General features: G+C 43.2%; 2 protein-coding genes and 2 long non-coding RNA genes across 7 annotated transcripts in view; 3 read left to right on the top strand and 1 right to left on the bottom strand.

The window, feature by feature from the left end:
- Window positions 1-13,349: 13,349 nt before the first annotated feature.
- Window positions 13,350-34,606, bottom strand: LOC132872443 (uncharacterized). The gene is made up of 8 exons (XM_060907268.1): window positions 34,554-34,606; window positions 33,913-33,999; window positions 20,655-20,736; window positions 14,463-14,810; window positions 14,346-14,384; window positions 14,101-14,214; window positions 13,959-13,987; window positions 13,350-13,631 (listed from the first exon to the last, which is right to left on the bottom strand). Exons 3-8 carry the CDS (start codon window positions 20,695-20,697, stop codon window positions 13,512-13,514), a joined length of 693 nt encoding a protein of 230 aa, XP_060763251.1. The 5' UTR covers window positions 20,698-20,736; window positions 33,913-33,999; window positions 34,554-34,606; the 3' UTR covers window positions 13,350-13,511.
- LOC132872442 (uncharacterized) lies at window positions 16,141-19,152 on the top strand. Its single transcript, XR_009651442.1, has 3 exons — window positions 16,141-16,253; window positions 17,962-18,040; window positions 18,223-19,152. It is a non-coding gene; the product is annotated as an uncharacterized LOC132872442 (long non-coding RNA).
- Window positions 34,607-45,900: 11,294 nt separating the features above from the next.
- Window positions 45,901-46,542, top strand: LOC132872438 (uncharacterized). The gene is made up of 3 exons (XR_009651441.1): window positions 45,901-46,035; window positions 46,149-46,220; window positions 46,351-46,542. It is a non-coding gene; the product is annotated as an uncharacterized LOC132872438 (long non-coding RNA).
- Window positions 46,543-54,419: 7,877 nt separating this feature from the next.
- acacb (acetyl-CoA carboxylase beta) overlaps window positions 54,420-56,736 on the top strand; it is a 59,409-nt gene continuing 57,092 nt past the window's right edge. The window contains exons 1-2 of one of the 4 annotated variants that reach the window (XM_060907811.1): window positions 54,422-54,597; window positions 54,797-54,955. The gene's annotated coding sequence lies outside the window, so the exon portion shown is untranslated. Of the gene's footprint in view, window positions 54,598-54,796; window positions 54,956-56,736 lie in introns of all 4 variants that reach the window. The other 3 variants (XR_009651484.1, XM_060907809.1, XM_060907812.1) reach the window with 3 other exon arrangements.

The raw sequence follows: 56,736 nt of genomic DNA, 5'->3' as shown, positions 1-56,736 counted from the left end.
CTTTGCAAACGTGCGGTCCCTGGCAAACAAAATGGACGAACTACGACTTCGGATTACAAGCAATAGACGGATTATGGACTGTAATGTCATGATATTCACGGAAACGTGGCTACACAGCGAGATACCCGGCAATGCTATCCAGCTAGTCGGGCGGCACACTCTCCGAGCAGATAGATCAGCTGACGGCTCTGGTAGGACAAGAGTCGGTGGATTGTGGATTTATGTCAACAAGGCTTGGTGCACAGACTCTGTCATTGTTGAAAGCCACTGCTCAGCGAACCTAGAGTTTCTCTTGGTTAAATGTAGACCTTTTTATTTGCCGAGAGAGTTTACATCTACTATCATTACAGCTGCATATATACCCCCGAATGCCGATGGCAAACAAGCAATGTCTGAACTCCACACAGCCATCAGTAAACAACAAACTGCACACCCGGAGGCTGCATTCATCGTAGCTGGCGATTTCAACCACACCAATCTAAAGACTGTACTTCCCAAATTTAAATCAACATGTCTCATGCCACACCAGAGACAACAAAACCTTGGATCATGTGTATACCAACATACCTGGAGCCTACAAGGTTACCCCCCTTCCCCACCTCGGACAGTCTGACCATCTCTCTTTGTTCCTCACCCCCACCTATTCACCACTCATCAAACGTGTGAAACCAACTGTGAAGACCATTAAGGTATGGCCAGCGGGGGTAGATTCGGTACTCCAGGACAGGTTTAATGACACAGATTGGAGTGTGTTTGCCTCCCAGGCTACCTGTGGCTCCCAGATAGACATTGACTCTTATGGCCCTTTTCCACTACCCTTTTTCAGCTCACTTCAGCTCACTTCAGCCCGACACGGCTCGCGTTTCGACTACCAAAAACCAGCACGACTCAGCTCGTTTCAGCCCTGCTTAGCCCCTAAAACTCGCACCGTTTTGGAGTGGGGCTGAAGCGAGCCAAGCCGTGCCGAGTGAGGCTGGGGGCGTGAGCAGACACTCCCCTGTGCACTGATTGGTGAGGAGGAGTGTCCTCACATGCCCACACACGCCCCGCGAGCGCGCTGGGATCTGTAAACACCACAAACCCGGAAGGAGAAGAATTACGAATTACGAGAATTTCTGAAGCCTTATGCGCCTCGCCTCATCTATACACTCTTGCCAGTATCTGTTGGCGTTGTCGGCGACAACAAGCCACAGCACCAAGACCAGCAACACTAACGACTCCATGTCCTCCATGTTTATTGTTTACTCTCCGGGTCGTGAGACTACCGCTTAAAAGCTCACTGATGTCACTGTTTGCGCTGCTTAACGACATCACCTGACGTCCACCCACTTTCGCTAACTCCACCCAATGTGTCCACCCACTTCCAGCCAGCACAGTTCAGCGCGGTTGTAGTCGAAATGCAACTCCAACAGCCCCGCTCAGCCCGACTCAGCACGGCACGGCTCAGCCCGACTCAGCCGCGTTTGTAGTGGAAAAGCGGCATTAGGCTACGTTTACATTAGACCGTATCTGTCTCGTTTTCTTCGCGGATGCACTGTCCGTTTACATTAAACCGCCTGGAAACGCCGGGAAACGGGAATCCGCCAGCGTCCACGTATTCAATCCAGATCGTGTCAGCTCCGGTGCTGTGTAAACATTGAGAATACGCGGATACGCTGTGCTGAGCTCTAGCTGGCGTCTCATTGGACAACGTCACTGTGACATCCACCTTCCTGATTCGCTGGCGTTGGTCATGTTGTGACGCAACTGCTGAAAAACGGCGCGGACTTCCGCCTTGTATCACCTTTCATTAAAGAGTATAAAAGTATGAAAATACTGCAAATACTGATGCAAATACTGCCCATTGTGTAGTTATGATTGTCTTTAGGCTTGCCATCCTTCCACTTGCAAGTAGTAAGTGATATGCACTGGGATCACACACACAGCGGCTCAGTCCCGAATCGTGGCTCGTGCACTTCACTCGCGTGCTCTGTGAGCTGCGCAGGGCCGGAGTGCGCACCTTCCAGAGGGCACTCGCTGTTCAGGGCGGAGTGATTTGGAGCGCAGGATGCCTGCGGAGCCGAGCGTATCCGTGTATTGGTGTTTCTGTGTGCACACTAATCGTTTTAAAAACATTAATCAGATGATCCGCTGATACGGTCTAATGTAAACATAGGCTTACACTTACGCAGTAGTGGAGCATATCAACACCACTATTGACAGTGTTACCACAGAAAAACAGATCACCACATACCCCAATCAGAAGCCTTGGATGAACAGGGAAGTGCGGCTCCTGCTGAAAGCACGTAACAACGCGTTTAGATCAGGAGATGCACTCGCCTACAGTACATTCAGAGCAGAACTGAAGAGGGGCATCAAGAAGGCCAAGCACGAATACAAGCTCAAGGTGGAGGAACACTTTGCGAATAACGACCCCCGGCGCATGTGGGAGGGCATCCAGGCCATCACAGATTACAAGAACAGCAACACCTCATCAGCCACCATAGATGTGTCCTTCCTAAACGAGCTCAATGACTTCTATGCCCGTTTCGATAAGGACAACAAAGAAAAGGCCATAAAGCTCACACCCTCTGTTAACCCTCAGTTACTCATTCTCTCACACACAGACGTCCAAAATGCACTGAGTCGCATCAACGCACGCAAGGCTGCGGGCCCTGATGGTATTCCAGGACGTGTGCTCAGAGCTTGTGCTGAGCAGCTTTCAGGAGTATTCACGGACATCTTCAACCTGTCCCTGGCCCAAGCAGTAGTACCGGCGTGCTTTAAGTCAACATCCATTGTGCCAGTGCCGAAACACTCCTCCCCAAAGTGCCTAAATGACTACCGCCCAGTGGCACTTACTCCTATATTGATGAAGTGCTTCGAACGACTGGTCCTGGCACACCTCAAAGACTGTCTGCCAGCCACACCAATATGCCTACTGCAGTAACAGGAGTACAGAGGATGCAGTCTCCACAGCGCTGCACTGTGTACTCTCACACCTGGACAATAAAAACACTTATGCAAGAATGCTGTTTGTGGACTTCAGCTCAGCATTTAACACTGTCATCCCCGCCAAGCTAATCACAAAACTCACAGACCTTGGAATCAGCACCTCCCTCTGCAACTGGATCATGGACTTTCTGACCAACAGACCACAGCATGTTAGGTCAGACCACATCACATCCTCCACCCTCACACTCAGCACAGGAACTCCGCAAGGATGTGTGATGAGCCCCTTCATCTACTCCCTCTTCACCCACGACTGCAGACCTATGTATGGATCCAACTCCATCATAAAGTTTGCAGACGACACCACAGTGATTGGACTAATCAGCAACAACGACGAGTCGGCGTACAGGTCAGAGGTTAAACACCTTGCTGCTTGGTGTGCGGACAACAACCTGCTCCTTAACACCAGCAAAACAAAAGAAATCATCATGGACTTCAGGAAGGAGAAGGGAGGCACCCACACCCCCCTCCACATCAATGGCATGGAGGTGGAACGTGTCTCCAGCTTCAAATTCCTGGGGACCCACATCTCAGAGAACCTGACCTGGTCTACCAACACCTCCCACCTCATCAAGAAGGCCCATCAGCGTCTCTTCTTCCTAAGAACACTGAAGAGAAACCACCTGTCTGCTGTCATCCTGGGCAACTTCTACCACTGCGCAGTAGAGAGTATCCTGACTAACTGTGTTACAGTGTGGTATGGAAACTGCTCTGCTGCTGACCGCAAAGCACTCCAGAGGGTGGTGAAAACTGCCCAACACATTATAGGTGCTCCACTTCCGGACATTGAGGGAGTCTACAAGAAGAGATGCGTGCGCCGGGCACGTAGCATCCTCAGAGACTCTTCCCACCCAGCCAACAGACTCTTTCAGCTCCTCCCGTCCAGGAGGCGATTCAGGAGTCTGCAGACCAAAACAAGCAGATACAGGAACAGCTTCTTCCCCACAGCTTCTTAATCACCCTTTTTTATAGCCCTACCTGTAGTTACTTTTCCCTTAACTACCGTACATATACTGCACAGAACTATTGAACATCCTATTTATTTATCTGTACATTCTCTACTCACTATAGACCCTTTTCAGTCACGTGACCTTCGTAAACGCGACCACCATTTTGGACATGTAGCGGACTTCAGCTCGAATTGGTTTGAATGCGAGGAAGGCGACAAACGGAGAACATACAAGAAAAAGGAGCGAGATGCAGAAAACACCTTCACTATCCAGCGACGTAGGGCATTTTCAGGGCGAGCAGAGGGAGAAATAACAACAGTAACGACACATTAGCAACGCCGTACAGAAATAACGGTTTATGGCACAGACCCTTTCAGTTCTCGCTCATCTAGCTGCTACAATGACTGCTTAGACTGCAACAATAATACCTAACACACATTTAAGTATCCGCCGTAAAGACGTGAAACTCGTCGAGTGACGAGTGTGTTCATTGATAAGCTAACACAATCTAAAAGTAGACATACCATCACACTGCCCTGGCGCTGTGTACAGTTTACCTTCTATGGTTTGTGCACTCACTATTTGCCATTACTTTCTCCAACCGTTGTTACAGATTACAGGGAACGGCCTGGATTTAAGAGACAAAAACATGTTCCTCTTATTTTGAACCCTTATTTGTAGGCAGCGCTTAATTTGTAAAGTGGGAGGTCCCGGAGCGCAGAGGATGAGCGGCTCCGGTGCGGAAAAAAAGGGGGCGGGGCGCGGCGCTGCGCTTCTGGGCATGTTTTGTAATAACACTGCAAATTAAGTTCATCTGCAGATATTTTGTGGATGTCGTTTCATGAGAGAAATCACCAACAAGACAGATATCAAAATCAGACATTAACACTAAATAAACTTGCATTTTTTTATTTAATTATTATTATTATTTTTTTTGTTACATAGTCAAAAGAGGTGTCGGATCACCGGCTCCAGTGTAAATAGCTGCCGGAGCCAACGCCCGAGGTTCCGGAGCGCGCGCCGGCTTGCTCCCCCTCAAATTAAGCGCTGTTTGTAGGACACTGCCTCTGATCTGTCCTACAGTCTACCAACAGCAAAGGAACACAACGCTAGCTAATGTCGTTAGCTAATAGCTACTACAGAAGAACAAAGAGGTTACAATGGGTTATTTTAGCCTATTTGGTTACACACTCGCCGCAACAGAATGTTAACAGCAATGTAATGCCTTTTCTGGCTAATTTTATTCGTCTTACCTCCAACAAAGTGGTCACTACACAAGCGCTGGTATGCCGAGGGCTGCCAATCTGTTAATGGCCGCTATCCATCTTCTCCGTCGGGATCCGATAAAATGATAACCCTTGCCTTGTTTGTTGATGGTTACTACATCCAGGTGCAGAACAATATAGTGGCATGATGGAAGGCTTGCTGAAAATAAACACTTTTTTTGCTGCCGTTCCTCAGTGCTGGCTGTGGTAAACTACTGGTAGTACACGTCCAAAATGGCGGCCGCGTTTGTCGTGACGTCACGTGAAAAGGGTCCATAACCATCTCATTTGCACTAGCTGTACATAACTGCATTCATCTGTACATATTGCTTATCTGTACATACTGCATTTATTTGCATTATACTGCACTTCTGCTATTTGCACTTCTGATTAGATGCTAACTGCATTTCGTTACCCTGTATTTATACTGAGAAATGACAATAAAGTTGAATCTAATCTAATTAGAAATGAACATTTTATTTACAATTATTTAATTTGTCCAATTACTTTTGAGCCCCTGAAATGAAGGGATTGTGTTTAAAAAATGCTTTAGTTCCTCACATTTTTATGCAATCATTTTGTTCAACCCACTGAATTAAAGCTGAAAGTCTGAACTTCAACTGCATCTGAATTGTTTTGTTCAAAATTCATTGTGATAATGTACAGAACCAAAATTAGAAAAATGTTGTCTCTGTCCTATTTATGGACCTAACTGTATATTCAACATTGTTAGCAAACCTGCCATCTGCATTCAAAATTCTCATGTTGAAATACCTAGACAAAGTCAGTCTGTCTTTTCTAGCGTCACTATATGTATGACATCCTTCTGGGAACAATACAGGAAAACACTTAGCCTCATTTGATTGGTCTACAAGCATTTTAACCGGGCTGTTCCCCTCAGCTGGAGCAAGATTCAAAATACTGTCAAAATATTGGTCCAAAACATCCTGTCCAACATCAACTGACTGGAGACAAGTATCCATGTACATGCAGTGTTGCTGCCTGTCATGCAAAAGCTCATCGTCGTTGTCACCTGCAGCTGGTTCTACACTATCTGTTTCTTGATTATCCAGTTCATCATCTACAGCATCCTTTGAGAAAACATTCAACCAGTCTTCATTGAACTGTATTTATTATTATTATTATTATTATTATTATTATTCTGTCACGCTTGGCTTTTTTTGAGGCATTTCCCCTGCATGAAAACTCATGAAATTTGATACACACATCAGTCATTATAACCATTTCTCAGCCACAGACGTTTGGCCCCGGGCGTGGCCCAGGGACTTCATAGCACCCCTTTTTCCATTTCCCATTGAAATGAATGGGTAGAACTTTGGAGTGATGATGTCATAAGGCCATTTGGAGTGAAATTACACATGGTCATTTTTAACGTACTCCTCCTAGACGATTCATCAGATTCATGTCAAACTTGGCAAACATGATGCGAAGATATTGCTGAATGTTGAATTTGATATCTTGTAATATGATTCTGATACTCTTTAGCCATTATGGCATCTTTATTAACAATCACGATCTTACACTTTCTCTAGTCGCGGTGGGGAGAACTCCGAACTCTTTTCATCTCTTTACAAACATAACACGGCTGGGCTTGTGACTTGTAACCCACGGTGGTGAAAACAAAACACTACACCTCATTAAACTGCATTACAATCACATATCACATATTGTAACTTTACAAAATATTGGATATCATGAGTCTGATGATATAACGTATACAATTCTGTGCACACTCATACACACACTCACAGTCATATGCATATTTATGCATACACACATACACTCACAAGTACGCACTCACATGCATACGCAACATCTATGAGCACACTCTCACACACACACCCTCTCTCTCTCTCTCTCTCTCTCTCTCTCTCTCTCTCTCTCTCTCCCCCCCTCTGACAAACAGACGCACACACTGCAGACACAGGAAAGCTAAGATGACTTAAGATTACAGCGTGAGATAGAGATAAGGAGGAGACACATGTATAGTTTTGTACATATATAAATGTACATTTTCACACCACAGAAACACACACACACACACACACACACACACACACTTACAGTCTTTGTCTGTCTATCTCTCATCCGTCAAGCAGTCATGGCATTTGCAACATGCACGTCACCTTTGAACATTTGATGAATATATGACATATGACTGTTTTGTTGGGTGGCGGGATGTCCTGGGTTGCGGAACCACATGTGCGAGGGCCCGTCAAGGCCGCTAGTGGCTTTAATTCTTCTTCTTATTATTTTTCTGTGGCGCTTGGCTTTTTTTGAGGCATTTCCCATGCACGAAAACTCATGAAATTTGATACACACATCAGTCATTGTAACCGCTTCTCAGTCACAGACGTTTGGCCCCGGGCGTGGCCCAGGGACTTCGTAGCACCCCCTAATGTCATGGAGTCCTTGGATTGGCATATAGTTTCAGCTACGCATACCAAATTCGGTACGTATGTAGTTCATCCCAAGACGAACAACTTTCATGTATACATTGCATTAGCCACGCCCAACAGGAAGTGAGGTAATTGGGCTTATATGCGTTTGGACACATGGTCATTTTTAACGTACTCCTCCTATACGGTTCATCAGATTCATGTCAAACTTGGCAAACATTATGCCAAGATATTGCTGATGCTGAATTCTGAAGGGATTTTTGATATGTTGTAATATGTTGAAATGGGAATATTATGAATTTTACTCAGACTTGTATTTCCTAAACGCAAGAAAGCAGCCTCCACAACAAATAAGAAACTCAACATAGACAAGTTGAAGAATGATGAGACACAGTGCAAACTCAAAATAGCTATTACAACTGCTCTACAGGAAAATGCCCCTGATCAAGAAGACACAGAAAATGTTGAGGACATGAGGCAACGGCTGAAAGATATTGTGTACACAACTGCAAGCGGTATTCTTGGACAGCAGAAGAAAAGTACACCAGACGGGTTTCAAGAACAGGCTGATTCTATCCAAACTTTGTTAGAAGAAAAACACAAAATTTATAACCTACATCTAAAAGAGAACTTTGATAAAAGCATGAAAGCTTTCAAAGATAATAAAGTGAAAGTGCAACAAGAAATCAGAGCCATGAAAGACAGATGGTGGTGCAAGAAAGCTGAGGAACTACAGGAACTGACAGACAGGAAGGACTGTCTGGACATGGATTATTCACCGGACTGAAGACTCTCCATGGACCAAGAAGCAATGTAGTGGCACCAGTGAAAAGTGCTGATGGAAGTATACTCCAGACAAATCTGGAAGACACAAAAAGAAGGTAGAAGGAGCTTTTTTCCAACCTCCTAAATCAGCAAGGGTCAGCTGATCCTGAGGCATGTTACTGGCTTGAGACCAACAAGAGAAGATCAGTGTGTACCCATCACATCAGATGAGCTTGAGAAAGCATTCAAGGATAGAGCAACATGGTGAAGCATGTGTAGCCTGGCAAAACTGAACCAGCACAGGACACAGAAATATCTTTTCGGGGTCTTTATTCTGAACCAAAAGAATGTTTGGTGTTCAGATAAAATAAAATAAATAATAAAAGTTTCAAAATAAAGTTTGCAGACCGTCCTCTGCGGTATCTGCATTTTCCGTATAAAAAAACAAAATAAGTAACACCTAACACTCTCTTTAACAGATGGCTGAAATCAGAATACTAGCACAAAAGTGTACAAAAATAAACGTATCAGGCTAGTGCAACCGAGTGCTAAAATAACTGTTAGGCAAACAACGGAGTGCAAAAATAACTATAGTGCCTCGACCCTGTGCATTTGTCCCAGAGCCCAACCAGCATTAATGGTGCGACGGTAGCCACATTACAACCACTGAGCCTCTTTCATCTGTCAGCGTCTAACACATTGACCCATCAGTGTACAACATTTCACAGTCTTCATTAACAGTCCAGCAACATCTGAAAAGTGTAGTGGGCCTGCATCACGGTAAGCAAGACGGCGACTTCTGGTTTTCAAAAACTGTTCTCGAAACAGTTCCCCAAATTGAGACAGTGACATCTGGTGGCATTAGTAACCAGTTACGTTACATTTTCCCACCCGGCTACACATAGTTAAAAGCTCAGTGGTCACAATTGAAGACAAGCATCAAAGAGAGTATACGAGAGCTCATGAAGCCAGACATTCCATGGCAGCTCAGCCAGGCCGTTCGTGCCACCGCTGCGGATGACTCTGGTGTGGGCCTTGCAGCCCATCTGCATTTCTGCGCATCCTAATGAAGCAGTCATCATCATCACTAGCGATGGACAGCTGACGACAGTGACAAATCATTGTTTCAGTTTTTTTATTTCAAAAGACAGTCGGGGTTGTAATGCAACATGAAATGTATGTTTAATTAATGACGATAAGATTGATTTGATTGTAGTTTATACACTTTCATACTGTTTGCAGTGCTAGCAAGAAAGTACAATTCTGGAAGAACATATGTTGCTGCAGCCAGATGTAATGTCCTCCTTGTACACAAGGTGTCGCTGTGTACTTGTAAAGGTGTTCCTTGGGTATATAAGTAGGAAGCCTACTGTTGTGGCTAGGTGTGTTGACCCCAGAAGGGCAAAAGGTTTTTGACTGCTTTACCGTGAAGGTGTGTGGTTGCCATGTGTCTCATTGTTCGTGGACTTTATATTTGCTGTAATAAATTCTTTACCTTTTATCACAAAGAAGACATCTGTGGACTTTCATCAACACTGAGAATAGTGGTAATATTATCGCCAAATTAAGTTACATCTTATCGCATCAACCAGGTCATTCCTCGGCTTAAACACCTCAGTAGTCGGCTGAGCTCCTACATATGTGAAAAATATATTGGAACATTATCATATCCATAAACTTTCCACATACATAGCACATTTACTGAAGCACTAAACAGAAATTTATCAGCAGATAAAAACGAGCACGTGGCTTTCTCAGGCACATAACAGATAATCAAGAATATTTATGGCTCAAATGTATGGTTGTAATAATTACTGAGCACCAACAGATGTCATTGTGCTCTTGGTTTTAAAAGCTCCAACGTTTCCTCCTGGTGCAATCAGGAAAAACCTCAAAAGCCTCACAAGCTTTCATCTGCCCATCACTATGAAACACAGTGCAGCAGTCTATCAGATTCCCTCAGTATCAGATATTTTCACATGGTCTATTTTAAGGCCCGGTCCCACAATACTGATAACTATAAATAAATAAACTATCAATGGGTCCCCTGCAGTTGATGTGGTCGGTGCTCACACCAGAGTGATAACGATCCCTCTAGCCCAGGCCTGGGTTTATCGGTATCGGTGAGATTTGCTTCTGGAGCCATTTTTCCAGGCCTGCACCTGATCTGATAAACATCTGACCAATCAGGTCATTGTTTACGTGTGACGTTGTCTGAGCACGTGATTTTTCCCCAGGAATCTTTGTACATCCTTGTTGCATCATGAAGTCCCGGAATACGAATTCACGGGAAATACAAAATATAATAGAGGTTTTTCACCTGACATCACAGGGTCACGTGACGCCCCGGTGTCCGCCATTTTGAAGGTCAAGCTAGCTAATGTCACCAACATAGTAGCTGGTATGTTACTGTAGCAATGTTTACGTTCAGTCATTTGGATGACTGTTAAAACCTTTCAGTCTCAAGTTTTTCCTTTACTGTATTTACTAGTTTACTGAGCTAGCGCGCTCGGGCAGGCTGGGAGCTAGCGAGCTTGCTCCCGGCAGGCCCGGGAGCTAGTGCCCTCGCTCCCAGCCTGCCCGAGCTAGCGCGCTCGCTCCCAGCCTGCCCGAGCTAGCGTGCTCGCTCCCAGCCTGCCCCAGCTAGCGCGCTAGCTCCCAGCCTGCCCGAGCTAGCACGCTAGCTCCGTAAACTAGTAAATACAGTAAAGGAAAAACTTGAGACTGAAAGGTTTTAACAGTCATCCAAATGACTGAACGTAAACATTGCTACAGTAACATACTAGCTACTATGTTGTTGACATTAGCTAGTGCTAACAGCTAGCTGCTAGTACACTGCTACAACACAGACACCGACCCTAATAATACAGTTCTTGGTCATTGCCTGGTAACAGCAAATTTATAACGGGCCATGTCTCAACAGACTAAGAAGTTATTTCAATGACATTTAATAACATTTTGTTTATCCTGAGGACCGAAAGTAAATGAAAATGTGAACAAACCTTAGCTGTAATAAGATGGCGACCACCGGCTCCAGGGACGACCCACTGATGTAGGCATGTTACCCAGCCTGACACAAAATATTTGTAGGCATCCAAACTCTTATACGCTTTCAGATCAATACCTGTGTATGGCGATGGGTTTTTAACGACATGGGTATACAGATCATGTGGGCCGAAGTCAGGTAAAGACGAGGGCTTCATGTACTTCCGTACGTCAGGGAACAATCCTGGTGGAAGCAGGTAAACGTCGTTCTCTAAGCCTGCTAACCTCAATTTTTGCAAATACCTCTCCCTCTGCTCGCCCTGTAAATGCCCTACGTCGCTGGATAGTGAAGGTGTTTTCTGCATCTCGCTCCTTTTTCTTTTATGTTTTTTGTTTGTCGCCTTCCTCGCATTCAAACCGATTCGAGCCGTGACCTCCAAAATGGCAGCCTCACATGACTTGGTCACCTGGGTGAAAAACCTCTATACAAAGCACGGAACTTTTATTCACGGATATGTGATTTTCCATAAAATATTAACAGGACGTTAATAAAGTAAACATATAAATGCAGGTAAGATATTTTAATTATGAACTTCAGCAGTCCAAATATTTAATTGTTTTAGACTTCTTAATATTTTATCCTTGATGCATCATCTGTATGAAATCAGAAACCAATCTGTAATATACTGAAACGTCTGTGACCAATCCATAAATTATTAGCATCTGTGATGCATCCGTATTAAAATCCGTAACCACTCTGTATTCTGTATCCTTTTTTCTTATATTCCTGTACTCCGTGACCTATCCATATTTTATCAGCCTGAGTGTGTGCATGGGTTGTTTTGGAGTCCAAGCTGTACAGTATGACCTGGAATAATGTGATACTACTTGGGAAAAACTTCCATGACCATTCCTAAATTGCATGCGTTTATTTCCCTGAGTGTCAGGACCGAGTGATATTATAGTGGGGATTATAGTTGTGGTGTTTCTGCTCCAGACTGGAACTAAATTCAGGCAGAGGGAGAGTCAGAGTTATCGATGTAGTGGGACCGGGCCCTTACCCTGAACCTCTTAACCTGCTATGTACCACTATATGGCCAACTTATACCAAAGGTTCTCGAGCTTTTGCTGTTGCCCAAACTATTATCAAGATGTTTAAAAATATTAGAGGCATGAAAGGCATTATATTAATTCGAGAAAATGAATGATCAAATGGAAAATAGATTGTGAGGCTTAAATTATGACCATGCTAGGCTAGATGTCCATCCATTATCTGTAGCCACTTATCCTGTGCAGGGTCGCGGGTGAGCTGGACTATGGGCCTGACTATGGGCAAAAGGCAGGGTACACCCTGGACAAGTCGCCAGGTCATCACAGGGCTGACACACAGAGACACACAAGCATTCACACCTACAGTCAATTTAGAGTCACCAGTTAACCTAACCTGCATGTCTTTGGACTGTGGGGGAAACCGGAGCACCCAGAGGAAACCCACGCGGACACGGGGAGAACATGCAAACTCCACACAGAAAGGCCCTCATCAGCCACTGGTCTCGAACCCAGAACCTGCTTGCCGTGAGGCGACAGCGCTAACCACTACACCACCGTGCTGCCCTAGGCTATCTGTCCAGCGTTGTTACTGATGAACAGTGAAATGAGATTTTATTTACTGTAACCCACACCGCAATCAAGACACTGAATTCATGAATATCCATTAATAAGGATACACATATGGTATAAGGCATTTATAGTTGTAGCAATACACTGAGTGTAGAGTGAAAAAACTTCACTTATTCATTTAAAAACTGCGATTATAAAATAATTAAAATATCACCAAAATAAAATCTGAAAATGAAATAAAATTATAACTTTTCTCAGTCGTATGTATATTGGTCAGATTTTTTTTTTTTTTGCTAAACAATTTTATTTCATGTTAGTGAACTGATAGGCAGTAAAAGAAGGGCGGTGCAAGATGAGATATACATAAGGTTTATTAATGCAAATCTATTATAGATCTCCAGTGTAATTCTTCTTACATACTGTGTATTTTCTGTTGTGATGAAAAGCAGAAAACATCACAAACAATAAACAATAAATTATATGTGATATTATGTCAGCATGTTACCACAATATTATTATCTGATAGCCGAATATACAACATGTGGATCCAGAATTTCACCATGTCCGCCTGTCTTTCTGGTTTTCCTCTTAGAGAACTGTAGAGCAGCGTAATTCACTGAATCAGCCTCCTGCTCCTGCAATGATACAGACGACACGTCAGAGCAGCTACATTTCTTACCTGTTTCACTCCTCTATAGAAGAAAACTGATCTGCAGTCAGTAGTTACAAGAAGGATTCGAAACAGTCAGAGTCTTGTGTATATAGACAGCGTCCTCTAATACTGTTAGTACGAAAGATGACCAGAAAAAAAGCCCATTGTTATGGTTTGCATCTGTACAACACCATATTCTGCACCATCTCACAATACAACGTCAAAACGATCATTTGTCATATTTTAGGAGGCTGTCAGTAATTCTTAGGGCTACTGTATTTTATTTTATTATTCATATTCTCAGATTTACCTCATCATCATGTTTATCAGCGTTATCACCTAAAGAAAAAAAAAGAAAAACTTAACAACACTTTTTATTATTTTACCATTATATATTTGATTTTTAAAAGCAGGGTTATTATTACACTGAACTTTTGACAGCAGAACTTTACCTCTGTGTGTTTCTCTGTGCTTCAGTATGAAGAAGATCAGGACACTGAGAAGAATCACAGTCACTGCACCGAACACCACAGTCAGCACGAAGAACACAGGAGAACAGACTGAACCTTGGAAAAGGGGAAATAATTTGCAACAAAATCATTTTAAATTGAAAAAATGGAGATAATCATGTACAAATGTAAACTATTTTATAGAGAGACTACAAAAGTTTTTTTGGAAGAACGAGTAAATAACAAACCTTTTGTTCTCTCTGAGTTCTTATTTGTTTTATTTCCATCTGGAAAAGGAAATATTTTTTAACCTCAAAACATCTCAGTGAACTTTTACAGAAACTATTATCTTTGTATAAATTTACCTTTCACATGTAAAAAGGTCGAGTTGCTGAAGGCCATCATGACCTGTTCCATGAAGCTGCAGTAATACAGTCCTGTATCAGAGACATTTACTGCGGTGATGGTGAGAGACGTGTTTTTCTCATGAACAGACATCACTATTCTCTCACTTTCAGTAAACAACTCACAATTCTCTGATGGACGAGACGCAAAAAACTGTTTACACCCAAGAAGAAGTGGAACTGAACCACTCGTGTGTTTATACCAGAAGATGGAACCTGTAACACTCAGCTCATGTTGGCACCAAACAGTGGCGTTATCTCCAGCTTCCACCTCCACAGTTAAAGAGCACAGAGTCTCTGAGAGCAAACCTGCAACCCAGAAAACACACAACCTCGTTTCTGAAACATCACATATTTGCCTTATCAATATTATAGAGATCGATTACATTCACATTAGACTTCAGCTATTCCACAAGTTTCTCAATAAATATTTTTCTATTCTGTAATGAACTTTAGACACTGTGGAGTTTAAATTAGAACACATTACTCACTGTAGAAATGAAGGACACTTTGAAAATTCCTCTAATATTTTTTTAAAGCTTTAATTGGTAGAGCCACGGGATTGGACTGGTAAACCTCGTAATTTGTTTACGGGACGGTGAGCCTCGTGAAGACACTCCACGGGAGAACTGTCACGAGAAGAGCGCGCTTTTAATCTTTGATTCCTTCGTGCAGCCACCATGGGGGGAAAATTTGTATTATATTAATTGTATTATATTAATTGTATTATATTAATTGTATTATTGTATTAAGGTACCTGGACCCCGAGAAAAAACCCACGGGATTGGATGTGGTTTAGCATTCTACACAGATTCTAGACAATTTGGCCGGCTCAGTTTTGATTTATCCTCATCCAGGTATTTGCAATCTCTGGGAGCTGTGTAATGTATCTTTAATTGTTTTAGCATTTATATAAGGCATTACTGGATATGCACAAAATAATGAAACAACAAATCAGTACTCTGGACATGAACAGTCAGAACTGTGTTCCTGGTGTGCATAAATGTCAAACCTTTGGTCAATCAAACCTGTATAACAAACTTCCAAAATCCTTATTTCCCTTATAAAGTCCTTATAAGATGCAAATTAAAATGATTTACCTAAAATTTGAATGATAATTAACAATGATATATCCCAGGTACTTTTTATTCAATAAACTTTAAGAATGAATACAAAGCTTCAGTGTTTGACAAAAAACTACAAAGTGTAAATGTTATGTGGTCTTTTATCATTGTGGGAATTGATTATAGCTCTAAATAAATATTGAAGGTTTTTTTGAATCCGTATAACTTTATTTGTACGCCCGTATACTATGTTTATTGAATCAAATCCGTATTAAATACGGACATTCGTGCATTTTAATCTCAACGAAAGCTTCACTGAATCGATTCTTTAGAACAAACTCGCATGCGTGTGAATCAATTTACTTGATTCACTCTTGATTCTTGACTCAGAAACTACGGAAACCTTATTTGTATTCCTGTTTTCAAATTGTAAACAATAATCACACTCTCATGCTGCATGAAATTAAAGTATGAACTTTCCTCAAACCATTACGTGTCCATGAACTCAACAAATGCCGTTGATGCGTCTGTATCGATTCGCTCGATCGAGTTATTTATGTTTCGTCCCGAAAAAGATCCGAATCGTTTGTGAATCGCATCACTGTTAGAAACCCAAGAGAAGAGATCCTCTTCCCTTAACATCATCAGAGGAAAAATCTGCTTCTTAATCAATTAGTTTCAGCGTTTGGTGAGTAGATCATCTGCATTTTATTTTATATTCATGGTGTGTTGATAGTCCGAAACCTGTAACTGGAAGGTTATCAGGAAAGTCACGAGTGGTCCGCGAGCACTCTACAAGACTATTAATGCGTTTTAATAATTAATAGTGCAGCTATTAATGCAGTTTCATGTCTAGATCTTATAAATGATGAATACGAAGTATGTGACGGCAAAATAACATGAGAACTCCAGTTCCCATGATGCTCGTGAACTGGGCATGCGCACTGGATAAAAGAAAAAAGCAGCTCTTTAGGGCAAAACTCTCGTCTCATCAGATTTGGGCAGTAATTCTATGCGTTCAGACCTTAAATAATGAAATAACTGTACAAGCAAATACAACACAAAAAACATTTTTAAAACATTCACTTAAATTAAACAGACATGGTAAAAACAGAAGAAATATATTTAAGGCTTAGAGTTTGATTAATTCAACCAAATCAAATATCACTTTCAGATTTGAAGAAATTTATCAGGAATCATTTTTAAAATATTGAGTATTATACCACTTCCTGTTTAAAGGCATAATAAAAGGCATCAAATATATTTACCCTACGTGTGAATGGAAATGCCGAAAAGTTTAATGTTTGACCTAATGTTTAATGTTGATCTAAAACATTTTAAACTGATCGTGTGGTGGTCTAGTGGTTAGGATTCGGCACTCTCACCGCCGCTGGTGTAGTGGGATTTTTATTAATCATATGTAATTCTAACCTTTAAATATCCTCTATACTCCTGTTTCTGACGCGTTTTAGCGAAATGTGGACTTGTCTTGTCTGGGAAGCATGAAATTAGTTCAACAGCGAGCTAACCCGCTCTTTACTTCATTTTTGACATTTTTTTAATAATTGTCGTCCGTCTCTATAGTCTCTCTGTCTCTTTCTCAGTCAGCATTGAGATAAAGACTCCCAGACTGTTACAGATAGCTATAATATAAACAACTCATGCAAGAATAGCAGGCAAGGACACACAGAAATCTGCAATGGGCAGAGAAAATCATTTTGGCACTTTCTCACAATAATAAATTCAATAAGTAATCTCTTTATATTATTAGGTAAATTCCATATACATAAAGTCAAAATGTCCAAGACAACCAATTCTCATTAATACTGTTAATTGAATTAAAAATGTATTTTGAGTCTCTGTCACATATCGAATCCAACAAAGAGTGCTTATCAGCTATTCAATTTTATTCAAATTACATTCAGTGAAATTGCTTGTCATTTCAATTTGCCCTGTTTTTTATCTCCTTATCTTTCTTTAAACTTATTGCTACTTATGAGGCTAAGCTTAAACATGTTCCTCCTAATTTCGAACTATTGATATGAAATGCTCTGATTAACTGTTTGCTGAGTTTTAAACCTCCATACTTTTGCCTTTAAAAACCACAGAGGATATGGAATGGATAGGTTTTTAATGTATTTAGTTAACCATAATTTTTTTTCAGCAAGAAACAGTTAACAAACGTTTACTTGAATAACTTTTTGTTTATAAATCGGAGACTTGGGTTTATCTTTGTTTAACCATTAAGAAAAAAACTTCATAAATTATCATGATTATGATACATTGGCTTGTATAAGTACTCATTGTCCTTGAACCTTTCCGCATTTTGTTGCACTGCAACCTGGAACTTAAATTGACATGAAACTATTCATGTGCATCCTGTTTATAATAAGCAGTACCTCTCTCTCTGGATCCATGTCATCCTACAGTCTCTTCTCAAGCAAGGCGTGGTGAGACACTTTACACAAGATTTACGTATGAATTGATTGTTTCTTCTGTAATATCACAGGTTCCTGCCATTAATGATTTCTGTTCTGCCTTTTTTTCACGCACATGAGGAGATAGCGTTTGGACTCAAGGTTCCATTGACTCTCTTGCTGTTGTTTTTTTTTCAGCTGTAATTCATAACGCGCTCTGTGACCTTCTCCCTCCCTCAGGACTCTGTGGTCTGTGTGTTCTGGTGTCTGCTGAGTCACCAGAAATCTGCCAAGACACTGACACTTGCGCCTGCTCCAACATCTGGCGCATAAGGGCTTTAAGGTTTCCAGAACCAAGCTGCAATATTGTATGGACACTTAAGTATTTGAACTTTTGATGTTTTGAACTTTCTCAAGGCTGTCATTCTAGACACAAAACCTCCTCCACTGCAACATCCTTTGACCTGGACTGACGCTATGGTGGTCGCTTATCACTCCCTCAGAAGCACCCTTTGTTTCGCCCCTGGGTTACCTGCTCACTTCAAGCCCTTCCACCTCTATGCCTGTGGACACCGGGGCACGGCCTCTGGGGAGCGTGAGGGGGGGGGAAATGCATCATTGTGCGTTTTTATCCAAAACATTAAAACATTAGACATTGTTGCTCAAGGCTTACCTGCGCATGTGCTTTTTTTTTACCTGGGCTGTCTCCGCATGTGCTTTGATGGTTTGATGGTTGTAAAATTGACAGACCCATTAAATTAATTAATCAGTAATTTAATAGATCATTAAATTAACATATGACTATTTATTCTCTGTTCTACTAAGAATCTCGAAGTTCGTGTCACATCCTCTTTTGATAATGTAGGTCGTGCTCTCGCACGCCTCCTTAATTCTCGGGATGACACTTGGGATGACATTGATATTGTCTCTCTAAAAAATCGTACATACTACTAGTATCAGGTCTGATCTCTTCGCTCCAGCCCTCTAGGGATCTTTGTTGATGGTTTTGTTTTTGTTCTAAACCCTCAGACGGTTCTTGTTTTATAATTTATAATATTATCACTCTGTGGTTATTCTGTGTGTTCAATCAATATCAGCCTGATATTCTGCATGAGACATACACTTTTTTTCTCTTTTTCATTTGATTTTTGTCATCTTGATTGTGGACAAATTCTCTAAATGGGTAGAAGTTTTTCCCTGTTCTCGAGAGAACACAAAGGTAGTTACTCGTTTTGATACCTAGTTATAATAATAATAATGATAAATTTTATTTATAAGTGCCTTTCAACGTACCTAAGAACACTGGACAGTAAAAAAGAAAAACAAACAATAAAAGCAGAACAATAAAATAATAAGAAATCAATAATAATTATTGTTATAGTTATGGGGTTTCAAATGCCATAGACTCAGACAAGGGTACCCATTTCACCTCAAAAGTCACACAAAACCTTTGTAAGTATCTCTAAACTAAACTGGTGTTTTCACATTCCTCAATCCTCTGGTATCGTAGAACGTACTAATCGAACATTGAAAGACAAATTAATTAAGGTCATGCAGGACACAGGTTTGTTTCTGTAATCCATAATTCATTCTGGCTGAAATTCGCATGACACCAAGAAATTATTTTTGGGAATAAAGTTCTCCCCTGGAAGAAGGGAACTCCGGCTCCGGGTACCTCTGATTTGAAAATGCATATGGATGAGTATTCTGCAGCCCTTATAGATAAGTTGCATAAAATTTGTACCAAGGTCAATAATACAATATTATCTCCACCACACACCCCTTTCACATGGGAGACAGGTGCTGGTGTGACTTTTTAAAGTAATGATTTGGACAATTGGGAAAACAATATAATGGGCCTGCAGACATAGTCGCCATTACTTTTGCTGCTGTTTTAACGATCTTTTTCCACAGTGGATCCATGCCACGCGATTGAAGAAGGCTCCATAACAAAGTTGTGTTACAATAACAAGTTTGCTGCTATTAACGCTTTTTGTGTCCCTATCTAGTCTCCCTCTGGCCAGTTTTCTCTCTCTCTCTCTCTGTCTCTCTATTTCTGAGCTCTGCACAGATTCGACTGAGAATCCTCAAGACGTTGTGAACAAAGAGGGGAAGAGATCTTGCACCCCGTTTGGAACCAATCATCCTCACTACAACCATGACAGTCCTCATCACGGGTTTCGTGATTGCTTCATCTTTGCTCGGGGCAGGGTTACCCGCCCGAGCCTTCTGGACCACTTCATTGCTCGGGGCAGGGTTACCCGCTCGAGCTGGACTTCATTGCTCGGAGCAGGGTTACCCGCTCGAGCTGGACTTCGAGACAACATCTTCTGGACTAACTTCGCTAACTGGACTGCACAAGTGCACACCACACAAATGTGTTATGTCTTTCATCTGATGCCGTTTTCTACTATTATTACACATCTCTATGCTCTGAAACTCTGTATTCTTACAGGACTCTGTTCTCACTATAGGTCGATATGCCTTCTAATTTCCTTTCCTATCTTTCAGAAGACATTCAGAGACAGAATCGCAATTAATACTTTTGGCTGTGAAGTTTGACTGTGCTAGCATTAGCGTGGTATATTCAGACAAAAATTAGATCTTGAAGGTCTCGACAATTTTTTTTAAATTTATTGATTAATGCAATTAATAAAGTCATTAACACTCACCAGCCATAAAGAAAGACAAAGGCAAAGTCATAAACTGAAGCATTGCTGCTGTGTACCAGGTGAGAGAGGAGGAGGAAACTGTCTGATGGGCAAAACAAATGATGATTTATATGTGTTGGGGGTGTGGTTTACGTTTGACCAGATCTCAGTGTGGTTTCATGACTGTAGCACAGGGACGTTAATATCATGTCTAAAGCGTAGCTCGTTCATTTAGCTATATTAACAACTACATAGGTAAATGTAACGAGTCTGTATTTTCTTTTAAAAAGTATAGTTTGTTTTTTATGAAGGCTGTCTGGCAAAAGCTGGTGCATGTCAGCCAGTTCCCCAGGGTGGAGTGAACTCTTAAAGTGTGATTTGTGTCCAGGTGGACTCATAAAAACACTGTTAATAATAATTACAATGGAGGTATACTGTGGCTGTATAGTGCACTCAGATCACTGCTACACTCTAAACATGCAGCTGGAGCTTCATTGTAGAGTTGATAAAAGTTACTAGAAGTAAGAAAGTGTGACATCTTAATAATTACAGCTGAAAACCAGTCAGTTGGCTAAAACTGGCAAATTAATCGGCCTGGATTCCATGGCATTGTGTGGTGTTGCTGGAGGAGATGGTCCAGCTGGTAGAGGACCATCTGGCGGCATTTCCAGAAGCAGGCACTCCCGCCTCTTATTTCACTCTCTTCCTTCTCCTGTCTTCTTGCCCCTCCCCATCCCTGCACTGTGGAAATGGGGGCCAATTCCTTGAAAGCCTGCTCCCTGAACCTGTGTCCCTCCTCATTTTCCCTCACCCCTTTGTGCCTACATACCAGTGCTGCCACTAACTCCCTCTCTCTCTCCCCATAGGTGGAACTGTCCATGCCCACCAGGACAAAGGGGCAGATCCACAGACATGGCAGGAAAGTTGGGCGTTTCCAGGATCAATGTCCCCTTAAGGAGATGGGGATTCTGATCCGCATTCCTGACAGGCCTCCCCGATACAGCAGGAATGTACAGAGTGACAGTGAGTATTCAAGGGGGTACACACCAGGCCTTGGTGGACTCCTGGTGTAACCAGACCACAGCTCATCAAAGCCTAAGTCAGTCATGCATTGGGAAATGCACAGTTGGTGAAGGTGAGGTCTGTACACGAGGATGTTCACAAATATCCGCTAGTGCCCATCACTATTCAATTTAGGGGCAAAAAGTATAGTGTGAAGGCCACAGTTAGTCCTCGCATCACCCATCCACTAATCCTGGGGACAAATTAGTTGGGGTTTAAAATATTAGTGAAGCATTTATTTGTGGATGGGTCCTGCTGCAGCGAAACTCAAGGGGGAGCAAAAAGGTCCTGGGTTTGAGCCCAGAGGCCAGCGGGGACCTTTCTGTGTGGAGTTTGCATGTTCTCCCCGTGTCTGTGTGGGTTTCCTCCGGGTGCGCCTTTTTCCCCCCACAGTCCAAAGACATGCAGGTTAGGATAATCGGTAGCTTTAAATTGACCATCCATGTAGGTGTGAATGTGAGTGTGAATGGTTGTTTGTGTCTACGGTGGGGTTTACATTAGACCGTATCAGCGGATCATCAGATTAACATTTTTAAAACGATTAGTGTGCACACAGCAACGCCAATACACGATTCGCGTGCACACAGCAACACCAATACACGGATACGCTCGGCTCCGCAGGCATCCTGCGGTCCAAATCACTCCGCCCTGAACAGCGAGTGCCCTCTGGAGGGTGTGCACTCCGGCCCTGCGCAGCTCACAGAGCGTGCGAGTGAAGCGCACGAGCAGTGATTCGGGACTGAGCCGCTGTGTGTGTGATCTCAGTGCATGTCGGGCATGCGCGTCACTTACCACTTGCAAGTGGAAGGATGGCAAGCCTAAAGACAATCATAACTACACAATGGGCAGTATTTGCATCAGTATTTGGAGTATTTTCATACTTTTATACTCTTTAATGAAAGGTGATACAAGGCGGAAGTCCGCGCCGTTTTTCAGCAGTCGCGTCACATGACCAGCGCCAGCGAATCAGGAAGGTGGATGTCACAGTGACGTTATCCAATGACGACGCCAGCTAGAGCTCAGCACAGCATATCCTCAATGTTTACACAGCACCGGACCAGACACGATCTGGATTGAATACGTGGACCCCGGCGAATTCCCGTTTCCTGGCGTTTCCAGGCGTTTTAATGTAAACGGACAGTGCATCTGCGAAGAAAACGAGACAGATACGGTCTAATGTAAACTTGGCCTATGTGTCAGCCCTGTGATAATCTGGTGACTTGTCCAGGGTGAACCCCACCTCTCACCCACAGTCAACTGGGATAGGCTCCTGTGACCCTGTACAGGATAAGTCAGTCCCCCCAGGATTTCGCGGGCCTTTTTTGTGATTGTTGCGGGCTAAAATGTCTGATGTTGTGGGGGTTTTTCCAAAAAATTGCGATGAAAGTTCAAGTCAAGTCAACTTTATTGTCAAATATGCTATACAGTGGTGCTTGAAAGTTTGTGAACCCTTTAGAATTTTCTATATTTCTGCATAAATATGACCTAAAACATCATCAGATTTTCACACAAGTCCTAAAAGTAGATAAAGAGAACCCAGTTAAACAAATGAGACAAAAATATTATACTTGGTCATTTATTTATTGAGGAAAATGATCCAATATTACATATCTGTGAGTGGCAAAAGTATGTGAACCTTTTCTTTCAGTATCTGGTGTGACCCCCTTGTGCAGCAATAACTGCAACTAAACGTTTCCGGTAACTGTTGATCTGTCCTGCACACTGGCTTGGAGTAATTTTAGCCCATTACTCCATACAGAACAGCTTCAACTCTGGGATGCTGGTGGGTTTCCTCACATGAACTGCTCACTTCAGGTCCTTCCACAACATTTTGATTGGATTAAGGTCAGGACTTTGACTTGGCCATTCCAAAACATTCACTTTATTCTTCTTTAACCATTCTTTGGTAGAACGACTTGTGTGCTTAGGGTCGTTGTCTTGTTGCATGACACACCTTCTCTTGAGATTCAGTTCATGAACAGATGTCCTGACATTTTCCTTCAGAATTCGCTGGTATAATTCAGAATTCATTGTTCCATCAATGATGGCAAGCCGTCCTGGCCCAGATGCAGCAAAACAGGCCCAAACCATGATACTACCACCACCATGTTTCACAGATGGGATAAGGTTCTTCCGCTGGAATGCAGTGTTTTCCTTTCTCCAAACATAATGCTACACATTTAAACCAAAAGATCTATTTTGGTCTCATCCGTCCACAAAACATTTTTCCAATAGCCTTCTGGCTTGTCCACGTGATCTTTAGCAAACTGCAGACGAGCAGCAATGTTCTTTTTGGAGAGCAGTGGCTTTCTCCTTGCAACCCTGCCATGCACACCATTATTGTTCAGTGTTTTCCTGATGGTGGACTCATGAACATTAACATTAGCCAATGTGAGAGAGGCCTTCAGTTGCTTAGAAGTTACCCTGGGGTCGTTTGTGATCTCGCCAACTATTACACGCCTTGCTCTTGGAGTGATCTTTGTTGGTCGACCACTCCTGGGGAGGGTAACAACAGTCTTGAATTTCCTCCATTTGTACACAATCTGTCTGACTGTGGATTGGTGGAGTCCAAACTCTTTAGAGATGGTTTTGTAACCTTTTCCAGCCTGATGAGCATCAACAACGCTTTTTCTGAGGTCCTCAGAAATCTCCTTTGTTCGTGCCATGATACACTTCCACAAACATGTGTTGTGAAGATCAGACTTTGATAGATCCCTGTTCTTTAAATAAAACAGGGTGCCCACTCACACCTGATTGTCATCCCATTGATTGAAAACACCTGACTCTAATTTCACCTTCAAATTAACTGCTAATCCTAGAGGTTCACATACTTTTGCCACTCACAGATATGTAATATTGGATCATTTTCCTCAATAAATAAACGAGCAAGTATAATATTTTTGTCTCATTTGTTTAACTGGGTTCTCTTTATCTACTTTTAGGACTTGTGTGAAAATCTGATGATATTTTGGGTCATATTTATGCAGAAATATAGAAAATTCTAAAGGGTTCACAAACTTTCAAGCACCACTGTACATGCTCAACATACAGCACAGATGAAATATCAGTCCTCTCTGACCCACGGTGCAAACAGGCAATGCAATAAATAAAAATAAAAATAGAATAATTGAAAAAAACAAACAAACAATATAAACAGTATAAACACTCTAGATAGGAACTAGACATAGACTAAACACTCAGACAAACAATATAAACAGTATAAATAAATAGTATAAACACTAGATAAGAAGAACTAGACATAGACTAAACTCTCAGACAATATAAACAGTGTAAACACTAGATAAGAACTAGACAAAGACTAAACAGTGAATGCAGTGTTGTTGCTCCAGGACAGGCCTTCAGAGATGTGCACACCCAGAAACTTGGTGCTGCTCACCCTCTCCACTCCAGCACCGTCGATAGATACTGGAGCATGCTGGGTGTGCTCTCTCCTGAAGTCCACAACAATCTCCTTTGTCTTCTCCATGTTCAGACGGAGATTGATGTCCTTGCACCACATGGCCAAGCGGCTCACCTCACTCTTGTAGATTGTCTCATCGCCATTGTTGATGAGACCCACCACAGTCGTGTCATCCGCAAACTTGATGAAGAGATTTGAGCTGGATGTTGGTGTGCAGTCGTGGGTCAGCAGAGTGAAGAGGAGGGGGCTTAGCATACATCCTTGGGGAGGGCCCCCGTGTTCAGTGTGATGGTGCTGGAGGAGTTGCTGCCGACCAGTACAGTCTGTGGTCTCCCCGTCAGGAAGTCCAGCAGCCAGTTGCACAGGGAGCTGTTGAGTCCCAGCTGGTCCAGTTTATGAATGAGCTGCTGAGGAATGATTGTGTTGAATGCTGAGCTAAAGTCTATGAACAGCATTCTGACATACAAGTGTTTTTTCTCCAGGTGGGTGAGGGCTGAGTGGAGGGCAGTGGAGATGGCATCATCGGTCGAACGGTTGGACTGATATGCAAACTGGAAAGGGTCCAGGGTGGGGGGGAGGGCAGACTTGATATGCCTCATGACTAGCCGCTCGAAGCACTTCATGAGGATGGGAGTGAGTGCGACAGGGCGGTAGTCATTGAAGCAGGAGGGAGACGGCTTCTTCGGGACCGGGATGATGGTGGTGGTTTTGAGGCATGTGGAGACAACAGCCTGGCTCAATGAGATGTTGAAGATGTCTGTAAAGATATCTGTGAGCTCCTCGGCACAGTCTCTCAGGACACGACCAGGAATGTTATCAGGACCCGGGGCTTTCCATGCATTTGTCGTCCTGAGAGCTCTCCTCACGCTGTCCGGGGACAGCGTCAACACCTGGTCGCCAGGAGGTGGTGGGGTCTTCTGTGCTGTGGTGCTGTTGTCTGCCTCAAAGCGAGCGAAGAAGTCGTTCAACTGATTCAGCAGAGAGGTGGAGTTATCACAGGTCTGCGGCGAGGGCTTGTAGTCTGTGATGGTCTGAATCCCCTGCCACAGGTTCCTGGTGTCTCTGCTGTCGTTGAAATGGTCAGCAATGTGCCTGGAATACTGTCTCTTGGCCACCCTGATGCCTCGTGACAGATTGGCCCTAGCTGTCCTCAGGCCCACCTCATCCCCAGCTCTGAAGGCGGCATTCTGAGCCCACAGGAGCCTGTGGACTTCCCTGTCAGCCATGGCTTCTGATTGGCCCAAATGGAGATGGTTCTGGTGACCGTAACGTCGTCCATGCACTTCCTCATGTAGGCAGTGACGGTCTCCGTGTACTCCTGGAGATCTGTGATGTTGTTGTAGGTGGCCGCCTGTCTGAACATGCTCCAGTCAGTGGTGAAAAAACAGTCCTGGAGTGCCTCTGAGGACCCCTCTGGCCACACACGTATCTGTTTTGTAGCTGGTTTGGTGACTTTAACCAGCGGCCTGTATGCTGGCATTAGCATAAAGGCTAATTTATGCTGACAACCCAGTCCTCGCAGATGGCATCGCAGATGGCATCTGCAAAGCCCCCCCCCTTCGCAGACACTCTGCGCGCACCTCCCAAAAAATTGTGACCACCGCAATGATCAATCCACATTACACCGATTCAAGAAGGGGAAAGGCTGGAGCAGATCCCTGCAGAGTTGGGAAAGCAAGGTGTTCAATTTTCCACATAATTCTGGGTTAATAACACTGCACAGCTCATCCATTTGATAGCAGTGGTGTTTCTGCTACGACTAATGGTGCGTTCAGTTGTACTCGTAAGTTGGAAGTTTGAAGTTGGAAAAGCATTGAAATCCAGCATCTACCAGCATAAACGTTGGGATTTTCATTTCATTTCCTGTCCATTTTTTTTCGAGTTCCATGATGTCCCAGTTTTTAAACTGGGAAGCGCTCAGTTCTGAGGTTATGTTGTTCGGAGCTCCAAGTTCCGACCTCCAATGTAAATGTAACGCACCATCTCGACCCCGGGGTCCTAAGGGGAGCTGGGGACTTTGCCTGCCGCGGTAACCATAGTGATCATAAACAACTGTCTAATGACTGAGCTGGTGATCTTTCTGCCACATTAAGCCAGAGAAGAGGGAAAAAAAATCACAGCGTTTTGTTTCAAGAAACAAAAGATGTAAATATCCTCTGCCTGTTGACTTTCCCAGATGTGACAAATACTTTTGTAATGTTGAGTAGCTAGTCTGATAATAATAAGAAGGAATTTGGACTTACCTGAAGTAGGCTAAATGTAAAATAACAGCATTCTAGGCTGTAGGTGAATATCTTTTAATGTTGTTATTTTATGTATAATGTTATTTTAGTAAGCAGCAACTGTTAACTGAAATTATGAGATTTAAGATGTTAACATTGTCCTCCTGGCCTGCAGGCAATCCCTGGTGGGATCAACAATGAAAAAACAAAAAACAATTACAGCGTTTTTTTTTTTTTCAAAAACCGAGCAATGTAAGTATCATATTGCCTGTTAACTTTCCCAGATGTAGCAGATATTCTTTTTATAATGTTGAGTAGCTAGTCTGACAATAATAAGGCATTTGCACTTACCTGAAGTAGGCTAAATGTGAAATAACAAGCCTTTTAGGCTGTTATTAATATTATCTCATCTCATTATCTCTAGCCGCTTTATCCTGTTCTACAGGGTCGCAGGCAAGCTGGAGCCTATCCCAGCTGACTACAGGCGAAAGGCGGGGTACACCCTGGACAAGTCGCCAGGTCATCACAGGGCTGACACATAGACACAGACAACCATTCACACTCACATTCACACCTACGCTCAATTTAGAGTCACCAGTTAACCTAACCTGCATGTCTTTGGACTGTGGGGGAAACCAGAGCACCCGGAGGAAACCCACACGGACACAGGGAGAACATACAAACTCCACACAGAAAGGCCCTCGCCGGCCACGGGGCTCGAACCCGGACCTTCTTGCTGTGAGGCGACAGCGCTAACCACTACACCACCGTGCCGCCTATTAATATTATCATTAATGTTATTTTAGTAAGCAACTTTTAACTCAAACTACAAGATTTAAAATGTTAACACTGTCCTCGTGGCCTACAGGCAATTCCTAATGACAGTGAGGCAGGCCCTAGTCAGTCGAGAGAGGATCTGCCAGGGGGCAGCCACAGTAGAAAAAGACAGCATGAGGAAGGCGAGACAGAAAGAATACAGACAGAAGATGCAGGGAGAGAACATGGAGGGACAAGAGGTGACACAGAGGGAGACGGTGACATGATAATAATGACATACACAGAGCCAAATCAACCTGACCCAAAAGTTATGCAAAGACAAGTGCTCAAAGAGCGGACACTAACGTTCCAGAAAGCATGGTACGAGAAGTATCCCTGGCTACATGTTAGTGTGGGTACTGAGGGTGTTCTGTGTTTTCACTGCTCAAAATACTTTAAAACAGGGAAACCAGCACAAGCCAAGAGTATAGACCCAGCTTTTGTCAGTACTGCATTTCAAAACTGGAAAAAAGCACTTGAAAAATTTTCCATGCATGAGAAATCATAAGGTCACAAAGTGGCCTTTGTCTACCAATGTTCATTCATTTAGAAAACTCACAATTCTAATGTATATTGAAGCTTCAGTACACACACACACACACACACACATTATATATATATATATATATATATATATATATATATATATATATATATATATATATATATATATATATATATACTGGGATGTAGTGGTGCGTAAACGCACATAAACGCCGTTTACCCACCTCCAGATTTTAGGAAATAGCGTTTATGAACCTCTAAATATAGTTTACCCACCTCTAAATACAGTTTACGCACGTATGTCTCTTGTTTTATACAGATATTAAAACAGCTTTTCCGTTATTTTTCAATTGCCTACACCTAGTAGATCCTGCACAAGTTCTTGTGGGTTTTATCAACACTGCGTAGCCTACGCGTAGTAATTGTCTGTCTACCGCTCGCCCTCTTGCGGGAGCCAGCAGACTGCGAGATTCATTAGTCACTGATTACGTGTGTGAAGAAATGGTGAAGAAATGGATATTAGGCGATTTCTGAAGCATCGGAGCATCACCCTTCCAGCTGATACCAGCAAAACGTCTCGACACAGTGAGTCCAAAAAGAATCCTGAACTTCACGTTTTTAGGATAAACTCCCCATCGTTTTGGTTTGTGAACCATGCCACTAACTAACGTTAGGTTGTTAACTTGTGCCAACAAATTAGCCTACCTTTCTGGCAGACAAATGACGTTGTTAGTGCAGTCTAAAGTTTTTGGTAATTATTATATCAACATAAATTCAGTATTTGTAGCGCATTGTAAGACAAATAGTTGTCATTTCATGTTAATCTCGAAGTCATGATGACAGCATGCTAGCTTCATGTCACGGACATAATATAGAGAACTTAGCCTAAAGTAACGTTAGGCAAGTCACTCCTCCCCGCCCTTCTCGGTGTGTGGGTGGGTGTGTGTTTATTTTTTAAAGAAGGCTATAGCATTCAGATTGGGCAGAAATACTTGTCCACATGATTGGTGTACTTAGCCGTTTTAATTTAATTTTACAGATAGTGGTGGAGAGACAGACAGTGTTGCGGGGCCAGGAGAAACAGCAGGAGGAGAGACAGAAGGAGGAGAGAGTGAGAGGAGGAAAATAGGGCAAAGAGAGGATGAAACAGGATCAACTACAAGAGGAGAAAAGGGAGGAAAAGAGAGAAGGCAAATGGATGGAGAATCAGATAGGCCTTTAAGAGAAACTTTGATAGAGGAAACTGAGGGAGAAACAGAAGAAACAGAGAGAGGAGAAAATGAGGGAAGAAAAACAGATAGACGGAACAGAAGGAAGAGAAAATGAGGGAGGAGAATCAGACAGAGAAGATGCAGAGACAGACGAAATGGAGGCAGAGGAAACTGAGACAGTATCAGAAAGCATCAGATGCCATCCACACATCTGGACTGAAAGTATGTGTAATTTGCCATTCTTACACACAGTCTTTATTTTTCTCTCTTTATTGATTATTTAGATTTCATAAACACCACTCTACTTGGTGTCACACACACACACACACACACACACATGCTTGGACTCACTCACACATGCACACAAGTAAACACACATTCACACACACACACACACACACACACACACACACACACACACACACACACACACACACACACACACACACAAACACTTTCATACACACACATACAAAAGTTAACATTCTTCTAGTGCAAGGTCTACTGCTGTGATATATCTGTCAGCTTATGGATTTCATATGGCCTACTGTTGGCATGTGTAATTTGCCATTCTTTCACACTGACATTATTTTTCTCTTTATTAAGATTTAATAAACCTCAAACATACTTATTGTGTATCTTGTTTTATGAATGATATAGAGTAGAGACCTCAGAGAACCCTTGTCACACACACACACATACATACATGCACTCACACACACAAGTACATGCACATTCACAAACACTCTGTCATATACACACACACACACACACACATGCACTGTCATGCACACACACACACACACACACACTCCTATGTGTCAGAAAAGTTGTTTCATACAATACACATCGTAGCATCCTTGCGTCATGCTTGCGTTGACTATGAATTGGCCCTTACAACGTCGTGGTCCCCCGATCCCAAAATTTATAGTTTACCCACCTCTTTTTTTACCACTACACCCCTGTGTATATATATATATATATGCATTTACACAAAATGGAATCATTTGCTGACAGCTCAGTCCCCCCCCAGTTCAAAAATCCTATCTGCGCCCCTGATAAACACTGACTTGCACGTGCTGCTTCTCTTGAACAGAAACACGGAAGTAAGGCGGAAGGTAGTTTGTCGACGTCACCTCAAGACGACGCCAACGATTGGTCAAATTTGCGGGAAAGTTGCGGTGATTGGATATAATTGCAACACCGCCCTGAATTCGCGGGGATTGGTTGAATTTGGTTGAAGTTGCAAATTGCAACATCGCGAAATCCTGGAGGGTCTGATAAGTGGCTACAGATGATGGATGGATGTTTTGTTTAACGTGAATAATTAATCAACAAGATTGTGTCTGTGATTACATGTGAAAAACACCATAATACCACTTTTGGCCAAGTCAATAAGCTATGTTTCAGTCTAAAACAGGGGACTAGGCAGGTTTTGTCTAGCATTTATATAGCACCGTCTCCCTTAAAAAAATCAAAGTGCTTTACAAAATGGCAGTTACATAAAACAGTATAGACCCCTTTGCAGTAAACGTCATTCATACGTAAGAGGAAATTGTGCGCGCAGCCTGGACTCAAAAAAGACTCAGCGAATGCCTAGTTGTTGTGTTGTCGGGTGTCAGAATCGTAGCAGTGATGGGGTTAAAATGTTCAGAATTCCAGCAGGATCTCACCCATTCCAAAAAAATCGCCGACGTCTATGGCTACAAGCCATCAAACGTGTAGACTGGGATGAAAGCACCATCAAAAATGCGCGGGTTTGCAGCGCCACTTCATCACAGGTAAGATCAGGCTATTTATTAAATCTTTCTTTTTTATTCCTTCTAGTCTTCGTTTATTGATGTAGCAAAATACTTTGGTAACGTTTGTCTGATTAGCTGGGTCATAGTTACACAATGTAATGAATATTGTTAGCATGTTAGCTTAGCTTTGCATGCAGTTTTGTTTGTAGGAGAGGTCTCGCTTGACTCAAGCAGTCCAGATTTTGTGCCATCATTATTTGTGTATGCCGAAAATCACAATTTTAAAGCAAGGATGGAAAGGTAAAATTGTGTGCCCTCACTCTAAATGCCAACTTATGCTGACTGCTCTAACCTAGCTCCCGCCCCGTTCAGTTTCATTTCTGCTCTCTGCCTCTCGCTTTTTACGCAGCTCTGATTTCTCTTAGCTGCACTCTTTACACTATCATTCCTTTCATGCCATTACCGCCTGCAAATTGCTGTTTAGTGTTGGTATTTGCTGCTGGAGCTAAAGCCACATTGCCATCACATCACTGGCATAATTTGATTAAAACAAAATGAATATGAATGTCCCATTGTTAATCAAGTTGTAGTCTCGCTGTAACCAGAATGTTGATGGCAGGCTACTTTTGTAAATAGGGTTTTTTTTTTTTGGGTTTGACATTTTTTGTAAATAGTATGACTGCCTTCAGGTATCAGAGGAAAACTTACTAACATCGTCCGTCCACTCTTTAATTAAATACGGATCCAGTAGGCGATGTCCACTTGTTAGAGTTAACTTACTTATGTAGCATTCTCGATCTTGTAACGACAATTGTTTGGCATAATCTGACAGCTCATAATGCCGGTCTATGGGCAGCGCCATTGTTTCTGAGTCCAGGCTGCGCGCGCATCCTAGCAACGGTCGGTTTGTTTACAAACATGCGAAGGGGTCTATGAGTGCCTCAGAAATGACTGCACACTCCTGCCTTTAAATGGCGTCCTAAATGAGCCACACCCTTAAATCCTTATGGAGCCCAGCTCTTAAGGGAGGTGGTATCTGGCACTTCAACCATTTAAATTCGAGGTGGTCCACACAAGCCTGGGGTACAAATTGTGATGGCGGATTACCTCTCCCACTTGTTGAACCGTCAGGTAATGCGTGATGATTCTCACCTGTGTCTTGTCACTACCAGTCTACTTATTTGTGTCTCAGTGTGCTTTCAGTGACTCCCATAACTGGTGAGAGAGATTGATTGATTGATGGAGCTTGTATGACATGCACACCACACATACACCCATACACATGCCAAGGAGCATGAACTTGAACTTGGCGGAGTGAAGGCCGTGAGACTGTGACGGGCCTTTTTCTGTTGATTTGTCCTTCTTGTTGAGTTTCTGAAAGTGCGCTGAAAAGCGGACTGAATAAGTGAAAGCCTGGAGCTCTGGTAAAATTCCACCCGTCTCCCGAGTCTTCCTCCACTCTGTCACACACCAGGGCTCGACAATGTTTTAATGCATTTAATGTAGAATAAAAATTAAAGTGCCGTTGTGTTGTTAATGTTATAACAGTGTAACTTCAGTGAAAACTAGTTTTACGCATGAATGGCCTATCTTAATTGTCTTTCATAAATGATGTAGATATAAACAGTTTATTGGTACGGCCTTTACTATTTATTTAATTATTTATTCAGCATGAGGTTGAAAAAACACTCAAGTCTGAAGAAGACAATACAGATATGACTACAGAGTGGTCTGCTGCTTAGGGCGGTTAAAAATTGTTTGCTTTTCATGAAAAAATGTTATTTGGGTCTTTTTATACTAATCGTATGAAGAATGTACATTTAATAGTTTATATCTGTTTGTTTGACCCTCAGTAAACCACTGGCTATGATCTAAGACCAGCTCTGGAAAATAAAGTTTGTATGTGTGGTTTCGATGCAGCGAGTGGAGAGAGGAAGCTGCTTGTGGTGGTGCAGTGATGAGAGCTGTGCATCAGTTTGTGGTTGGAAAATATTCTGTTGTGCATGCCTTTCTGTGAAATGGACAGGTGCTGCATTTGTTTGAGCAAACGCTTGTGGTTTATGTTGTGGCTCTCTGTAGCTGTTTAGAGACGCTTCTCGTCCAGTGTTGACTTTAAAAAAAAAACCTTTGTAACTATTTGGTCCTGTGGTATAATTAATCAACATCATTGTTTTTTAAATGGATAAGGGAATCTTATGATACAGTTGGTAGATATGTGTATACAGAAAAACAGTGACTAGTTTAAAAGTGGAGACTCAGTTGACTCGTGTGAGGGGGAAAAAAAAACCCACAACCCATTACCTGTTGTACCTTTCAACTTCGCCACTGACTCGAGCATGACACTTTAAGGTAAGGTCCTCTGTGGCCTCTATTTTTCAGTGTAGGACCCTGAAATTTAGAAATATAAATTGAGGACGGGTCTTAATCCAGGTTTTCTGGCCCTAAATAATACAGAAATACATCACAGAGGTCCTGCTGTTTAAAATGCAAGTCAAAACACATCCGCGAAGCAGACAAGGAGACACACAGTCAGTAGAACAAAGTGCATTTCATCATCTATTGTATCACCAATTCACAAAAGAAAAACTATCTCCAAACTACTACTACTACTACTACTACTACTACTAATAATAATAATAATAACAATAATAATAATAATAGTTGCATTAAATCAGCCTTTTCTTCTATAATGGCCACAGCATTTTGTCAAAGAAATGCTTTTCATATACTGAGGTGTGTAAATCCATCTTTGCTGCTCTATTAAAGCCAGATGAAATGTCTTCAGTGTTTTTTTGGAATCACAGGCGCATTGCAGCTGTTTTCTATTCTGGTGATACTTACAGCGCTTTCAAAAATGAAGTCATACAGGAAATATGATTCACCTAAAGTGAAGCGAAGTTAATTTTATGTTCAACTCGAGATTGCAACTTGTAATTTCCCACCTACAACCAGTAAAAGAAATCAATAAAAACAGAATGTGATGATCTGGAAATCATGGAAATCAGATATTTCACTGAAAATAGTATAAAGGCAACATATCAGATATTGAAACTGAGAAATTTTATTAATTTCTGCTCATTTTGAATTTAATGCCAGAAACAAGTCTCAGAAAAGCTGGTACAGGGCAACAAAAGACTGAAAAAGTATCATGCTGAAAACCCCCCAAAACAATTTGGTTACTTGGCAACAGGTCAGTAAGATGATTGGGTATAAAATGGCCCTCCCAGAGAAGCGGAGTTTCTCAGAAGTAAAGATGGGGAGGGGTTCACCACTCTGTGAAAGACTGCGTGGGCAAACAGTGCAGTAATTTAAGAATAACGATCCACAATGTAAAACTGCACAGAATTTGGGGATCACATCATCTATGGTCCATAATATCATGAAAAGATTCAGAGAATCTGGAGAAATCTCTGTCTGCAAGACACAAGGCTGAAAACTGACATTGTATGCCTGTGATCATCTCTGCGGTCCTCTCCTGGTCTGCAAACATCATGGCAGTTATCAAGAAGGCCCAGCAGTGACTACACTTCCTGAGAGTGCTCAGGAAGAACAACCTGGATGGTAAGCTGCTGGAGACCTCCTACAGATCCTGCATTGACGTACTGCATCTCTGTGTGCTATGCCAGCTGCACTGAAGCAGACAGGAAGAGGCTGCAGAGAGTGATTAAGACAGTGCAGAAAATCATCGGCCACCCTCTCCCCACCTTGGACGACATCTACAACTCTCGCTGCCTCACCAGAGCAAGAAATATTGTTTAGGACAGTTTTCACCCGAGGCATCATTTGTTTGACCTGCTGCCCTCTGGGAGGCGCTAGAGGTGCATCAGGTCCAGGACTAACCCTGCTGAATGCTAATATGCACTTACCCCACTCCTTGTTGACTGTTCCATATTATTTATTGTCTATCATTAGTTATCTACCTCAATAGTGCAATAATAACAAATGCAATATGGACTTTATGGTGGTGTTTTTTTTGGAGATGTATGTTGTTTGTATTGTATGTTTTGGGTACTGTTCTATTTTATGTGGTCTTGTGTGGGTGGGTTGTTGTTGTTGTTTTTTGTCTGTTCTATTCCGATGTGGTCTTGTTCTATTTTTATGTGGTCTTGCACTTTAAGGTTAGCTTTTAATTTCGTTGTACTTGGTACAATGATAAATTCTGATTCTGTGATCTTCAGGCCCTCAGGAGACACTGCATTAAAAGCAGACACATGTCTGTAGTGGAAATCACTGTATGGGCTCAGGAGCACTTCAGAAAACCATCGTCTGTGGAAACACTTCATTACTGCATCCACAAACGCAAGTTAAAACCAGATATAAACAATATCCATAAACCCCGCCCCCTTCTCTGGGCCCGAGATCTTTTACGATGGACTGAGGCGAAGTGGAAAACTGTCCTGAGGTCTGATGAATCAAAAGTAGAAATTTTTTTTAGAAATCATGGACCCCACATCCTCCAGGCTAAAGAGGAGAGGGACCATCCGGTTTGTTATCAGTGCACATCAGTGGCAGCTGATAGTCTTTCAAACAGGGGAGGCTGGTCGGTTACGATATTTCCAGATTTTAAAAGAAAAAAGAAAAAAAAACATCAATTTTGCCCATACTCTTACCTCTGATCTGGCTGATTGTTGGCAGGGTCATAAACTGTGAAATAACAGGTTCTTTTGGCCCATTAGCCTACTGTCCAATATACATGATGGTGGTGTTGGGGGGGTATACTTTAACAATTTATATTTTAAAATTGTGGCATGTTTAAAAATTGATTATTGAAAGCAGCTCTTTGTCAGGAACCTCAGCAGTAACAGCAGAGTGTTCTGGAATAGGCACAAGCACTGACCTTGGGGAGCCAAACATAGAGCTGGGGGCCACACATTTCATTCAATGACACTTTCCCTATATTTTACTTATTTTGACTGAGAAATGTTTTATTGACAATTTTGATAACCCTTCACTTTTAATCCAGGTCTGTAGTGTGAAATGTTCTCGGCTGTGTTTTTGTTTAAAAATGTTTTCCAAATTGTAGCTGTGTTTAATTCATATCCAGAAAAATATATATTCCAATATAATATCTCATCTCATCTCATTATTTCTAGCCGCTTTATCCTGTTCTACAGGGTCGCAGGCAAGCTGGAGCCTATCCCTATTCCACTACGGGCGAAAGGCGGGGTACACCCTGGACAAGTCGCCAGGTCATCACAGGGCTGACACATAGACACAGACAACCATTCACACTCACATTCACACCTACGCTCAATTTAGAGTCACCAGTTAACCTAACCTGCATGTCTTTGGACTGTGGGGGAAACCGGAGCACCCGGAGGAAACCCACGCGGACACGGGGAGAACATGCAAACTCCACACAGAAAGGCCCTCGCCGGCCACGGGGCTCGAACCCGGACCTTCTTGCTGTGAGGCGACAGCGCTAACCACTACACCACCGTGCCGCCCCCAATATAAACATTTTAAATAGATTCTATATTTTTGGTCCATCCATGACATATTACTAAAGTAGCCTATTTACTGTTGTTGATGTGGGTCACTTGCTGTTAGCCAATTCACTTTCTCGTACCAGGAGAGCTGAAAGGAACGAGTATTATTCCCTACCTTTTTCACCAAGTCAATTTGGTCTACCCTGCTCTTTAATTTAAATTTTTTCCTTGAAAGGAAGACTGGCAAATGGCTTTGCCAAAATTAAATCAGCAATGCTTGGCATCCGTGCGCAGCTTTCTTGCTAGCTGACTAGCCCCCTCAAGTTCAAGTTCAGTCACTCAAATGAAATTTCTGGAACTAAGATAGCAAACTTGACAACACTATATTTACACTTTATTTACAATGAAAATATATACAAACTATGCATGTTCTCCCCGTGTCCGCGTGGGTTTCCTCCGGGTGCTCCGGTTTCCCCCACAGTCCAAAGACATGCAGGTTAGGTTAACTGGTGACTCTAAATTGAGCGTAGGTGTGAATGTGAGTGTGAATGGTTGTCTGTGTCTATGTGTCAGCCCTGTGATGACCTGGCGACTTGTCCAGGGTGAACCCCGCCTTTCACCCATAGTCAGCTGGGATAGGCTCCAGCTTCCCTGCGACCCTGTCGAAGGATAAAGCGGCTAGAGATAATGAGATGAGATGAATATATACAAACTAAAAAAGCTGGTAGAAACCGTATGTAATGAATGAAATCAAAATGCAAGCTGATCTCTTACAATACACCACAGCACTTGCGAATCCGCATGGGACTGAACTGAAATTCACCACTGCCTGTCTATATTTGAAACGAGCTGTCAATCAAAGAAAATATCCGGCCGCTTTCACCAATCACCAGTCTCCTCGCGGAAACTGCCATGTCCCTCCCACTGTGAGGCTGGGAGTCCGTGGGAGGGCATTTTCGCAGTATTTGTCCAATAACCGTCTTGCATTTTGAGATTGACAAGCGCATAGCTCCCAAATGCCATTGAAGTGCACTTAATCTGGGCTGCATCGCGCTGTCACGAGGGGGAAAAACTCACGCACACATTAGGCGAACTGGGGAAAGTTATAACGGAATGATTTCGCACTGTAGTGGGTTGAGCACATATATTTCTATGATTCTGGATCTGAAATAGCAATGTTATAAGGTCGGCTATAACATAAGCCTAGCGCAATTCATCCTACACGATGTTCGTCATTTTTAGAGGAGGCTGAGCCTCCCTCGTTGTCTTGGACTAATCGCCCGTGGTACACAGCTCAAAAGCAGCATCTGTGATGGTATGAGGGGGCATTAGTGCACATGACATGGGGAGCTTGTACATCTGGGAAGGCATCATTAATGCTGAATGATATAAACACGTTTCAGAGCAACAGGGCTGCCATCCAGACAAAATCTTTTTCAGGGAAGGCCTTCCTTCTTCCAAACGACTTTCTGCACGTATTAAAACTGCACGGCTCTGTTGTAAAAGGGTCCAGGTGCTAAACTGGCCTGCTGCGGTCCAGACCTGTCTCCCATTTAAAACATTTGGTGCATTATGAAGTGCAAAATACAACAAAGAAGACCCCGACCTGTTGAGTAACTGAAATCGTATATCAGGTAAGAATGGGAAAACATTTCTCTTTCAAAACTACAGCAATTGGTCTCCTCAGTTCCCAAACGTTTACAGAGTGTTGCTAAAAGTAGAGGTGATGCAACACAGTGAAAAACACGCCCCTGTCCCAACTTTTCTGAAACGTGTTGCTGACATTACATTTTTTTTTTTTTATAAATGAGCATATATTTAAATTCCATCCATCCATTACCGCTTATTCTGTGCAGGGTCGTGGGTGAGCTGGAGCTTATTCCAGCTAACTATGGGTGAGAGGCGGGGTTCACCCTGGACAAGTGGTCAGGTCATCACAGGGCTGACACATAGAGACACACAACCATTCACACTCACATTCACACCTACAATCAATTTAGAGCCACCAATTATCCTAACCTGCATGTCTTTGGACTGTGGGGGAAACCGGAGCACCCGGAGGAAACCCACACAGACATGGGGAGAACATGCAAACTCCACACGGAAAGCCCCTGTCGGCCACTGGGCTCGAACCCAGAACCTTCTTGCTGTTAGATGACAGTGCAAACCACTACGCCACCATGCCGCCAATATTTAAATAATTTTTTTTTTAATTTAAAAATTATTTATTTAAATATTCGCTTGTCGAACCAATAACACTGGCTCAGACCCGTTGCAACAAAGTAGGCAGACTTGGCAATTGCTTAGGGCCCCAGCCCTCGAAGGGCCCCCGCTGCCGAACGACTGGTTATGTATTCAATAGCAATGACAACTTTTTGAGCGTGGCAGCGCAGCGCCTAATGACACTTGTTGAAATACCCTAGTTCCAAGGGGGGCCCCCTAATGCACAACAGTGCCTCCCTACATGCTTTGGCCGAAAAGTGCAATGACAGTCTGTCAACCCCTCAATGCCCATCTCCGTCCAGTCAAGTGGTTGCAGAGCTCCGTGGCAAAAAAAACCCAAAATCAAATCTCATCTCATTATCTGTAGCCGCTTTATCCTGTCCTACAGGGTCGCAGGAAAGCTGGAGCCTATCCCAGCTGACTACGGGCGAAAGGCGGGGTACACCCTGGACAAGTCGCTAGGTCATCACAGGGCTGACACATAGACACAGACAACCATTCACACTCACATTCACACCTACGGTCAATTTAGAGTCACCAGTTAACCTAACCTGCATGTCTTTGGACTGTGGGGGAAACCGGAGCACCCGGAGGAAACCCACGCGGACACGGGGAGAACATGCAAACTCCGCACAGAAAGGCCCTCGCCGGCCACGGGGCTCGAACCCGGACCTTCTTGCTGTGAGGCGACAGTGCTAACCGCTACACCACCATGCTGCCCCAAAATCAAATATGAAGCGAAATTACCCCTGAGGGAGCCAGAAGAGAAAGAAGAAAAGGGAAGAGGAAGACAGAAAAAGCAAGACACTGGTAAGTGAGAATGTACACACTCATTAATACCAAGCGGGTCGACAAGCAAATTTGGTAGCTAGCTTACGTTAATGGTAGTTATCTTGTAGACTGTGTTTATAACAGTGATGTAAACATTGTCATGCACAACAGGCTTACAAACTTGCAAGGACTGGCTAAAAATTCTAATATGTGCCACACAAATAGGTGAAAGACTGTCAACTTCTCCCAGATTAACTTATTGTGTTTATCAAAATGTCATAGTCAGAGTTAGTTTCAGCGAGCTGCATGGCTTTCATCAGAAGTAGCTAGTGTGTCGTGAGCATGAATGGAGTAGGACAGGAGATGGCTCACAAGAAAGCTCTTTTTTACATAAATAGGCTAAGTTTGTGACCTTGGTTGGATATTAATGCAGTAATTTAGCTAAGAAACCCGAACTTTCTGCAAGGAAGCCCTGCTGCAATCAGCACGGCTAATGGCTACGACATGGCAAGTTTGCTTTGCTTGTGTCTCTGTATTGTTTTTGCTTCCACTGAGAAGCTACTAGACTTGTACAGCAATTTAAGCATTGCACTACGTTTACTTCTTACACTTCCTGTGTCAGTTGCCTCAAGTGAGAGGAGCTTTTCAGCTCTGAAGCTTATTAAGAACTATATGAGGTCCGCCATGGGCCAAGAGAGGCTCTCCGGACTGGCACTGATGTCAATTGAATGTGATGTCCACAGGTCTTTGTACATGGAGGGTATTGTGGCTGCCTTTGCTGAAGCCAAAGCCCGCAAGCAGCAGTTTTAGACATTTTGCCCATGATTCTAGTTGTGTATTCTTAAATTTTTGTGTTTTTCTATACCTTTTGCACTTTTCTGTGTGTGCTGGTTCTTATTAAGATTCTTATTCATGTTTGTAATCATTTAATCACCATTTGAAGTTATTTCTACTTGTGTATATACTGTAAATATTTAGTGGTGTTATTTGTACATTTTATATTACTTTTGTCTTATTTTCATATTTGATTTATATATATATATATATATATGTGTGTGTGTGTGTGTGTGTATTTTGTCTATTCTTGTGTTTAATTGGGTTTGATAATTATTTATAATAATGTAAAGAGTTAATTTATTAAGTAAAAATCGTAAGAATGATTACAATATGTGTGATGTTTATTTATTAAGTCTTCAGTGGGTAGGCGGCCATAAGGCCTTTCGTCGAGGGGGGGATAATTATGGGCCCCAGATCCCCCTTTGCCTAGGGCCCCCAAATAGCTTGAAACGGGCCTGCACTGGCTATACAGTTTGTTGGCTGAGGAGGAAAATATACATCACTTACCACAGTTAGGTGGCTAGCTTGTTGCGAACAAAAAAATGAACATGGAGGAATCCAAGTCGAACGTGTCGAGGTGGAACACGACGTCATTCCAACCTGCAACTGACCTCCTACAGGGAAAGTGGAATGCAGCATAACCCCCCGAGTAACAGCGCTGAGGGTAAATCACACTGATTTATAGCAGCTAGAGAATGTGTAGGGTGACAAGCACAGGCCTTCTGCTTCGACCTCCTGATGAAGTGACTTTCAGAATTACTCTGGACAGAGACCAATTCTGACTGGACTGATCTCAGGCTCGGCTCTTGCGCGGACTTGTGTGCACTTTGACTTGGCTGCAGTAAATGCCTGGATAAATGCAATGCTTGACTTCTGCTTGTGACTCTACTAGTGCCATAAACAGTCTCAGCACAGACTGCATTTCAGATCTGTAGATTGGTACAGGGGTTTAAGGCGTTTCCTTTCAGGAAAGCATGAACGTGCACTTATGGAAAGTCCATTCGTATCTTTCAGAAAGCAGAAAAACACAGCCACATTAGCTGTACTTGTTGAATGGCTACTTTTTAGCAGGCCCTGTAGAAAATGCACGTCTTCCAGTGCCAGACACACACAGTTTGTAAGAACAAAGCTCTGACAGGATAAATAGTCTCTAATACTGTTGATCCACAGACCATCAGCCATATAGTTAAGAGTCATCCAGATGTGAGGGGCGGATTTAACCTCAGGAGGACGATTCCCAAAAGGATCTGCAATAACATGCCATGAAGGTGTTTTAGTCATGAATGTGCCTTCATGTCCCATAAATGTTTGTTGGACCTTCTCAGGACGCAGCAAGTGCACTTTTATCAAGAGCCAGGTTTGATGTGTTGCACCAAACGAAACAGTAAGTTAGGCACATCCGAGTTAACACACGCTCACCATTCGCCTCATTAAGCTCTCTCATGCAGGTATCCATACAGCCAGTCATGTGGCAGCAGGGCAATGCATAAAGTCAGACAGGTCCTGGTCAAGAGCGTCAGTTAATGTTCACCTCAAACATCAGGAATGTCTGACTGCCCCCTACTGGTCAACTACTGCCCTGCCATGCAAGTTCACTGAAACACTCCCAGAAAATGTGGACAATCCAACAACACTTTTTTTTTTTTATCAGTGTAAAATATAAATATATCAGAATGAGAACAGTGTGAAAGCCACAGCAGTGCTATATTTCCAAATACTTTCTGAGAGTTTTTCCAAATGTTACATTACACTGACCACAGTCATGATAATAACTATTTATCCACACGTATCTTCATTTCCACTTCACCTACACTGATGAAACTGTGGAACAGAAGTAACAATCCAACAAAAGACTTATTATTATAGTTTAGATTATAACCCTCGACTCACTGTGAATGAAAGTGAGCAGCCAATAATGAGATAAAAATGACACTGTGCTGATGAACGTGCACTAAATTTCATTCACTGTTCACCGTACCTGCAGACTGGGAGGAGTTTCTTTCTTTACAGGATACACAAAAATAAATATATAAAATAAACCATTAATAAACAAGAAATATTATCAAAATCCTTCTCCAAGCTGCTGTGCTGAACCACGCAGGTGTCGGTGTGTTTCTGCAGCTCCTCAGCTGGGACTTTCAGAATGCTCCTCTTCTGGAAGCTTCCATCCTGGTTGGGTAACGTCTCTGTGAGCTCCATATCAGGATGGACTGCAGAGAGAGAGAGAAGAACAGGAGAGTAAAAAGAAACATGAAGGAGAAATGATTGTGCAAATGTTCATCAAGAACTTTATGGAGGAGAAATATATGATCTCTATTGAAGACATTTTACATATATTTCCAAGAGGAAAGACAAGGTGGAATGTCTTACCTTTTCACTCCATAACACACACACTTCTTTATCCACCTGAGACACTTGTTCTCCAAAGAGTTCTTCCAAAATTTATTCTGAAAAGAGAAGAAGCATCATCTCCCTCTGGAGTTTGGTAAAAGAGAGCTTTAGTGTTAGCTGTAGTCGAGGAGATGTTATAGATCCAGACATCTCCATCGTAGCCATGTTGATAACAGCCTCTAACCTCCATCATCATCCATCAGACTGAAACGTGTCTCCACAACCCAACAGATTTATTTGTACCGTTTCTGAACTGAAGAAACATACAGCCATTTCAACAAACATTCAGATTATCCTCATAAAATTAAACAGCATTATTACAGTCAAACGGAGGACAGTGTACACGGTTAGCGGTTCATTCACTGTCAGTAAATACTGTAATAAACACCATCTAACAACGTTCTGAAAAACACACACATGCAGTTCTGTCCCTGCTTTGTTTATTGTCTCCAGATATTAAACTGTAAATCACTTAGAAATGACTAACCCTAACCCTACATTTAAAGATTTGCAGAGATTTTTGGCGAAAACAAAAACCAAACCCTCAGTGTGAACAGACCTGGTTTTGATAGATGAGAGGAAAACTAACGCCATTACAAATCTGTCAAAAGGAAAATGCTCTGGTGTTATTTTACAGCCACATGTTATGAAGTGATGCGTCCACACCTTCAATTCCACAGCCACAGCATCCTGTTTAGGGGCAACAACATGTTCGTTAACAGGAAACAAACCTCGATTTATCATCATTTCTCATTTTATAATGCCTGAAGGAAGTGTGGACTCTTTCCCCTGCTGTGTGGGACTGTGTTCTCTCTGTGCAGGAAACATTTCACTGCTGAGGGGGATGTGAACATGTGCACTCACTCACTACATTTACATGCACATAGAGAGAATCGAATTTCTGCCGTTGCTCGACTGAAATCGAAGTTCAAAATGCCATGTATACACCTTAATTCGGCTGAAATTGAACCGAACTTGATTTCTCGGAATCGAGCTACACGACCTAGTTTATGCGATTTCTGCCGAGCTACTTTGTGCATGTATACCCTATCGAGCTAGTTGTCGAGCTACTTCCGGAAGTGACGAGTGACGAGACCACAAGCGGGAAACACAACAGCCTCGGTCGGCATGACAACCAATCATGACAACGGCATGAATCTTTTCTTTTTGTGGCATTGTTTGCACTGTTAAAATTTAGCTCACTTACTGTATCACCAAATACATCTGTACAGCTGTTGCATAGCTGTGAATTGTGTACATAAACAAGTCATTGTATTTGTGTGTGTGTGTGTGTATATATGTCCAACATCTGAAGAATGTCAATAAAAACAAAACAATTGAACTTTTTGTGTGTTTATTAAGACATAAGTTAAATTGTAAGCAAAAAAAAATTTTTTTTTGTAAGCAAAAAATGGACTTTAGAAAAATATTATTGTGCAAAATAAGTTGTCTTACAAAACAGTGGTCTGCGCCGGTGTTCTGAAATTTCATCCTACCCATGAAAACGTCCTACCCGAGTTAACTGCGCATGCATACAACGGCGAATTCACAGGGCCATAATTTTCTGCTACTGTATTACACAAGGTTAGTTTCTTGTATTTTTAATACCTTCTATGACCAGTATTCAATGCATATGTTTGACAGTCAAAAAGTTCAACTTGCCACGTGCATGATATGTGTTTGAATGCAGTTTGAATAGCTAATACTGCGAAGCATTGTCATTTTCATGTAGTCATAAAACTTGCTCATGCGCCTACGAAATTAGCCCAGACTTTGCAGTTTGCGAGACGAAATACATCTTTACAATACATTATCTCACTGTGTAGCCTAAGCTAGTTTACAAGACGATGTACGTTTTTATGATACATGATATGATTGTTTCTGAGAGCATGCAGTTCGATGTGTAATAGCTCTGTTTACCAGCTGTTTCGAAACTTACTCAGTAGCCTACCTTTACATTAGCGCAGGGTTTGCATGTCTCTGGTATTACATAGGCTCGTTTGCAAGTCTCTATGATACACTCTCAAAAGAGATGTGTTAAAAACAACACATATTTAACACATCAGCGTGTTTATATAAGGACAACACAGTTTGTGTTAATAAATGTGTTGAACTCTATAACACAGTAACTGTGTTGAACTATTTAACACACTAGTGTGTTAAAACAACACAGTTTGTGTTTTATTTATTTAATAAAACACAAACTGTGTTGTTTTAACACACTAGTGTGTTAAATAGTTCAACACAGTTAGTGTTATAGAGTTCAACACATTTATTAACACAAACTGTGTTGTCCTTATATAAACACGCTGATGTGTTAAATATGTGTTGTTTTTAACACATCTCTTTTGAGAGTGTATTGACCTACAGTCATTTTAACATTACTGTACAGACATGGAAAGTAAATGGGATCAGGTGCATGCCCTCCTGACAGAAGGCACATACCCCTCGGGGTATGGAAAAAGTCAGAGGCAAAACCTGAGGAGATATGCCTCCAAATTCAGAGTAAGGGGTTAGTATCACAAGTCTATGATGCATGTTATTTAGAATACTGTATGTGGCGATAACGCATTATTAAAGTAATGTATCATGAACAGAAAAAGATCTCTGGTTTGGTAATAAGAAGGTGTTGAAAAAGAGGGAGGAAGCCAGGAGACTTTTCATGGAGTTCCATTCCTCCCCCATGGGAGGTCATACTGGCATCCTTAAAACATGGGCAGCAATCTCTTCCAGGTTCTACTGGACCGGGATGTCTGTAGACATAAAAAATTGGGTATGTTTTTTTTTAATGTTTTTTTTGTTTGTTTGTTTGTTTGTTTGTTTGTTTAATATAAACTGACTGTCACACACAAATAATGTTAATAATGTCGTTTATATATTTTCAAGATCTTAGAATGTGACAGATGCCAAAAGGTTGGAAAACCATTGACTGCAGTGGGGGAGTTGCAGCCGATAAAGGTAAATACATATTAATACTCGTGCAAAACTATACAGTAGGTAACAATAGTGTGAAATCACATTCTCCCTATGTCCTTATGGGAGGTGAACAGTTTAGTGTTATGGTTATCTTTATATTACTTTTTTTTAGGTCTCTGGCGTGTGGGATTTGATTGGGATCGACCTTACTGGACCACTTCCCAAAACTGTCAATGGCTTTCAATACATTTTGACAGCTACTGATTTTTTTTCCAAGTGGGTGGAAGCTTTTCCACTCAAGTCCAAATCAGCTGCAGAAGTTGCAAGATTTATTCACGTTTTCATAAAGTTAATAAATATATTTTGCCACACTTTTTCTTTGTATTTGTTTTAGTGAAGGAACTCTGGGCGGCTAAAGACCGCGGCAAAGTTGAAGTAGTTGTTGGACCATATTCACTGTACTGTAATAATTTGCTACCACCCTGAACACAGAGGAAGCAGATATTTATGGGGATTTGATATCTATAATAATGTGCTACCACCTAATGGAGGGAAGCAGATATTTATAGGGGTTATATGTCTATAATAATTTGCTACCACCCTGAACACAGAGGAAGCAGATATTTATGGGGATTTGATATCTATAATAATGTGCTACCACCTAAAAGATGGAGGGAAGCAGATATTTATAGGGGTTATATGTCTATAATAATTTGCTACCACCCTGAACACAGAGGGAAGAAGATATATGTGCTGGTAGGATATTTTCACAAGGTAGGACAAAATATCAGATACAGCTATAAATTTCCGCTACGGGTAGGAAGAAATTATAGGTAGGAAGAAATTTCAGAACACCGGACAGTTTGTAGCCATACAGTCTGTTAGAGCAAGCCTGACAGCTTGAACACGGAACTGCTAGTGTTGCCAGATTGGGGGTTTTAAGTGTATTTTAGCGGATTTGAACATGTTTTGGGCTGGAAAACGTCAGCAGTATCTGGCAACACTATAGCTCTTCTTCATGACGACAACCGGAAGTGTACCAACACGATGGGGCGTGTAGCGCCACGTGTGGCTCGGGTGCACAATGCACCTTGCACAATAGCCCGATTTCACTTGTGCATGTAGGATTGGATTTCTCTGGCACCCCTGCTGGGACCCTTTGCTCGATTACCAACAGCAGCTCGATTTGGACGTGCATGTAAACGTAGTCACTGACTGTAAACTGCAGCTAAATTAGCATGTGGACAGTTCATTTGGACAGAAATATTCATTCGCCAAGATAAAACCTTCAGCAAGTCTTTTACTGCTGTTCATTTACATCTACTACAAACAACAATAACAATAGCTAAAGCTAATATGACAGACATTAGCCTCAAGCTAACTTTAGCTATCATAAACTTACATCCAGATAATTTAAGTCAAAGACAATCAGTTACAAATACACAAACTAATTTTACTGAATTTCACACAGAACACATTGTAGTCACCCTGGAACTGCAATAAACATTAATAAACACTAATAAACTCCAAACCTAACCAGCTTCACTTATTCTCCTCAACTCCACTCAACCTCAAATTCCCTGTAAAGCAGGGGTCACCAAACTACGGCCCGCGGGCCAGATCCAGCCCGCCACCCCCCTTTGACCGGCCCCCCAGCCCCTCTGCCCCCCATCACTTGAACCGGCCCTATGAGGCAATCCCCAAAAGTGGTCATGGCCTATTTTTTTAAATTGCTTTTTGGCAAATAATAACATGTCTGCATCTTGTATTTTGGTGATTTTATCAATTAAAATTGATATTTAGTTATAAAATGAACTATTCATATTTTCCGAATTTTCGTCATATGCTCGCGATCAAGCAGTGACAGGCAGCGCACGCGCAAAGAACTGCCAGTGTTCAGGACAGCAAAATGGCTAGCGGTCAGCGAAAAGCTGACAGAGAGTGCAGAGTTTTTAAAGAACAGTGGACCGCCGATTATTTTTTCGTTCAGTGTAAGGACCGTGCAGTTTGTCTTGTATGTAAAGAAAGTGTGCCGGTTTTCAAAGAATATAATCTGCGTCGTCACTATGAAACCCGCCACAAAGCAGGGTTCGAATTATAAATTTGACCCTATGGGGGTCTCTATTTAAAAAAAAAAAAAAAAAAGCAATGCATACTCGCTCTCCTGGACCAGCGCACTTTTGCGCACTGCAGTGCACAGCTTTCACACACAGGCGCGCGCATGCACGCACGCACACACACACACACGGTGTTGCGCATATATATATATATATATATATATATATATATATATATATATATATATATATATATATATATATTGTTAAACAAATTATATATATATTGTATATATATAAAATTATATATATTGTTAAACAAAGGAAGATCGTTGTGAGATAGAGGACAAGTCTTCTTCGGACTTAACTTCACATTCAATTTCGCAGGCTGCAAATTTCAGTTTGCGCGCATAGTGGTGTGGTGGTGAAGTACAGCCGTACATGTTGCGGTTTAATAACACGTTCAATACAAAGTTATGGCTGCATAGTGATCGGAAATGAAATGAGTTTTATTTATATTTATATGGTGATATAGGCTATTCAAGCTTATTATGGTGATATATGACGTATTTGAGAGACTTCCACAGAAAATTAAGTTTGCTTCTTTCATGGGAGCCTGAGGGAATGGGAGCTCAGCTCCCATTGGCTCCCACGTAATTCGAACTATGCCACAAAGAGTATGCTAGTTTGCGAGGGCAAACAAGAGAAGACAGGATTCGGAGGATGAAATGCGGATTGGCTGCACAACAGAATGGATTCCTTCACCAAACCCAGATCAACCAGGCTGCTGTCTGAGCTAGCTATAAGGTAGCTCACCTACTAGCTACCCATGGAAAGCCGTTTACTGATGGGGACTTTGTTAAAGTATGCATGCTTGCTGTGGCCGAGGAGGTGTGTCCCGACAAGAAGGATGCGCTCAATGCGGCGAGTCTCTCCGCACCTACTATGACCAGGCGAACTGAAGATTTGGGGGACAACGTGTATGACCAGCTGAATGAGAGAGCGTCAGAATTCGAGTTTTTTGCTTTGGCCATGGATGAGAGCAATGACGTGCAGGACACAGCACAACTGCTGTGATCTATTGATCTATTGCTCATATTATTATAATTTCACTGTTTTTTAAAATGTATTTATTTTATAGGCCTATTTATTTGACCTTTATTAAGTGCTGCATACAATTATTATTAATATTATTAATAATATCAACAGGCCTACCTACAATTTATAATTTTCCACTCACCTTTGCCAGCGTCAATCACCTCAACTAGGCAGATGTTTCTTACCTTGACAGCTTTGATATTATTTTTATTAGAAAATAAATAAATGGAATATCAGTGGTATTTCAAATTAAAACAAAGTGTGAAGACTTGATTACTACTTTTGCAAACCACTAGTAAAGATAAACAAATATGTGCCAGGAATCAAGTGTTGATATAGTAGTGTGGATATAGTAGTGTGGGGATATAGTAGTGGGGATATAGTAGTGGGGATATAGTAGTGTGGATATAGTAGTGGGGATATAGTAGTGTGGATATAGTAGTGGGGATATAGTAGTGGGGATATAGTAGTGTGGATATAGTAGTGTGGATATAGTAGTGGGGATATAGTAGTGTGGATATAGTAGTGTGGATATAGTAGTGGGGATATAGTAGTGGGGATATAGTAGTGTGGGATATAGTAGTGGGGATATAGTAGTGGGGATATAGTAGTGGGGATATAGTAGTATGGATATAGTAGTGTGGGATATAGTAGTGGGGATATAGTAGTGGGGATATAGTAGTGTGGATATAGTAGTGGGGATATAGTAGTGTGGGATATAGTAGTGGGGATATAGTAGTGTGGATATAGTAGTGGGGATATAGTAGTGTGGATATAGTAGTGGGGATATAGTAGTGGGGATATAGTAGTGGGGATATAGTAGTGTGGATATAGTCGTGTGGATATAGTAGTGGGGATATAGTAGTGGGGATATAGTAGTGTGGATATGGCCGTGCCAGGCTAGTAATCTCTACTACACAATGAGGCCTGCTGGTGGTCATATTTGTCTGGGTTATACAATTCTATGTGATATAGCTGACCCGGCCCCCATCACAGTCAGGAACGACAATGTGGCCCCCAGAGAAAAAAGTTTGGTGACCCCTGCTGTAAAGGCTTCCGGTGACATCATGATCGGAGAAGCAGTATAGAAACAGAGCTCCGGCAAATGAAACAGAAAATGAGTGACAGCTAAAGGCATTAGATTAGATTAGATTAGATTAGATTAGATTAGATTAGATTAGATTAGATTAGATTAGATTAGATTAGATTAGATTAGATTAGATTAGATTAGATTAGATTAGAACTTTATTGATCCCTTTGGGTGGGTTCCCTCAGGGAAATTAAAATTCCAGTAGCACCATTACAGATAAACAGAGAATAGAAATTGATGTAGAATAGATGTTAATATGCAAAAAAAAGAGTCCCCCTATAAGCTGAGTGCGACTACGAGCCAAAACATTTTCAGCAGAAAGTATCACTGCAAAGAGAAGGAGGAGAAACAGAGACCGACAAGTCCCGCTAGCTTAGCCACCACGGCTAGCAACAAGTGTCAGTCAGACATGGAAGTATTAGAGGAGCTGAAGAAACTTCGAAAAGAAAACCAGGATGGACATAATCATACTAAACTATCCCTCGAAAGACTGGAACAAGCTGTTGCAGACATAAAAAACCAAATGGAAGAATGAATTGAACGACTGGAGGACAGAGTCAGCGGGGTGAAAGACACAATGATGTGGCACCAGAGAGCGCTACGATATCTGGTTCACCGTGATATGGAGCTTTCATCGAAATATCATGACCTCCAGAACAGACTAAGACAAAACAACATACGGATTTTCCAGATCCCAGAGGGAAACGAAGGAAAAGATACGGTGGGATTTGTGAAAGAGTTGCTTCAGAAGGTACTCAGACTACCACCAGAAATGGATATTGAGATCGAGAAGGCACATCGCTCACTCGGACCCAAGCCTAAGGATCCAACAGCTCCCCCGAGGTCACTGATCATGAGATTCCTCAATGCAGCGACAAAAGACGAGATAATACAGCGAGCATGGAGCCAGGGACAAGTTTCCTTCCAAGACAAGAGGATTTTTTTTAAATATCAGGATTACTCTCCAGATCTACAAAAGAGACGAGTGAAAGTTCACGGGATCATCAGACAACTTAAGAAGAAGGACATGCAGGCAAAATGCCTGTACCCAGCACAACTAAAAGTAAAACTGGACCCCGGAGAGAAGACCTTCACAACGGTAACGAGCGCAACAGCAGTGCTTCAGGAGCTGGGCTTTGAGGTGCTCTGTGGAGACAGGGAGCAGATTGAGGAGGAGCTGAAGGAAGAATGGAGGAGCAACGCTAAGAGAAAGAGGGATACGGTGCTGTCAGTGTCTGATTTAAAGGCTCTTCTACAAGAGAAAACTGGACTGTGAATATCAAGGTAGTGTAGAAGCCAATTCAGAATCAGTATAGAGGTGGGGACGTTAATTCTATACACTGAACGATGAATACACGGCGTTACTCTGCCTTACCCTGCTTTCTCTTTTCAAACTGTGGTATAAATATATCGTGTTTGTAGATTTCTTGTTTCTCTGTGTTTTAAAAAGCCTTTCTTTATTATTATTATTATTATTATTATTATTATTATTTTACCTCTTAATTTTTTTTATGACTTGCCTTTCTGGATAAACTATATTTTCCATGTAAAATAACAAAAAAAAGATTCAATATGACAAATTATTATACATACGGCCACTTTTTCCATGGAATAAAAACGTGTTCTATTCCCTTCTAGTGGGTTTATTGATAGCATGCAATATTGTTATCATATCGCTTATCCTCCGTGTATTATGTCACTCTACCCAATGGGGAATGAGCATGCAATATAGTTACAATAGTGCACGTTGTCTAGACAACACAAGGTCACGCGTCGGAGACATAAAACTTCCATGTTAGTGAGTGACTGTGACAGTTTGTAAACAAACATGGCCGCCAGGTTTGCTTCTTTAAAAGCAGAAGATTTTGAGAGAATTTTGGCTGCCAGGTCGCTCCGTTTGTGTGGAGCTGTCAATGTTGATTTTAAAAGTAACTCAGTAAATTACACAGGGGAAAAAATAAATAAATACATAAATAAATAAAATAATAATGATAATAATCAGCTTGACTGTGCTAGCGTTGGCCTTCGCTAACACTACAGTGGCTGGAAGCTAACTGCACTGCCGCGCTAACAGCACCGAGTAGCGGGTAAGCTGCCGTTGGCTCCAAGAATACTGATATGAAGTGTGTGTGTGTATAATAATAATAATAATAATAATAATAATAATATTGCCTGGCTTTTTTCGTGGTCTATCAGATACATTCCATTCAGTTACTCGTCTTCGACTTGTTCAGTATCATGTTAGCTGAATGGAATATATCTGATAGACCACGAAAAAAAGTCAGAGTGAGTGAATTGGGACGCAACCCTGTAAAGTCGTAGTGAGTGAATTGGGATGCGGCCCTGTGCAGGGGGAGCGAGTGGATCGGGATGCGGCCCCGTGCAGGGGGAGTGAGTGGATCGGGACGCGGCCCCGTGCAGGGGGAGCGAGTGGATCGGGACGCGGCCCCGTGCAGGGGAGTGAGTGGATCGGGACGCGGCCCCGTGCAGGGGAGTGAGTGGATCGGGACGCGGCCCCGTGCAGGGGAGTGAGTGGATCGGGACGCGGCCCCGTGCAGGGGAGTGAGTGGATCGGGACGCGGCCCCGTGCAGGGGAGTGAGTGGATCGGGACGCGGCCCCGTGCAGGGGAGTGAGTGGATCGGGACGCGGCCCCGTGCAGGGGAGTGAGTGGATCGGGACGCGGCCCCGTGCAGGGGGAGTGAGTGGATCGGGACGCGGCCCCGTGCAGGGGGAGTGAGTGGATCGGGACGCGGCCCCGTGCAGGGGGAGTGAGTGGATCGGGACGCGGCCCCGTGCAGGGGGAGTGAGTGGATAGGGACGCGGCCCCGTGCAGGGGGAGTGAGTGGATAGGGACGCGGCCCCGTGCAGGGGGAGTGAGTGGATCGGGACGCGGCCCCGTGCAGGGGGAGTGAGTGGATCGGGACGCGGCCCCGTGCAGGGGAGTGAGTGGATCGGGACGCGGCCCCGTGCAGGGGAGTGAGTGGATCGGGACGCGGCCCCGTGCAGGGGAGTGAGTGGATCGGGACGCGGCCCCGTGCAGGGGAGTGAGTGGATCGGGACGCGGCCCCGTGCAGGGGAGTGAGTGGATCGGGACGCGGCCCCGTGCAGGGGGAGTGAGTGGATCGGGACGCGGCCCCGTGCAGGGGGAGTGAGTGGATCGGGACGCGGCCCCGTGCAGGGGGAGTGAGTGGATCGGGACGCGGCCCCGTGCAGGGGGAGTGAGTGGATAGGGACGCGGCCCGGTGCAGGGGGAGTGAGTGGATCGGGACGCGGCCCCGTGCAGGGGGAGTGAGTGGATCGGGACGCGGCCCGGTGCAGGGGGAGTGAGTGGATCGGGACGCGGCCCCGTGCAGGGGGAGTGAGTGGATCGGGACGCGGCCCCGTGCAGGGGGAGTGAGTGGATCGGGACGCGGCCCCGTGCAGGGGGAGTGAGTGGATCGGGACGCGGCCCCGTGCAGGGGAGTGAGTGGATCGGGACGCGGCCCCGTGCAGGGGAGTGAGTGGATCGGGACGCGGCCCCGTGCAGGGGAGTGAGTGGATCGGGACGCGGCCCCGTGCAGGGGGAGTGAGTGGATTGGGACGTGGCCCCGTGCAGGGGGAGTGAGTGGATTGGGACGCGGCCCGGTGCAGGGGGAGTGAGTGGATTGGGACGCGGCCCCGTGCAGGGGGAGTGAGTGGATCGGGACGCGGCCCCGTGCAGGGGGAGTGAGTGGATCGGGACGCGGCCCCGTGCAGGGGGAGTGAGTGGATCGGGACGCGGCCCCGTGCAGGGGGAGTGAGTGGATCGGGACGCGGCCCTGTGCAGGGGGAGTGAGTGGATTGGGACGCGGCCCTGTGCAGGGGGAGTGAGTGGATTGGGACGTGGCCCTGTGCAGGGGGAGTGAGTGGATCGGGACGCGGCCCTGTGCAGGGGGAGTGAGTGGATTGGGACGCGGCCCTGTGCAGGGGGAGTGAGTGGATTGGGACGCGGCCCTGTGCAGGGGGAGTGAGTGGATTGGGACGCGACCCTGTGCAGGGGAGTGAGTGGATCGGGACGCGACCCTGTGCAGAGGAGTGAGTGGATCGGGACGCGGCCCTGTGCAGGGGAGTGAGTGGATCGGGACGCGGCCCTGTGGCTGGGTTTCCTCTCAGGCTGCAGGGTGTTTGGTTTTTTCCCCTCCGGCTGTAAACACTGTGAGTTTCTCAGATGTGTCTCTGCTTTGTGCTGTAACGCTAACAGTTAGAGATTACAGTCGCTGGAATAAACTCACTAACTTGATTTAATTTGAGTAGATAATGAAACTGTGCCCCTCAGTCAGCAGGATGTATTTGTTTATGAAGTTGTGCTTTAATATAATTTGGCTGAAGGTTAAACTTCACTTCCGCTCCTCAGAGTGTGAGCTGCGCGCGCTGTTGGTGCAGCTCTGAGGTGTTAGCATGCGGCTAGCGGAGTGAGCTGCTGTTCACTCACTCAGGGTTCGGCTGTAAACACTGGGTTCGGCTGTAAACACTCAGGGTTCGGCTGTAAACACTCTGGGTTCGGCTGTAGACGGTGAGTAAAGCGGATGTGAGGCGGGTTTAGAATGAGCGCGTTTAGAATGAGGCGCAGTAAATAAAGCGTGTGATTGTAAACAGTGTGAACTTTAATCCGGGGCTGAGTTTCATGGGGCCACTGAGGCTTCAGCGTTTACTGCAGAGAGCAGAGTGACCCTTCACCCACATTCACTCTCACCCACATTCACTCACTCTCACACATTCACTCACTCACACATTCACTCTCACCCACATTCACTCACTCTCACACATTCACTCACTCACACATTCACTCACTCTCACACATTCACTCACTCACATATTCACTCTCTCACACATTCACTCTCACCCACTCACTCTCTCACACATTCACTCTCACCCACTCACTCTCTCACACATTCACACTCTCACACATTCTCACACACACATTCACACTCACACACATTCACTCTGTCACCCACTCACTCTCTCACCCACTCACTCACTCTCACACATTCACTCACTCTCACCCACTCACACTCACACATTCACTCACTCTCACACATTCACTCACCCACTCACTCACACATTCACTCACTCTCACCCACTCACTTTCACACACATTCACTCAGTCACATATTCACTCTCTCACACATTCACTCTCACCCACTCACTCTCTCACACATTCACTTACTCTCTCACATATTCACTCTCTCACACATTCACTCTCACCCACTCACTCTCTCACACATTCACTCACTCTCTCACACATTCACTCTCACCCACTCACTCTCTCACACATTCACTCACTCTCTCACACATTCACTCTCACCCACTCACTCTCTCACACATTCACACTCTCACACATTCACTCTGTCACCCACTCACTCTCTCACACATTCACTCTCTCACCCACTCACTCTCTCACACATTCACTCACTCTCACCCATTCACTCTCTCACACATTCACTCACTCTCACCCACTCACACTCACACATTCACTCACTCTCACCCACTCACACTCACACATTCACTCACTCTCACCCACTCTCTCACACATTCACTCTCTCTCACCCACTCACACTCTCACACATTCACCCACTCACACACTCTCACATTCACTCACTCTCACCCACTCACTCACACATTCACTCACTCTCCCACTCTCTCTCACACACACTCTCTCTCACTCTCACACACATTCACACACTCTCACCCACTCACTCTCTCGCACATTCACTCTCACACATTCACACTCTCACACATTCACTCACTCTCATCCACTCACTCGCACATTCACTCTCACATTCACTCACTCTCACCCACTCACTCTCTCGCACATTCACTCTCACACATTCACTCTCTCACACATTCACTCACTCTCATCCACTCACTCTCTCGCACATTCACTCTCACACATTCACTCACTCTCACCCACTCTCTCTCTCTCACACATTCACTCACTCTCACCCACTCACTCTCACACATTCACTCTCACACATTCACTCACTCTCACCCACTCACTCTCTCACACATTCACTCACTCTCACCCACTCACTCTCTCACACATTCACTCACACTCTCACACATTCACTCACTCTCACACATTCACTCACTCCCACTCACTCTCTCACACATTCACTCACACTCTCACACATTCACTCACTCTCACACATTCACTCACACATTCACTCACTCACACATTCACTCACTCTCACCCACATTCACTCACTCTCACCCACTCACTCTCTCACACATTCACCTACTCTCACCCACTCACTCTCTCACACATTCACTCACTCTCACACACTCACACATTCA

The sequence above is a fragment of the Neoarius graeffei genome, chromosome 24, assembly GCF_027579695.1.
Source record: "Neoarius graeffei isolate fNeoGra1 chromosome 24, fNeoGra1.pri, whole genome shotgun sequence".
Taxonomy (NCBI): Eukaryota; Metazoa; Chordata; class Actinopteri; order Siluriformes; family Ariidae; genus Neoarius; species Neoarius graeffei.
Note: the sequence above shows the minus strand (reverse complement) of the source record. Positions and strands in the feature narration are given on the sequence as shown.

Coding starts and splice junctions, on each gene's coding strand:
- LOC132872443 (XM_060907268.1), bottom strand. CDS start 20,697: ATGCTTCAGTTTATGACTTTGCCTTTGTCTTTCTTTATGGCTG. Junction 14,385..14,462: donor GACCTTTTTACATGTGAAAG/GTAAATTTATAC, acceptor TTCCTTTTCCAG/ATGGAAATAAAACAAATAAG. Junction 13,988..14,100: donor GCACAGAGAAACACACAGAG/GTAAAGTTCTGC, acceptor TTTTTTCTTTAG/GTGATAACGCTGATAAACAT.